Raw genomic sequence first — 72,089 nt, forward strand, 5'->3', positions numbered from 1 at the left:
CTAACATGCTAAAATGCATTGAAAACCGTAAAGTCCATAGAGAATGTCCAGAAAACACAAACAAACACAGAGGCTGTAGCAAGATCTGGGATTGAGATAGCCACACCACACCAGATAGTTTTGTTTTCATCCAGGAGTATCTGGACAATTGTTGTGGATTTCGGGTGAAATTTAACCAAAAATCACCGTGAAAGTGGTTTTGGAGAAAAGCACAATCTTCCTGTGCGGCAAATGCATCCAATGTCATGTTTACAGAAAGAAATATCATGTTTTCTCAAGTTTCTGAAGCTTTCTTCCTAGAAAACTCGAATGTGTGGCGTATTAGACTCCAGGTGGAACCAATTAGCGTTTCCCAGCTGCAAACAAAAACTTACATGCTGAAATGCATTCAAAACCGTAAAGTCCATAGAGAATGTCCAGAAAACACAAACAAACACAGAGGCTGTAGCAAGATCTGGGATTGAGATAGACACAACACACCAGATAGTTTTGTTTTCATCCAGGAGTATCTGGACAATTGTTGTGGATTTCGGGTGAAATTTAACCAAAAATCACCGTGAAAGTGATTTTGGAGAAAAGCACAATCTTCCTGTTCGGCAAATGCATCCAATGTCATGTTTACAGAAAGAAATATCATGTTTTCTCAGGTTTCTGAAGCTTTCTTCCTAGAAAACTCGAATGTGTGGCATATTAGACTCCAGGTGGAACCAATTAGCGTTTGCCAGCTGAAAACAAAAACTTACATGCTAAAATGCATTCAAAACCGTAAAGTCCATAGAGAATGTCCAGAAAACACAAACAAACACAGAGGCTGTAGCAAGATCTGGGATTGAGATAGCCACAACACACCAGATAGTTTTGTTTTCATCCAGGAGTATCTGGACAATTGTTGTGGATTTCGGGTGAAATTTAACCAAAAATCACCGTGAAAGTGGTTTTGGAGAAAAGCACAATCTTCCTGTTCGGCAAATGAATCCAATGTCATGTTTACAGAAAGAAATATCATGTTTTCTCAGGTTTCTGAAGCTTTCTTCCTAGAAAACTCGAATGTGTGGCGTATTAGACTCCAGGTGGAACCAATTAGCGTTTGCCAGCTGCAAACAAAAACTTACATGCTAAAATGCATTCAAAACCGTAAAGTCCATAGAGAATGTCCAGAAAACACAAACAAACACAGAGGCTGTAGCAAGATCTGGGATTGAGATAGCCACAACACACCAGATAGTTTTGTTTTCATCCAGGAGTACCTGGACAATTGTTGTGGATTTCGGGTGAATTTCAACCAACAATCACGGTGAAAGTGGTTTTGGAGAAAACACAATCTTCCTGTGCGGCAAATGCATCCAATGTCAAGTTTATAGAAAGAAATATCATGTTTTCTCAGGTTTCTGAAGCTTTCTTCCTAGAAAACTCGAATGTGTGGCGTATTAGACTCCAGGTGGAACCAATTAGCGTTTGCCAGCTGAAAACAAAAACTTACATGCTAAAATGCATTCAAAACCGTAAAGTCCATAGAGAATGTCCAGAAAACACAAACAGACACAGAGGCTGTAGCAAGATCTGGGATTGAGATAGCCACAACACACCAGATACTTTTGTTTTCATCCAGGAGTATCTGGACAATTGTTGTGGATTTCGGGTGAAATTTAACCAAAAATCACCGTGAAAGTGGTTTTGGAGAAAAGCACAATCTTCCTGTGCAGCAAATGCATCCAATGTCATGTTTACAGAAAGAAATATCATGTTTTCTCAGGTTTCTGAAGCTTTCTTCCTAGAAAACTCGAATGTGTGGCGTATTAGACTCCAGGTGGAACCAATTAGCGTTTGCCAGCTGAAAACAAAAACTTACATGCTGAAATGCATTCAAAAACGTAAAGTCCATAGAGAATGTCCAGAAAACACAAACAAACACAGAGGCTGTAGCAAGATCTGGGATTGAGATAGCCACAACACACCAGATAGTTTTGTTTTCATCCAGGAGTATCCGGACAATTGTTGTGGATTTCGGGTGAAATTTAACCAAAAATCACCGTGAAAGTGGTTTTGGAGAAAAGCACAATCTTCCTGTGCGGCAAATGCATCCAATGTCATGTTTACAGAAAGAAATATCATGTTTTCTCAGGTTTCTGAAGCTTTCTTCCTAGAAAACTCGAATGTGTGGCGTATTAGACTCCAGGTGGAACCAATTAGCGTTTGCCAGCTGCAAACAAAACCTTACATGCTAAAATGCATTCAAAACCATAAAGTCCATAGAGAATGTCCAGAAAACACAAACAAACACAGAGGCTGTAGCAAGATCTGGGATTGAGATAGCCACAACACACCAGATAGTTTTGTTTTCATCCAGGAGTATCTAGACAATTGTTGTGGATTTCGGGTGAAATTTAACCAAAAATCACCGTGAAAGTGGTTTTGGAGAAAAGCACAATCTTCCTGTTCGGCAAATGCATCCAATGTCATGTTTACAGAAAGAAATATCATGTTTTCTCAGGTTTCTGAAGCTTTCTTCCTAGAAAACTCGAATGTGTGGCGTATTAGACTCCAGGTGGAACCAATTAGCATTTGCCAGCTGCAAACAAAAACTTACATGCTGAAATGCATCAAAACCGTAAAGTCCATAGAGAATGTCCAGAAAACACAAACAAACACAGAGGCTGTAGCAAGATCTGGGATTGAGATAGCCACAACACACCAGATAGTTTTGTTTTCATCCAGGAGTATCTAGACAATTGTTGTGGATTTCGGGTGAAATTTAACCAAAAATCACCGTGAAAGTGGTTTTGGAGAAAAGCACAATCTTCCTGTTCGGCAAATGCATCCAATGTCATGTTTACAGAAAGAAATATCATGTTTTCTCAGGTTTCTGAAGCTTTCTTCCTAGAAAACTCGAATGTGTGGCGTATTAGACTCCAGGTGGAACCAATTAGCATTTGCCAGCTGCAAACAAAAACTTACATGCTGAAATGCATCAAAACCGTAAAGTCCATAGAGAATGTCCAGAAAACACAAACAAACACAGAGGCTGTAGCAAGATCTGGGATTGAGATAGCCACAACACACCAGATAGTTTTGTTTTCATCCAGGAGTATCTGGACAAATTGTTGTGGATTTCGGGTGATATTTAATGAAAAATCACGGTGAAAGTGGTTTTGGAGAAAAGCACAATCTTCCCGTTTGGCAAATGCATCCAATGTCATGTTTACAGAAAGAAATATCATGTTTTCTCAGGTTTCTGAAGCTTTCTTCCTAGAAAACTCGAATGTGTGGCGTATTAGACTCCAGGTGGAACCAATTAGCGTTTGCCAGCTGCAAACAAAAACTTACATGCTAAAATGCATTCAAAACCGTAAAGTCCATAGAGAATGTCCAGAAAACACAAACAAACACAGAGGCTGTAGCAAGATCTGGGATTGAGATAGCCACAACACACCAGATAGTTTTGTTTTCATCCAGGAGTATCTTGAAAAATTGTTGTGGATTTCGGGTGAAATTTAACCAAAAATCACCGTGAAAGTGGTTTTGGAGAAAAGCACAATCTTCCTGTTCGGCAAATGCATCCAATGTCATGTTTACAGAAAGAAATATCATGTTTTCTCAGGTTTCTGAAGCTTTCTTCCTAGAAAACTCGAATGTGTGGCGTATTAGACTCCAGGTGGAACCAATTAGCGTTTGCCAGCTGCAAACAAAAACTTACATGCTAAAATGCATTCAAAACCGTAAAGTCCATAGAGAATGTCCAGAAAACACAAACAAACACAGAGGCTGTAGCAAGATCTGGGATTGAGATAGCCACAACACACCAGATAGTTTTGTTTTCATCCAGGAGTATCTGGACAATTGTTGTGGATTTCGGGTGAAATTTAACCAAAAATCACCGTGAAAGTGGTTTTGGAGAAAAGCACAATCTTCCTGTGCGGCAAATGAATCCAATGTCATGTTTACAGAAAGAAATATCATGTTTTCTCAGGTTTCTGAAGCTTTCTTCCTAGAAAACTCGAATGTGTGGCGTATTAGACTCCAGGTGGAACCAATTAGCGTTTGCCAGCTGCAAACAAAAACTTACATGCTAAAATGCATTCAAAACCGTAAAGTCCATAGAGAATGTCCAGAAAACACAAACAAACACAGAGGCTGTAGCAAGATCTGGGATTGAGATAGCCACAACACACCAGATAGTTTTGTTTTCATCCAGGAGTACCTGGACAATTGTTGTGGATTTCGGGTGAAATTCAACCAACAATCACGGTGAAAGTGGTTTTGGAGAAAACACAATCTTCCTGTGCGGCAAATGCATCCAATGTCATGTTTACATAAAGAAATATCATGTTTTCTCAGGTTTCTGAAGCTTTCTTCCTAGAAAACTCGAATGTGTGGCGTATTAGACTCCAGGTGGAACCAATTAGCGTTTGCCAGCTGCAAACAAAACCTTACATGCTAAAATGCATTCAAAACCATAAAGTCCATAGAGAATGTCCAGAAAACACAAACAAACACAGAGGCTGTAGCAAGATCTGGGATTGAGATAGCCACAACACACCAGATAGTTTTGTTTTCATCCAGGAGTATCTTGAAAAATTGTTGTGGATTTCGGGTGAAATTTAACCAAAAATCACCGTGAAAGTGGTTTTGGAGAAAAGCACAATCTTCCTGTTCGGCAAATGCATCCAATGTCATGTTTACAGAAAGAAATATCATGTTTTCTCAGGTTTCTGAAGCTTTCTTCCTAGAAAACTCGAATGTGTGGCGTATTAGACTCCAGGTGGAACCAATTAGCGTTTGCCAGCTGCAAACAAAAACTTACATGCTAAAATGCATTCAAAACCGTAAAGTCCATAGAGAATGTCCAGAAAACACAAACAAACACAGAGGCTGTAGCAAGATCTGGGATTGAGATAGCCACAACACACCAGATAGTTTTGTTTTCATCCAGGAGTATCTGGACAATTGTTGTGGATTTCGGGTGAAATTTAACCAAAAATCACCGTGAAAGTGGTTTTGGAGAAAAGCACAATCTTCCTGTTCGGCAAATGCATCCAATGTCATGTTTACAGAAAGAAATATCATGTTTTCTCAGGTTTCTGAAGCTTTCTTCCTAGAAAACTCGAATGTGTGGCGTATTAGACTCCAGGTGGAACCAATTAGCATTTGCCAGCTGCAAACAAAAACTTACATGCTGAAATGCATTCAAAACCGTAAAGTCCATAGAGAATGTCCAGAAAACACAAACAAACACAGAGGCTGTAGCAAGATCTGGGATTGAGATAGCCACAACACACCAGATAGTTTTGTTTTCATCCAGGAGTATCTGGACAAATTGTTGTGGATTTCGGGTGATATTTAACGAAAAATCACGGTGAAAGTGGTTTTGGAGAAAAGCACAATCTTCCCGTTTGGCAAATGCATCCAATGTCATGTTTACAGAAAGAAATATCATGTTTTCTCAGGTTTCTGAAGCTTTCTTCCTAGAAAACTCGAATGTGTGGCGTATTAGACTCCAGGTGGAACCAATTAGCGTTTGCCAGCTGCAAACAAAAACTTACATGCTAAAATGCATTCAAAACCGTAAAGTCCATAGAGAATGTCCAGAAAACACAAACAAACACAGAGGCTGTAGCAAGATCTGGGATTGAGATAGCCACAACACACCAGATAGTTTTGTTTTCATCCAGGAGTATCTTGAAAAATTGTTGTGGATTTCGGGTGAAATTTAACCAAAAATCACCGTGAAAGTGGTTTTGGAGAAAAGCACAATCTTCCTGTTCGGCAAATGCATCCAATGTCATGTTTACAGAAAGAAATATCATGTTTTCTCAGGTTTCTGAAGCTTTCTTCCTAGAAAACTCGAATGTGTGGCGTATTAGACTCCAGGTGGAACCAATTAGCGTTTGCCAGCTGCAAACAAAAACTTACATGCTAAAATGCATTCAAAACCGTAAAGTCCATAGAGAATGTCCAGAAAACACAAACAAACACAGAGGCTGTAGCAAGATCTGGGATTGAGATAGCCACAACACACCAGATAGTTTTGTTTTCATCTAGGAGTATCTGGACAATTGTTGTGGATTTCGGGTGAAATTTAACCAAAAATCACCGTGAAAGTGGTTTTGGAGAAAAGCACAATCTTCCTGTTCGGCAAATGCATCCAATGTCATGTTTACAGAAAGAAATATCATGTTTTCTCAGGTTTCTGAAGCTTTCTTCCTAGAAAACTCGAATGTGTGGCATATTAGACTCCAGGTGGAACCAATTAGCGTTTGCCAGCTGAAAACAAAAACTTACATGCTGAAATGCATTCAAAACCGTAAAGTCCATAGAGAATGTCCAGAAAACACAAACAAACACAGAGGCTGTAGCAAGATCTGGGATTGAGATAGCCACAACACACCAGATAGTTTTGTTTTCATCCAGAGTATCTGGACAATTGTTGTGGATTTCGGGTGAAATTTAACGAAAAATCACGGTGAAAGTGGTTTTGGAGAAAAGCACAATCTTCCCGTTTTGCAAATGCATCCAATGTCATGTTTACAGAAAGAAATATCATGTTTTCTCAGGTTTCTGAAGCTTTCTTCCTAGAAAACTCGAATGTGTGGCTTATTAGACTCCAGGTGGAACCAATTAGCGTTTGCCAGCTGAAAACAAAAACTTACATGCTAAAATGCATTCAAAACCGTAAAGTCCATAGAGAATGTCCAGAAAACACAAACAAACACAGAGGCTGTAGCAAGATCTGGGATTGAGATAGCCACAACACACCAGATAGTTTTGTTTTCATCCAGGAGTATCAGGACAATTGTTGTGGATTTCGGGTGAAATTTAACCAAAAATCACGGTGAAAGTGGTTTTGGAGAAAAGCACAATCTTCCTGTTCGGCAAATGCATCCAATGTCATGTTTACAGAAAGAAATATCATGTTTTCTCAGGTTTCTGAAGCTTTCTTCCTAGAAAACTCGAATGTGTGGCGTATTAGACTCCAGGTGGAACCAATTAGCGTTTGCCAGCTGCAAACAAAACCTTACATGCTAAAATGCATTCAAAACCGTAAAGTCCATAGAGAATGTCCAGAAAACACAAACAAACACAGAGGCTGTAGCAAGATCTGGGATTGAGATAGCCACAACACACCAGATAGTTTTGTTTTCATCCAGGACTATCTGGACAATTGTTGTGGATTTCGGGTGAAATTTAACCAAAAATCACCGTGAAAGTGGTTTTGGAGAAAAGCACAATCTTCCTGTGCGGCAAATGCATCCAATGTCATGTTTACAGAAAGAAATATCATGTTTTCTCAGGTTTCTGAAGCTTTCTTCCTAGAAAACTCGAATGTGTGGCGTATTAGACTCCAGGTGGAACCAATTAGCGTTTGCCAGCTGCAAACAAAACCTTACATGCTAAAATGCATTCAAAACCATAAAGTCCATAGAGAATGTCCAGAAAACACAAACAAACACAGAGGCTGTAGCAAGATCTGGGATTGAGATAGCCACAACACACCAGATAGTTTTGTTTTCATCCAGGAGTATCTTGAAAAATTGTTGTGGATTTCGGGTGAAATTTAACCAAAAATCACCGTGAAAGTGGTTTTGGAGAAAAGCACAATCTTCCTGTGCGGCAAATGCATCCAATGTCATGTTTACAGAAAGAAATATCATGTTTTCTCAGGTTTCTGAAGCTTTCTTCCTAGAAAACTCGAATGTGTGGCGTATTAGACTCCAGGTGGAACCAATTAGCGTTTGCCAGCTGCAAACAAAAACTTACATGCTAAAATGCATTCAAAACCGTAAAGTCCATAGAGAATGTCCAGAAAACACAAACAAACACAGAGGCTGTAGCAAGATCTGGGATTGAGATAGCCACAACACACCAGATAGTTTTGTTTTCATCCAGGAGTATCTAGACAATTGTTGTGGATTTCGGGTGAAATTTAACCAAAAATCACCGTGAAAGTGGTTTTGGAGAAAAGCACAATCTTCCTGTTCGGCAAATGCATCCAATGTCATGTTTACAGAAAGAAATATCATGTTTTCTCAGGTTTCTGAAGCTTTCTTCCTAGAAAACTCGAATGTGTGGCGTATTAGACTCCAGGTGGAACCAATTAGCATTTGCCAGCTGCAAACAAAAACTTACATGCTGAAATGCATTCAAAACCGTAAAGTCCATAGAGAATGTCCAGAAAACACAAACAAACACAGAGGCTGTAGCAAGATCTGGGATTGAGATAGCCACAACACACCAGATAGTTTTGTTTTCATCCAGGAGTATCTGGACAAATTGTTGTGGATTTCGGGTGATATTTAACGAAAAATCACGGTGAAAGTGGTTTTGGAGAAAAGCACAATCTTCCCGTTTGGCAAATGCATCAAATGTCATGTTTACAGAAAGAAATATCATGTTTTCTCAGGTTTCTGAAGCTTTCTTCCTAGAAAACTCGAATGTGTGGCGTATTAGACTCCAGGTGGAACCAATTAGCGTTTGCCAGCTGCAAACAAAAACTTACATGCTAAAATGCATTCAAAACCGTAAAGTCCATAGAGAATGTCCAGAAAACACAAACAAACACAGAGGCTGTAGCAAGATCTGGGATTGAGATAGCCACAACACACCAGATAGTTTTGTTTTCATCCAGGAGTATCTTGAAAAATTGTTGTGGATTTCGGGTGAAATTTAACCAAAAATCACCGTGAAAGTGGTTTTGGAGAAAAGCACAATCTTCCTGTTCGGCAAATGCATCCAATGTCATGTTTACAGAAAGAAATATCATGTTTTCTCAGGTTTCTGAAGCTTTCTTCCTAGAAAACTCGAATGTGTGGCGTATTAGACTCCAGGTGGAACCAATTAGCGTTTGCCAGCTGCAAACAAAAACTTACATGCTGAAATGCATTCAAAACCGTAAAGTCCATAGAGAATGTCCAGAAAACACAAACAAACACAGAGGCTGTAGCAAGATCTGGGATTGAGATAGCCACAACACACCAGATAGTTTTGTTTTCATCTAGGAGTATCTGGACAATTGTTGTGGATTTCGGGTGAAATTTAACCAAAAATCACCGTGAAAGTGGTTTTGGAGAAAAGCACAATCTTCCTGTTCGGCAAATGCATCCAATGTCATGTTTACCGAAAGAAATATCATGTTTTCTCAGGTTTCTGAAGCTTTCTTCCTAGAAAACTCGAATGTGTGGCGTATTAGACTCCAGGTGGAACCAATTAGCGTTTGCCAGCTGCAAACAAAAACTTACATGCTAAAATGCATTCAAAACCGTAAAGTCCATAGAGAATGTCCAGAAAACACAAACAAACACAGAGGCTGTAGCAAGATCTGGGATTGAGATAGCCACAACACACCAGATAGTTTTGTTTTCATCCAGAGTATCTGGACAATTGTTGTGGATTTCGGGTGAAATTTAACGAAAAATCACGGTGAAAGTGGTTTTGGAGAAAAGCACAATCTTCCCGTTTTGCAAATGCATCCAATGTCATGTTTACAGAAAGAAATATCATGTTTTCTCAGGTTTCTGAAGCTTTCTTCCTAGAAAACTCGAATGTGTGGCGTATTAGACTCCAGGTGGAACCAATTAGCGTTTGCCAGCTGAAAACAAAACTTACATGCTAAAATGCATTCAAAACCGTAAAGTCCATAGAGAATGTCCAGAAAACACAAACAAACACAGAGGCTGTAGCAAGATCTGGGATTGAGATAGCCACAACACACCAGATAGTTTTGTTTTCATCCAGGAGTATCAGGACAATTGTTGTGGATTTCGGGTGAAATTTAACCAAAAATCACGGTGAAAGTGGTTTTGGAGAAAAGCACAATCTTCCTGTTCGGCAAATGCATCCAATGTCATGTTTACAGAAAGAAATATCATGTTTTCTCAGGTTTCTGAAGCTTTCTTCCTAGAAAACTCGAATGTGTGGCGTATTAGACTCCAGGTGGAACCAATTAGCGTTTGCCAGCTGCAAACAAAACCTTACATGCTAAAATGCATTCAAAACCGTAAAGTCCATAGAGAATGTCCAGAAAACACAAACAAACACAGAGGCTGTAGCAAAATCTGGGATTGAGATAGCCACAACACACCAGATAGTTTTGTTTTCATCCAGGAGTATCTGGACAAATTGTTGTGGATTTCGGGTGAAATTTAACCAAAAATCACCGTGAAAGTGGTTTTGGAGAAAAGCACAATCTTCCTGTTCGGCAAATGCATCCAATGTCATGTTTACAGAAAGAAATATCATGTTTTCTCAGGTTTTTGAAGCTTTCTTCCTAGAAAACTCGAATGTGTGGCGTATTAGACTCCAGGTGGAACCAATTAGCGTTTGCCAGCTGAAAACAAAAACTTACATGCTGAAATGCCTTCAAAACCGTAAAGTCCATAGAGAATGTCCAGAAAACACAAACAAACACAGAGGCTGTAGCAAGATCTGGGATTGAGATAGCCACAACACACCAGATAGTTTTGTTTTCATCCAGAGTATCTGGACAATTGTTGTGGATTTCGGGTGAAATTTAATGAAAAATCACGGTGAAAGTGGTTTTGGAGAAAAGCACAATCTTCCCGTTTGGCAAATGCATCCAATGTCATGTTTACAGAAAGAAATATCATGTTTTCTCAGGTTTCTGAAGCTTTCTTCCTAGAAAACTCGAATGTGTGGCGTATTAGACTCCAGGTGGAACCAATTAGCGTTTTCCAGCTGAAAACAAAACTTACATGCTAAAATGCATTCAAAACCGTAAAGTCCATAGAGAATGTCCAGAAAACACAAACAAACACAGAGGCTGTAGCAAGATCTGGGATTGAGATAGCCACAACACACCAGATAGTTTTGTTTTCATCCAGGAGTATCAGGACAATTGTTGTGGATTTCGGGTGAAATTTAACCAAAAATCACGGTGAAAGTGGTTTTGGAGAAAAGCACAATCTTCCTGTTCGGCAAATGCATCCAATGTCATGTTTACAGAAAGAAATATCATGTTTTCTCAGGTTTCTGAAGCTTTCTTCCTAGAAAACTCGAATGTGTGGCGTATTAGACTCCAGGTGGAACCAATTAGCGTTTGCCAGCTGCAAACAAAACCTTACATGCTAAAATGCATTCAAAACCGTAAAGTCCATAGAGAATGTCCAGAAAACACAAACAAACACAGAGGCTGTAGCAAGATCTGGGATTGAGATAGCCACAACACACCAGATAGTTTTGTTTTCATCCAGGAGTATCTGGACAATTGTTGTGGATTTCGGGTGAAATTTAACCAAAAATCACCGTGAAAGTGGTTTTGGAGAAAAGCACAATCTTCCTGTGCGGCAAATGCATCCAATGTCATGTTTACAGAAAGAAATATCATGTTTTCTCAGGTTTCTGAAGCTTTCTTCCTAGAAAACTCGAATGTGTGGCGTATTAGACTCCAGGTGGAACCAATTAGCGTTTGCCAGCTGCAAACAAAAACTTACATGCTGAAATGCATTCAAAACCGTAAAGTCCATAGAGAATGTCCAGAAAACACAAACAAACACAGAGGCTGTAGCAAGATCTGGGATTGAGATAGCCACAACACACCAGATAGTTTTGTTTTCATCCAGGAGTATCTGGACAAATTGTTGTGGATTTCGGGTGAAATTTAACGAAAAATCATGGTGAAAGTGGTTTTGGAGAAAAGCACAATCTTCCCGTTTGGCAAATGCATCCAATGTCATGTTTACAGAAAGAAATATCATGTTTTCTCAGGTTTCTGAAGCTTTCTTCCTAGAAAACTCGAATGTGTGGCGTATTAGACTCCAGGTGGAACCAATTAGCGTTTGCCAGCTGAAAACAAAAACTTACATGCTGAAATGCATTCAAAACCGTAAAGTCCATAGAGAATGTCCAGAAAACACAAACAAACACAGAGGCTGTAGCAAGATCTGGGATTGAGATAGCCACAACACACCAGATAGTTTTGTTTTAATCCAGGAATATCTGGACAAATTGTTGTGGATTTCGGGTGAAATTTAACCAAAAATCACGGTGAAAGTGGTTTTGGAGAAAAGCACAATCTTCCCGTTTGGCAAATGCATCCAATGTCATGTTTACAGAAAGAAATATCATGTTTTCTCAGGTTTCTGAAGCTTTCTTCCTAGAAAACTCGAATGTGTGGCGTATTAGACTCCAGGTGAAACCAATTAGCGTTTGCCAGCTGAAAACAAAAACTTACATGCTAAAATGCATTCAAAACCGTAAAGTCCATAGAGAATGTCCAGAAAACACAAACAAACACAGAGGCTGTAGCAAGATCTGGGATTGAGATAGCCACAACACACCAGATAGTTTTGTTTTCATCCAGGAGTATCTGGACAATTGTTGTGGATTTCGGATGAAATTTAACCAAAAATCACCGTGAAAGTGGTTTTGGAGAAAAGCACAATCTTCCTGTGCGGCAAATGCATCCAATGTCATGTTTACAGAAAGAAATATCATGTTTTCTCAGGTTTCTGAAGCTTTCTTCCTAGAAAACTCGAATGTGTGGCGTATTAGACTCCAGGTGGAACCAATTAGCGTTTGCCAGCTGCAAACAAAAACTTACATGCTGAAATGCATTCAAAACCGTAAAGTCCATAGAGAATGTCCAGAAAACACAAACAAACACAGAGGCTGTAGCAAGATCTGGGATTGAGATAGCCACAACACACCAGATAGTTTTGTTTTCATCCAGGAGTATCTGGACAAATTGTTGTGGATTTCGGGTGAAATTTAACGAAAAATCACCGTGAAAGTGGTTTTGGAGAAAACCACAATCTTCCCGTTTGGCAAATGCATCCAATGTCATGTTTACAGAAAGAAATATCATGTTTTCTCAGGTTTCTCAAGCTTTCTTCCTAGAAAACTCGAATGTGTGGCGTATTAAACTCCAGGTGGAACCAATTAGCGTTTGCCAGCTGCAAACAAAAACTTACATGCTAAAATGCATTCAAAACCGTAAAGTCCATAGAGGATGTCCAGAAAACACAAACAAACACAGAGGCTGTAGCAAGATCTGGGATTGAGATAGCCACAACACACCAGATAGTTTTGTTTTCATCCAGGAGTATCTGGACAATTGTTGTGGATTTCGGGTGAAATTTAACCAAAAATCACCGTGAAAGTGGTTTTGGAGAAAAGCACAATCTTCCTGTTCAGCAAATGCATCCAATGTCATGTTTACAGAAAGAAATATCATGTTTTCTCAGGTTTCTGAAGCTTTCTTCCTAGAAAACTCGAATGTGTGGCGTATTAGACTCCAGGTGGAACCAATTAGCGTTTGCCAGCTGCAAACAAAATCTTACATGCTAAAATGCATTCAGAACCGTAAAGTCCATAGAGAATGTCCAGAAAACACAAACAAACACAGAGGCTGTAGCAAGATCTGGGATTGAGATAGCCACAACACACCAGATAGTTTTGTTTTCATCCAGGAGTATCTGGACAATTGTTGTGGATTTCGGTTAAATTTAATGAAAAATCACGGTGAAAGTGGTTTTGGAGAAAAGCACAATCTTCCTGTTCGGCAAATGCATCCAATGTCATGTTTACAGAAAGAAATATCATGTTTTCTCAGGTTTCTGAAGCTTTCTTCCTAGAAAACCTGAATGTGTGGCGTATTAGACTCCAGGTGGAACCAATTAGCGTTTGCCAGCTGCAAACAAAAACTTACATGCTGAAATGCATTCAAAACCGTAAAGTCCATAGAGAATGTCCAGAAAACACAAACAAACACAGAGGCTGTAGCAAGATCTGGGATTGAGATAGCCACAACACACCAGATAGTTTTGTTTTCATCCAGGAGTATCTGGACAAATTGTTGTGGATTTCGGGTGAAATTTAACCAAAAATCACCGTGAAAGTGGTTTTGGAGGAAAGCACAATCTTCCCGTTTGGCAAATGCATCCAATGTCATGTTTACAGAAAGAAATATCATGTTTTCTCAGGTTTCTGAAGCTTTCTTCCTAGAAAACTCGAATGTGTGGCGTATTAGACTCCAGGTGGAACCAATTAGCGTTTGCCAGCTGAAAACAAAAACTTACATGCTAAAATGCATTCAAAACCGTAAAGTCCATAGAGAATGTCCAGAAAACACAAAGAAACACAGAGGCTGTAGCAAGATCTGGGATTGAGATAGCCACAACACACCAGATAGTTTTGTTTTCATCCAGGAGTATCTGGACAATTGTTGTGCATTTCGGGTGAAATTTAACCAAAAATCACCGTGAAAGTGGTTTTGGAGAAAAGCACAATCTTCCTGTTCAGCAAATGCATCCAATGTCATGTTTACAGAAAGAAATATCATGTTTTCTCAGGTTTCTGAAGCTTTCTTCCTAGAAAACTCGAATGTGTGGCGTATTATACTCCAGGTGGAACCAATTAGCGTTTGCCAGCTGCAAACAAAAACTTACATGCTGAAATGCATTCAAAACCGTAAAGTCCATAGAGAATGTCCAGAAAACACAAACAAACACAAAGGCTGTAGCAAGATCTGGGATTGAGATAGCCACAACACACCAGATAGTTTTGTTTTCATCTAGGAGTATCTGGACAATTGTTGTGGATTTCGGGTGAAATTTAACCAAAAATCACCGTGAAAGTGGTTTTGGAGAAAAGCACAATCTTCCTGTTCGGCAAATGCATCCAATGTCATGTTTACAGAAAGAAATATCATGTTTTCTCAGGTTTCTGAAGCTTTCTTCCTAGAAAACTCGAATGTGTGGCGTATTAGACTCCAGGTGGAACCAATTAGCGTTTGCCAGCTGCAAACAAAAACTTACATGCTGAAATGCATTCAAAACCGTAAAGTCCATAGAGAATGTCCAGAAAACACAAACAAACACAGAGGCTGTAGCAAGATCTGGGATTGAGATCGCCACAACACACCAGATAGTTTTGTTTTCATCCAGAGTATCTGGACAAATTGTTGTAGTATTCCGGTGAAATTTAACGAAAAATCACCGTGAAAGTGGTTTTGGAGAAAAGCACAATCTTCCTGTGCGGCAAATGCATCCAATGTCATGTTTACAGAAAGAAATATCATGTTTTCTCAGGTTTCTGAAGCTTTCTTCCTAGAAAACCTGAATGTGTGGCATATTAGATTCCAGGTGGAACCAATTAGCGTTTGCCAGCTGAAAACAAAAACTTACATGCTGAAATGCATTCAAAACCGTAAAGTCCATAGAGAATGTCCAGAAAACACAAACAAACACAGAGGCTGTAGCAAGATCTGGGATTGAGATAGCCACAACACACCAGATAGTTTTGTTTTCATCCAGAGTATCTGGACAGAATGTTGTAGTATCCCAGTGAAATTTACTGAAAAATCACGGTGAAAGTGGTTTTGGAGAAAAGCACAATCTTCCTGTTTGGCAAATGCATCCAATGTCATGTTTACAGAAAGAAATATCATGTTTTCTCAGGTTTCTGAAGCTTTCTTCCTAGAAAACTCGAATGTGTGGCGTATTAGACTCCAGGTGGAACCAATTAGCGTTTGCCAGCTGAAAACAAAAACTTACATGCTAAAATGCATTCAAAACCGTAAAGTCCATAGAGAATGTCCAGAAAACACAAACAAACACAGAGGCTGTAGCAAGATCTGGGATTGAGATAGCTACAAATCACCAGATAGTTTTGTTTTCATCCAGAGTATCTGGACAAATTGTTGTAGTATTCCGGTGAAATTTAACGAAAAATCACCGTGAAAGTGGTTTTGGAGAAAAGCACAATCTTCCTGTTCGGCAAATGCATCGAATGTCATGGTTACAGAAAGAAATATCATGTTTTCTCAGGTTTCTGAAGCTTTCTTCCTAGAAAACTCGAATGTGTGGCATATTAGACTCCAGGTGGAACCAATTAGCGTTTGCCAGCTGCAAACAAAAACTTACATGCTGAAATGCATTCAAAACCGTAAAGTCCATAGAGAATGTCCAGAAAACAGAAACAAACACAGAGGCTGTAGCAAGATCTGGGATTGAGATAGCCACAACACACCAGATAGTTTTGTTTTCATCCAGGAGTATCTGGACAAATTGTTGTGGATTTCGGGTGAAATTTAACCAAAAATCACCTTGAAAGTGGTTTTGGAGAAAAGCACAATCTTCCCGTTTGGCAAATGCATCCAATGTCATGTTTACAGAAAGAAATATCATGTTTTCTCAGGTTTCTGAAGCTTTCTTCCTAGAAAACTCGAATGTGTGGCGTATTAGACTCCAGGTGGAACCAATTAGCGTTTGCCAGCTGAAAACAAAAACTTACATGCTAAAATGCATTCAAAACCGTAAAGTCCATAGAGAATGTCCAGAAAACACAAACAAACACAGAGGCTGTAGCAAGATCTGGGATTGAGATAGCCACAACACACCAGATAGTTTTGTTTTCATCCAGAGTATCTGGACAAATTGTTGTAGTATTCCGGTGAAATTTAACGAAAAATCACCGTGAAAGTGGTTTTGGAGAAAAGCACAATCTTCCTGTTCGGCAAATGCATCCAATGTCATGTTTACAGAAAGAAATATCATGTTTTCTCAGGTTTCTGAAGCTTTCTTCCTAGAAAACCTGAATGTGTGGCGTATTAGACTCCAGGTGGAACCAATTAGCGTTTGCCAGCGGAAAACAAAAACTTACATGCTAAAATGCATTCAAAACCGTAAAGTCCATAGAGAATGTCCAGAAAACACAAACAAACACAGAGGCTGTAGCAAAATCTGGGATTGAGATACCCACAACACACCAGATAGTTTTGTTTTCATCCAGAGTATCTGGACAAAATGTTGTAGTATCCCAGTGAAATTTAATGAAAAATCACGGTGAAAGTGGTTTTGGAGAAAAGCACAATCTTCCTGTTCGGCAAATGCATCCAATGTCATGTTTACAGAAAGAAATATCATGTTTTCTCAGGTTTCTGAAGCTTTCTTCCTAGAAAACTCGAATGTGTGGCGTATTAGGCTCCAGGTGGAACCAATTAGCGTTTGCCAGCTGCAAACAAAAACTTACATGCTAAAATGCATTCAAAACCGTAAAGTCCATAGAGAATGTCCAGAAAACACAAACAAACACAGAGGCTGTAGCAAGATCTGGGATTGAGATAGCCACAACACACCAGATAGTTTTGTTTTCATCCAGGAGTATCTGGACAATTGTTGTGGATTTCGGGTGAAATTTAACCAAAAATCACCGTGAAAATGGTTTTGGAGAAAAGCACAATCTTCCTGTGCGGCAAATGCATCCAATGTCATGTTTACAGAAAGAAATATCATGTTTTCTCAGGTTTCTGAAGCTTTCTTCCTAGAAAACTCGAATGTGTGGCGTATTAGACTCCAGGTGGAACCAATTAGCGTTTTCCAGCTGACAACAAAAACTTACATGCTAAAATGCATTCAAAACCGTAAAGTCCATAGAGAATGTCCAGAAAACACAAACAAACACAGAGGCTGTAGCAAGATCTGGGATTGAGATCGCCACAACACACCAGATAGTTTTGTTTTAATCCAGGAGTATCTGGACAAATTGTTGTGGATTTCGGGTGAAATTTAACGAAAAATCACGGTGAAAGTAGTTTTGGAGAAAAGCACAATCTTCCCGTTTGGCAAATGCATCCAATGTCATGTTTACAGAAAGAAATATCATGTTTTCTCAGGTTTCTGAAGCTTTCTTCCTAGAAAACTCGAATGTGTGGCGTATTAGACTCCAGGTGGAACCAATTAGCGTTTGCCAGCTGAAAACAAAAACTTACATGCTAAAATGCATTCAAAACCGTAAAGTCCATAGAGAATGTCCAGAAAACACAAACAAACACAGAGGCTGTAGCAAGATCTGGGATTGAGATAGCCACAACACACCAGATAGTTTTGTTTTCATCCAGAGTATCTGGACAAATTGTTGTAGTATTCCGGTGAAATTTAACGAAAAATCACCGTGAAAGTGGTTTTGGAGAAAAGCACAATCTTCCTGTGCGGCAAATGCATCCAATGTCATGTTTACAGAAAGAAATATCATGTTTTCTCAGGTTTCTGAAGCTTTCTTCCTAGAAAACCTGAATGTGTGGCATATTAGACTCCAGGTGGAACCAATTAGCGTTTGCCAGCTGAAAACAAAAACTTACATGCTGAAATGCATTCAAAACCGTAAAGTCCATAGAGAATGTCCAGAAAACACAAACAAACACAGAGGCTGTAGCAAGATCTGGGATTGAGATAGCCACAACACACCAGATAGTTTTGTTTTCATCCAGAGTATCTGGACAAAATGTTGTAGTATCCCAGTGAAATTTAATGAAAAATCACGGTGAAAGTGGTTTTGGAGAAAAGCACAATCTTCCTGTTTGGCAAATGCATCCAATGTCATGTTTACAGAAAGAAATATCATGTTTTCTCAGGTTTCTGAAGCTTTCTTCCTAGAAAACTCGAATGTGTGGCGTATTAGGCTCCAGGTGGAACCAATTAGCGTTTGCCAGCTGCAAACAAAACTTACATGCTGAAATGCATTCAAAACCGTAAAGTCCATAGAGAATGTCCAGAAAACACAAACAAACACAGAGGCTGTAGCAAGATCTGGGATTGAGATAGCCACAACACACCAGATAGTTTTGTTTTCATCCAGGAGTATCTGGACAATTGTTGTGGATTTCGGGTGAAATTTAACCAAAAATCACCGTGAAAATGGTTTTGGAGAAAAGCACAATCTTCCTGTGCGGCAAATGCATCCAATGTCATGTTTACAGAAAGAAATATCATGTTTTCTCAGGTTTCTGAAGCTTTCTTCCTAGAAAACTCGAATGTGTGGCGTATTAGACTCCAGGTGGAACCAATTAGCGTTTTCCAGCTGACAACAAAAACTTACATGCTAAAATGCATTCAAAACCGTAAAGTCCATAGAGAATGTCCAGAAAACACAAACAAACACAGAGGCTGTAGCAAGATCTGGGATTGAGATCGCCACAACACACCAGATAGTTTTGTTTTAATCCAGGAGTATCTGGACAAATTGTTGTGGATTTCGGGTGAAATTTAACGAAAAATCACGGTGAAAGTAGTTTTGGAGAAAAGCACAATCTTCCCGTTTGGCAAATGCATCCAATGTCATGTTTACAGAAAGAAATATCATGTTTTCTCAGGTTTCTGAAGCTTTCTTCCTAGAAAACTCGAATGTGTGGCATATTAGACTCCAGGTGGAACCAATTAGCGTTTTCCAGCTGAAAACAAAAACATACATGCTAAAATGCATTCAAAACCGTAAAGTCCATAGAGAATGTCCAGAAAACACAAACAAACACAGAGGCTGTAGCAAGATCTGGGATTGAGATAGCCACAACACACCAGATAGTTTTGTTTTCATCCAGGAGTATCTGGACAATTGTTGTGGATTTCGGGTGAAATTTAACCAACAATCACCGTGAAAGTGGTTTTGGAGAAAAGCACAATCTTCCTGTGCGGCAAATGCATCCAATGTCATGTTTACAGAAAGAAATATCATGTTTTCTCAGGTTTCTGAAGCTTTCTTCCTAGAAAACTCGAATGTGTGGCGTATTAGACTCCAGGTGGAACCAATTAGCGTTTGCCAGCTGCAAACAAAAACTTACATGCTAAAATGCATTCAAAACCGTAAAGTCCATAGAGAATGTCCAGAAAACACAAACAAACACAGAGGCTGTAGCAAGATCTGGGATTGAGATAGCCACAACACACCAGATAGTTTTGTTTTCATCCAGAGTATCTGGACAAATTGTTGTAGTATTCCGGTGAAATTTAACGAAAAATCACCGTGAAAGTGGTTTTGGAGAAAAGCACAATCTTCCTGTGCGGCAAATGCATCCAATGTCATGTTTACAGAAAGAAATATCATGTTTTCTCAGGTTTCTGAAGCTTTCTTCCTAGAAAACCTGAATGTGTGGCGTATTAGACTCCAGGTGGAACCAATTAGCGTTTGCCAGCTGAAAACAAAAACTTACATGCTAAAATGCATTCAAAACCGTAAAGTCCATAGAGAATGTCCAGAAAACACAAACAAACACAGAGGCTGTAGCAAGATCTGGGATTGAGATAGCCACAACACACCAGATAGTTTTGTTTTCATCCAGAGTATCTGGACAAAATGTTGTAGTATCCCAGTGAAATTTAATGAAAAATCACGGTGAAAGTGGTTTTGGAGAAAAGCACAATCTTCCTGTTCGGCAAATGCATCCAATGTCATGTTTACAGAAAGAAATATCATGTTTTCTCAGGTTTCTGAAGCTTTCTTCCTAGAAAACTCGAATGTGTGGCGTATTAGGCTCCAGGTGGAACCAATTAGCGTTTGCCAGCTGCAAACAAAAACGTACATGCTAAAATGCATTCAAAACCGTAAAGTCCATAGAGAATGTCCAGAAAACACAAACAAACACAGAGGCTGTAGCAAGATCTGGGATTGAGATAGCCACAACACACCAGATAGTTTTGTTTTCATCCAGGAGTATCTGGACAATTGTTGTGGATTTCGGGTGAAATTTAACCAAAAATCACCGTGAAAATGGTTTTGGAGAAAAGCACAATCTTCCTGTGCGGCAAATGCATCCAATGTCATGTTTACAGAAAGAAATATCATGTTTTCTCAGGTTTCTGAAGCTTTCTTCCTAGAAAACTCGAATGTGTGGCGTATTAGACTCCAGGTGGAACCAATTAGCGTTTTCCAGCTGACAACAAAAACTTACATGCTAAAATGCATTCAAAACCGTAAAGTCCATAGAGAATGTCCAGAAAACACAAACAAACACAGAGGCTGTAGCAAGATCTGGGATTGAGATCGCCACAACACACCAGATAGTTTTGTTTTAATCCAGGAGTATCTGGACAAATTGTTGTGGATTTCGGGTGAAATTTAACGAAAAATCACGGTGAAAGTAGTTTTGGAGAAAAGCACAATCTTCCCGTTTGGCAAATGCATCCAATGTCATGTTTACAGAAAGAAATATCATGTTTTCTCAGGTTTCTGAAGCTTTCTTCCTAGAAAACTCGAATGTGTGGCGTATTAGACTCCAGGTGGAACCAATTAGCGTTTGCCAGCTGAAAACAAAAACTTACATGCTAAAATGCATTCAAAACCGTAAAGTCCATAGAGAATGTCCAGAAAACACAAACAAACACAGAGGCTGTAGCAAGATCTGGGATTGAGATAGCCACAACACACCAGATAGTTTTGTTTTCATCCAGAGTATCTGGACAAATTGTTGTAGTATTCCGGTGAAATTTAACGAAAAATCACCGTGAAAGTGGTTTTGGAGAAAAGCACAATCTTCCTGTGCGGCAAATGCATCCAATGTCATGTTTACAGAAAGAAATATCATGTTTTCTCAGGTTTCTGAAGCTTTCTTCCTAGAAAACCTGAATGTGTGGCATATTAGACTCCAGGTGGAACCAATTAGCGTTTGCCAGCTGAAAACAAAAACTTACATGCTGAAATGCATTCAAAACCGTAAAGTCCATAGAGAATGTCCAGAAAACACAAACAAACACAGAGGCTGTAGCAAGATCTGGGATTGAGATAGCCACAACACACCAGATAGTTTTGTTTTCATCCAGAGTATCTGGACAAAATGTTGTAGTATCCCAGTGAAATTTAATGAAAAATCACGGTGAAAGTGGTTTTGGAGAAAAGCACAATCTTCCTGTTTGGCAAATGCATCCAATGTCATGTTTACAGAAAGAAATATCATGTTTTCTCAGGTTTCTGAAGCTTTCTTCCTAGAAAACTCGAATGTGTGGCGTATTAGGCTCCAGGTGGAACCAATTAGCGTTTGCCAGCTGCAAACAAAACTTACATGCTGAAATGCATTCAAAACCGTAAAGTCCATAGAGAATGTCCAGAAAACACAAACAAACACAGAGGCTGTAGCAAGATCTGGGATTGAGATAGCCACAACACACCAGATAGTTTTGTTTTCATCCAGGAGTATCTGGACAATTGTTGTGGATTTCGGGTGAAATTTAACCAAAAATCACCGTGAAAATGGTTTTGGAGAAAAGCACAATCTTCCTGTGCGGCAAATGCATCCAATGTCATGTTTACAGAAAGAAATATCATGTTTTCTCAGGTTTCTGAAGCTTTCTTCCTAGAAAACTCGAATGTGTGGCGTATTAGACTCCAGGTGGAACCAATTAGCGTTTTCCAGCTGACAACAAAAACTTACATGCTAAAATGCATTCAAAACCGTAAAGTCCATAGAGAATGTCCAGAAAACACAAACAAACACAGAGGCTGTAGCAAGATCTGGGATTGAGATCGCCACAACACACCAGATAGTTTTGTTTTAATCCAGGAGTATCTGGACAAATTGTTGTGGATTTCGGGTGAAATTTAACGAAAAATCACGGTGAAAGTAGTTTTGGAGAAAAGCACAATCTTCCCGTTTGGCAAATGCATCCAATGTCATGTTTACAGAAAGAAATATCATGTTTTCTCAGGTTTCTGAAGCTTTCTTCCTAGAAAACTCGAATGTGTGGCATATTAGACTCCAGGTGGAACCAATTAGCGTTTTCCAGCTGAAAACAAAAACGTACATGCTAAAATGCATTCAAAACCGTAAAGTCCATAGAGAATGTCCAGAAAACACAAACAAACACAGAGGCTGTAGCAAGATCTGGGATTGAGATAGCCACAACACACCAGATAGTTTTGTTTTCATCCAGGAGTATCTGGACAATTGTTGTGGATTTCGGGTGAAATTTAACCAACAATCACCGTGAAAGTGGTTTTGGAGAAAAGCACAATCTTCCTGTGCGGCAAATGCATCCAATGTCATGTTTACAGAAAGAAATATCATGTTTTCTCAGGTTTCTGAAGCTTTCTTCCTAGAAAACTCGAATGTGTGGCGTATTAGACTCCAGGTGGAACCAATTAGCGTTTGCCAGCTGCAAACAAAAACTTACATGCTAAAATGCATTCAAAACCGTAAAGTCCATAGAGAATGTCCAGAAAACACAAACAAACACAGAGGCTGTAGCAAGATCTGGGATTGAGATAGCCACAACACACCAGATAGTTTTGTTTTCATCCAGAGTATCTGGACAAATTGTTGTAGTATTCCGGTGAAATTTAACGAAAAATCACCGTGAAAGTGGTTTTGGAGAAAAGCACAATCTTCCTGTGCGGCAAATGCATCCAATGTCATGTTTACAGAAAGAAATATCATGTTTTCTCAGGTTTCTGAAGCTTTCTTCCTAGAAAACCTGAATGTGTGGCGTATTAGACTCCAGGTGGAACCAATTAGCGTTTGCCAGCTGAAAACAAAAACTTACATGCTAAAATGCATTCAAAACCGTAAAGTCCATAGAGAATGTCCAGAAAACACAAACAAACACAGAGGCTGTAGCAAGATCTGGGATTGAGATAGCCACAACACACCAGATAGTTTTGTTTTCATCCAGAGTATCTGGACAAAATGTTGTAGTATCCCAGTGAAATTTAATGAAAAATCACGGTGAAAGTGGTTTTGGAGAAAAGCACAATCTTCCTGTTCGGCAAATGCATCCAATGTCATGTTTACAGAAAGAAATATCATGTTTTCTCAGGTTTCTGAAGCTTTCTTCCTAGAAAACTCGAATGTGTGGCGTATTAGGCTCCAGGTGGAACCAATTAGCGTTTGCCAGCTGCAAACAAAAACTTACATGCTAAAATGCATTCAAAACCGTAAAGTCCATAGAGAATGTCCAGAAAACACAAACAAACACAGAGGCTGTAGCAAGATCTGGGATTGAGATAGCCACAACACACCAGATAGTTTTGTTTTCATCCAGGAGTATCTGGACAATTGTTGTGGATTTCGGGTGAAATTTAACCAAAAATCACCGTGAAAATGGTTTTGGAGAAAAGCACAATCTTCCTGTGCGGCAAATGCATCCAATGTCATGTTTACAGAAAGAAATATCATGTTTTCTCAGGTTTCTGAAGCTTTCTTCCTAGAAAACTCGAATGTGTGGCGTATTAGACTCCAGGTGGAACCAATTAGCGTTTGCCAGCTGACAACAAAAACTTACATGCTAAAATGTATTCAAAACCGTAAAGTCCATAGAGAATGTCCAGAAAACACAAACAAACACAGAGGCTGTAGCAAGATCTGGGATTGAGATCGCCACAACACACCAGATAGTTTTGTTTTAATCCAGGAGTATCTGGACAAATTGTTGTGGATTTCGGGTGAAATTTAACGAAAAATCACGGTGAAAGTAGTTTTGGAGAAAAGCACAATCTTCCCGTTTGGCAAATGCATCCAATGTCATGTTTACAGAAAGAAATATCATGTTTTCTCAGGTTTCTGAAGCTTTCTTCCTAGAAAACTCGAATGTGTGGCATATTAGACTCCAGGTGGAACCAATTAGCGTTTTCCAGCTGAAAACAAAAACGTACATGCTAAAATGCATTCAAAACCGTAAAGTCCATAGAGAATGTCCAGAAAACACAAACAAACACAGAGGCTGTAGCAAGATCTGGGATTGAGATAGCCACAACACACCAGATAGTTTTGTTTTCATCCAGGAGTATCTGGACAATTGTTGTGGATTTCGGGTGAAATTTAACCAAAAATCACCGTGAAAGTGGTTTTGGAGAAAAGCACAATCTTCCCGTTTGGCAAATGCATCCAATGTCATGTTTACAGAAAGAAATATCATGTTTTCTCAGGTTTCTGAAGCTTTCTTCCTAGAAAACTCGAATGTGTGGCGTATTAGACTCCAGGTGGAACCAATTAGCGTTTGCCAGCTGAAAACAAAAACTTACATGCTAAAATGCATTCAAAACCGTAAAGTCCATAGAGAATGTCCAGAAAACACAAACAAACACAGAGGCTGTAGCAAGATCTGGGATTGAGATAGCCACAACACACCAGATAGTTTTGTTTTCATCCAGAGTATCTGGACAAATTGTTGTAGTATTGGGGTGAAATTTAACCAAAAATCACCGTGAAAGTGGTTTTGGAGAAAAGCACAATCTTCCTGTGCGGCAAATGCATCCAATGTCATGTTTACAGAAAGAAATATCATGTTTTCTCAGGTTTCTGAAGCTTTCTTCCTAGAAAACCTGAATGTGTGGCATATTAGACTCCAGGTGGAACCAATTAGCGTTTGCCAGCTGAAAACAAAAACTTACATGCTGAAATGCATTCAAAACCGTAAAGTCCATAGAGAATGTCCAGAAAACACAAACAAACACAGAGGCTGTAGCAAGATCTGGGATTGAGATAGCCACAACACACCAGATAGTTTTGTTTTCATCCAGGAGTATCTGGACAATTGTTGTGGATTTCGGGTGAAATTTAACCAACAATCACCGTGAAAGTGGTTTTGGAGAAAAGCACAATCTTCCTGTGCGGCAAATGCATCCAATGTCATGTTTACAGAAAGAAATATCATGTTTTCTCAGGTTTCTGAAGCTTTCTTCCTAGAAAACTCGAATGTGTGGCGTATTAGACTCCAGGTGGAACCAATTAGCGTTTGCCAGCTGCAAACAAAAACTTACATGCTAAAATGCATTCAAAACCGTAAAGTCCATAGAGAATGTCCAGAAAACACAAACAAACACAGAGGCTGTAGCAAGATCTGGGATTGAGATAGCCACAACACACCAGATAGTTTTGTTTTCATCCAGAGTATCTGGACAAATTGTTGTAGTATTCCGGTGAAATTTAACGAAAAATCACCGTGAAAGTGGTTTTGGAGAAAAGCACAATCTTCCTGTGCGGCAAATGCATCCAATGTCATGTTTACAGAAAGAAATATCATGTTTTCTCAGGTTTCTGAAGCTTTCTTCCTAGAAAACCTGAATGTGTGGCGTATTAGACTCCAGGTGGAACCAATTAGCGTTTGCCAGCTGAAAACAAAAACTTACATGCTAAAATGCATTCAAAACCGTAAAGTCCATAGAGAATGTCCAGAAAACACAAACAAACACAGAGGCTGTAGCAAGATCTGGGATTGAGATAGCCACAACACACCAGATAGTTTTGTTTTCATCCAGAGTATCTGGACAAAATGTTGTAGTATCCCAGTGAAATTTAATGAAAAATCACGGTGAAAGTGGTTTTGGAGAAAAGCACAATCTTCCTGTTCGGCAAATGCATCCAATGTCATGTTTACAGAAAGAAATATCATGTTTTCTCAGGTTTCTGAAGCTTTCTTCCTAGAAAACTCGAATGTGTGGCGTATTAGGCTCCAGGTGGAACCAATTAGCGTTTGCCAGCTGCAAACAAAAACTTACATGCTAAAATGCATTCAAAACCGTAAAGTCCATAGAGAATGTCCAGAAAACACAAACAAACACAGAGGCTGTAGCAAGATCTGGGATTGAGATAGCCACAACACACCAGATAGTTTTGTTTTCATCCAGGAGTATCTGGACAATTGTTGTGGATTTCGGGTGAAATTTAACCAAAAATCACCGTGAAAATGGTTTTGGAGAAAAGCACAATCTTCCTGTGCGGCAAATGCATCCAATGTCATGTTTACAGAAAGAAATATCATGTTTTCTCAGGTTTCTGAAGCTTTCTTCCTAGAAAACTCGAATGTGTGGCGTATTAGACTCCAGGTGGAACCAATTAGCGTTTGCCAGCTGACAACAAAAACTTACATGCTAAAATGTATTCAAAACCGTAAAGTCCATAGAGAATGTCCAGAAAACACAAACAAACACAGAGGCTGTAGCAAGATCTGGGATTGAGATCGCCACAACACACCAGATAGTTTTGTTTTAATCCAGGAGTATCTGGACAAATTGTTGTGGATTTCTTGTGAAATTTAACGAAAAATCACGGTGAAAGTAGTTTTGGAGAAAAGCACAATCTTCCCGTTTGGCAAATGCATCCAATGTCATGTTTACAGAAAGAAATATCATGTTTTCTCAGGTTTCTGAAGCTTTCTTCCTAGAAAACTCGAATGTGTGGCATATTAGACTCCAGGTGGAACCAATTAGCGTTTTCCAGCTGAAAACAAAAACGTACATGCTAAAATGCATTCAAAACCGTAAAGTCCATAGAGAATGTCCAGAAAACACAAACAAACACAGAGGCTGTAGCAAGATCTGGGATTGAGATAGCCACAACACACCAGATAGTTTTGTTTTCATCCAGGAGTATCTGGACAATTGTTGTGGATTTCGGGTGAAATTTAACCAAAAATCACCGTGAAAGAGGTTTTGGAGAAAAGCACAATCTTCCCGTTTGGCAAATGCATCCAATGTCATGTTTACAGAAAGAAATATCATGTTTTCTCAGGTTTCTGAAGCTTTCTTCCTAGAAAACTCGAATGTGTGGCGTATTAGACTCCAGGTGGAACCAATTAGCGTTTGCCAGCTGAAAACAAAAACTTACATGCTAAAATGCATTCAAAACCGTAAAGTCCATAGAGAATGTCCAGAAAACACAAACAAACACAGAGGCTGTAGCAAGATCTGGGATTGAGATAGCCACAACACACCAGATACTTTTGTTTTCATCCAGAGTATCTGGACAAATTGTTGTAGTATTCCGGTGAAATTTAACCAAAAATCACCGTGAAAGTGGTTTTGGAGAAAAGCACAATCTTCCTGTGCGGCAAATGCATCCAATGTCATGTTTACAGAAAGAAATATCATGTTTTCTCAGGTTTCTGAAGCTTTCTTCCTAGAAAACCTGAATGTGTGGCATATTAGACTCCAGGTGGAACCAATTAGCGTTTGCCAGCTGAAAACAAAAACTTACATGCTGAAATGCATTCAAAACCGTAAAGTCCATAGAGAATGTCCAGAAAACACAAACAAACACAGAGGCTGTAGCAAGATCTGGGATTGAGATAGCCACAACACACCAGATAGTTTTGTTTTCATCCAGAGTATCTGGACAAAATGTTGTAGTATCCCAGTGAAATTTAATGAAAAATCACGGTGAAAGTGGTTTTGGAGAAAAGCACAATCTTCCTGTGCGGCAAATGCATCCAATGTCATGTTTACAGAAAGAAATATCATGTTTTCTCAGGTTTCTGAAGCTTTCTTCCTAGAAAACTCGAATGTGTGGCGTATTAGACTCCAGGTGGAACCAATTAGCGTTTGCCAGCTGAAAACAAAAACTTACATGCTAAAATGCATTCAAAACCGTAAAGTCCATAGAGAATGTCCAGAAAACACAAACAAACACAGAGGCTGTAGCAAGATCTGGGATTGAGATAGCCACAACACACCAGATAGTTTTGTTTTCATCCAGAGTATCTGGACAAATTGTTGTAGTATTCCGGTGAAATTTAACGAAAAATCACCGTGAAAGTGGTTTTGGAGAAAAGCACAATCTTCCTGTGCGGCAAATGCATCCAATGTCATGTTTACAGAAAGAAATATCATGTTTTCTCAGGTTTCTGAAGCTTTCTTCCTAGAAAACCTGAATGTGTGGCGTATTAGACTCCAGGTGGAACCAATTAGCGTTTGCCAGCTGAAAACAAAAACTTACATGCTAAAATGCATTCAAAACCGTAAAGTCCATAGAGAATGTCCAGAAAACACAAACAAACACAGAGGCTGTAGCAAGATCTGGGATTGAGATAGCCACAACACACCAGATAGTTTTGTTTTCATCCAGAGTATCTGGACAAAATGTTGTAGTATCCCAGTGAAATTTAATGAAAAATCACGGTGAAAGTGGTTTTGGAGAAAAGCACAATCTTCCTGTTCGGCAAATGCATCCAATGTCATGTTTACAGAAAGAAATATCATGTTTTCTCAGGTTTCTGAAGCTTTCTTCCTAGAAAACTCGAATGTGTGGCGTATTAGGCTCCAGGTGGAACCAATTAGCGTTTGCCAGCTGCAAACAAAAACTTACATGCTAAAATGCATTCAAAACCGTAAAGTCCATAGAGAATGTCCAGAAAACACAAACAAACACAGAGGCTGTAGCAAGATCTGGGATTGAGATAGCCACAACACACCAGATAGTTTTGTTTTCATCCAGGAGTATCTGGACAATTGTTGTGGATTTCGGGTGAAATTTAACCAAAAATCACCGTGAAAATGGTTTTGGAGAAAAGCACAATCTTCCTGTGCGGCAAATGCATCCAATGTCATGTTTACAGAAAGAAATATCATGTTTTCTCAGGTTTCTGAAGCTTTCTTCCTAGAAAACTCGAATGTGTGGCGTATTAGACTCCAGGTGGAACCAATTAGCGTTTGCCAGCTGAAAACAAAAACTTACATGCTAAAATGCATTCAAAACCATAAAGTCCATAGAGAATGTCCAGAAAACACAAACAAACACAGAGGCTGTAGCAAGATCTGGGATTGAGATCGCCACAACACACCAGATAGTTTTGTTTTAATCCAGGAGTATCTGGACAAATTGTTGTGGATTTCGGGTGAAATTTAACGAAAAATCACGGTGAAAGTAGTTTTGGAGAAAAGCACAATCTTCCCGTTTGGCAAATGCATCCAATGTCATGTTTACAGAAAGAAATATCATGTTTTCTCAGGTTTCTGAAGCTTTCTTCCTAGAAAACTCGAATGTGTGGCATATTAGACTCCAGGTGGAACCAATTAGCGTTTTCCAGCTGAAAACAAAAACGTACATGCTAAAATGCATTCAAAACCGTAAAGTCCATAGAGAATGTCCAGAAAACACAAACAAACACAGAGGCTGTAGCAAGATCTGGGATTGAGATAGCCACAACACACCAGATAGTTTTGTTTTCATCCAGGAGTATCTGGACAATTGTTGTGGATTTCGGGTGAAATTTAACCAAAAATCACCGTGAAAGTGGTTTTGGAGAAAAGCACAATCTTCCCGTTTGGCAAATGCATCCAATGTCATGTTTACAGAAAGAAATATCATGTTTTCTCAGGTTTCTGAAGCTTTCTTCCTAGAAAACTCGAATGTGTGGCGTATTAGACTCCAGGTGGAACCAATTAGCGTTTGCCAGCTGAAAACAAAAACTTACATGCTAAAATGCATTCAAAACCGTAAAGTCCATAGAGAATGTCCAGAAAACACAAACAAACACAGAGGCTGTAGCAAGATCTGGGATTGAGATAGCCACAACACACCAGATAGTTTTGTTTTCATCCAGAGTATCTGGACAAATTGTTGTAGTATTCCGGTGAAATTTAACCAAAAATCACCGTGAAAGTGGTTTTGGAGAAAAGCACAATCTTCCTGTGCGGCAAATGCATCCAATGTCATGTTTACAGAAAGAAATATCATGTTTTCTCAGGTTTCTGAAGCTTTCTTCCTAGAAAACCTGAATGTGTGGCATATTAGACTCCAGGTGGAACCAATTAGCGTTTGCCAGCTGAAAACAAAAACTTACATGCTGAAATGCATTCAAAACCGTAAAGTCCATAGAGAATGTCCAGAAAACACAAACAAACACAGAGGCTGTAGCAAGATCTGGGATTGAGATAGCCACAACACACCAGATAGTTTTGTTTTCATCCAGAGTATCTGGACAAAATGTTGTAGTATCCCAGTGAAATTTAATGAAAAATCACGGTGAAAGTGGTTTTGGAGAAAAGCACAATCTTCCTGTGCGGCAAATGCATCCAATGTCATGTTTACAGAAAGAAATATCATGTTTTCTCAGGTTTCTGAAGCTTTCTTCCTAGAAAACTCGAATGTGTGGCGTATTAGACTCCAGGTGGAACCAATTAGCGTTTGCCAGCTGACAACAAAAACTTACATGCTAAAATGCATTCAAAACCGTAAAGTCCATAGAGAATGTCCAGAAAACACAAACAAACACAGAGGCTGTAGAAAGATCTGGGATTGAGATAGCCACAACACACCAGATAGTTTTGTTTTCATCCAGAGTATCAGGACAAATTGTTGTAGTATTCCGGTGAAATTTAACGAAAAATCACTGTGAAAGTGGTTTTGGAGAAAAGCACAATCTTCCTGTGCGGCAAATGCATCCAATGTCATGTTTACAGAAAGAAATATCATGTTTTCTCAGGTTTCTGAAGCTTTCTTCCTAGAAAACCTGAATGTGTGGCGTATTAGACTCCAGGTGGAACCAATTAGCGTTTGCCAGCTGAAAACAAAAACTTACATGCTAAAATGCATTCAAAACCGTAAAGTCCATAGAGAATGTCCAGAAAACACAAACAAACACAGAGGCTGTAGCAAGATCTGGGATTGAGATAGCCACAACACACCAGATAGTTTTGTTTTCATCCAGAGTATCTGGACAAAATGTTGTAGTATCCCAGTGAAATTTAATGAAAAATCACGGTGAAAGTGGTTTTGGAGAAAAGCACAATCTTCCTGTTCGGCAAATGCATCCAATGTCATGTTTACAGAAAGAAATATCATGTTTTCTCAGGTTTCTGAAGCTTTCTTCCTAGAAAACTCGAATGTGTGGCGTATTAGGCTCCAGGTGGAACCAATTAGCGTTTGCCAGCTGCAAACAAAAACTTACATGCTAAAATGCATTCAAAACCGTAAAGTCCATAGAGAATGTCCAGAAAACACAAACAAACACAGAGGCTGTAGCAAGATCTGGGATTGAGATAGCCACAACACACCAGATAGTTTTGTTTTCATCCAGGAGTATCTGGACAATTGTTGTCGATTTCGGGTGAAATTTAACCAAAAATCACCGTGAAAATGGTTTTGGAGAAAAGCACATTCTTCCTGTGCGGCAAATGCATCCAATGTCATGTTTACAGAAAGAAATATCATGTTTTCTCAGGTTTCTGAAGCTTTCTTCCTAGAAAACTCGAATGTGTGGCGTATTAGACTCCAGGTGGAACCAATTAGCGTTTGCCAGCTGAAAACAAAAACTTACATGCTAAAATGCATTCAAAACCATAAAGTCCATAGAGAATGTCCAGAAAACACAAACAAACACAGAGGCTGTAGCAAGATCTGGGATTGAGATCGCCACAACACACCAGATAGTTTTGTTTTAATCCAGGAGTATCTGGACAAATTGTTGTGGATTTCGGGTGAAATTTAACGAAAAATCACGGTGAAAGTAGTTTTGGAGAAAAGCACAATCTTCCCGTTTGGCAAATGCATCCAATGTCATGTTTACAGAAAGAAATATCATGTTTTCTCAGGTTTCTGAAGCTTTCTTCCTAGAAAACTCGAATGTGTGGCGTATTAGACTCCAGGTGGAACCAATTAGCGTTTGCCAGCTGACAACAAAAACTTACATGCTAAAATGCATTCAAAACCGTAAAGTCCATAGAGAATGTCCAGAAAACACAAACAAACACAGAGGCTGTAGCAAGATCTGGGATTGAGATAGCCACAACACACCAGATAGTTTTGTTTTCATCCAGGAGTATCTGGACAATTGTTGTGGATTTCAGGTGAAATTTAACGAAAAATCACCGTGAAAGTGGTTTTGGAGAAAAGCACAATCTTCCCGTTTTGCAAATGCATCCAATGTCATGTTTACAGAAAGAAATATCATGTTTTCTCAGGTTTCTGAAGCTTTCTTCCTAGAAAACTCGAATGTGTGGCGTATTAGACTCCAGGTGGAACCAATTAGCGTTTGCCAGCTGAAAACAAAAACTTACATGCTAAAATGCATTCAAAACCGTAAAGTCCATAGAGAATGTCCAGAAAACACAAACAAACACAGAGGCTGTAGCAAGATCTGGGATTGAGATAGCCACAACACACCAGATAGTTTTGTTTTCATCCAGAGTATCTGGACAAATTGTTGTAGTATTCCGGTGAAATTTAACGAAAAATCACCGTGAAAGTGGTTTTGGAGAAAAGCACAATCTTCCTGTGCGGCAAATGCATCCAATGTCATGTTTACAGAAAGAAATATCATGTTTTCTCAGGTTTCTGAAGCTTTCTTCCTAGAAAACCTGAATGTGTGGCATATTAGACTCCAGGTGGAACCAATTAGCGTTTGCCAGCTGAAAACAAAAACTTACATGCTGAAATGCATTCAAAACCGTAAAGTCCATAGAGAATGTCCAGAAAACACAAACAAACACAGAGGCTGTAGCAAGATCTGGGATTGAGATAGCCACAACACACCAGATAGTTTTGTTTTCATCCAGAGTATCTGGACAAAATGTTGTAGTATCCCAGTGAAATTTAATGAAAAATCACGGTGAAAGTGGTTTTGGAGAAAAGCACAATCTTCCTGTGCGGCAAATGCATCCAATGTCATGTTTACAGAAAGAAATATCATGTTTTCTCAGGTTTCTGAAGCTTTCTTCCTAGAAAACTCGAATGTGTGGCGTATTAGACTCCAGGTGGAACCAATTAGCGTTTGCCAGCTGACAACAAAAACTTACATGCTAAAATGCATTCAAAACCGTAAAGTCCATAGAGAATGTCCAGAAAACACAAACAAACACAGAGGCTGTAGCAAGATCTGGGATTGAGATAGCCACAACACACCAGATAGTTTTGTTTTCATCCAGAGTATCTGGACAAATTGTTGTAGTATTCCGGTGAAATTTAACCAAAAATCACCGTGAAAGTGGTTTTGGAGAAAAGCACAATCTTCCTGTGCGGCAAATGCATCCAATGTCATGTTTACAGAAAGAAATATCATGTTTTCTCAGGTTTCTGAAGCTTTCTTCCTAGAAAACCTGAATGTGTGGCGTATTAGACTCCAGGTGGAACCAATTAGCGTTTGCCAGCTGACAACAAAAACTTACATGCTAAAATGCATTCAAAACCGTAAAGTCCATAGAGAATGTCCAGAAAACACAAACAAACACAGAGGCTGTAGCAAGATCTGGGATTGAGATAGCCACAACACACCAGATAGTTTTGTTTTCATCCAGAGTATCTGGACAAAATGTTGTAGTATCCCAGTGAAATTTAATGAAAAATCACGGTGAAAGTGGTTTTGGAGAAAAGCACAATCTTCCTGTTCGGCAAATGCATCCAATGTCATCTTTACAGAAAGAAATATCATGTTTTCTCAGGTTTCTGAAGCTTTCTTCCTAGAAAACTCGAATGTGTGGCGTATTAGGCTCCAGGTGGAACCAATTAGCGTTTGCCAGCTGCAAACAAAAACTTACATGCTAAAATGCATTCAAAACCGTAAAGTCCATAGAGAATGTCCAGAAAACACAAACAAACACAGAGGCTGTAGCAAGATCTGGGATTGAGATAGCCACAACACACCAGATAGTTTTGTTTTCATCCAGGAGTATCTGGACAAATTGTTGTGGATTTCGGGTGAAATTTAACGAAAAATCACGGTGAAAGTAGTTTTGGAGAAAAGCACAATCTTCCCGTTTGGCAAATGCATCCAATGTCATGTTTACAGAAAGAAATATCATGTTTTCTCAGGTTTCTGAAGCTTTCTTCCTAGAAAACTCGAATGTGTGGCGTAATAGGCTCCAGGTGGAACCAATTAGCGTTTGCCAGCTGCAAACAAAAACTTACATGCTAAAATGCATTCAAAACCGTAAAGTCCATAGAGAATGTCCAGAAAACACAAACAAACACAGAGGCTGTAGCAAGATCTGGGATTGAGATAGCCACAACACACCAGATAGTTTTGTTTTCATCCAGGAGTATCTGGACAATTGTTGTGGATTTCGGGTGAAATTTAACCAAAAATCACCGTGAAAATGGTTTTGGAGAAAAGCACAATCTTCCTGTGCGGCAAATGCATCCAATGTCATGTTTACAGAAAGAAATATCATGTTTTCTCAGGTTTCTGAAGCTTTCTTCCTAGAAAACTCGAATGTGTGGCGTATTAGACTCCAGGTGGAACCAATTAGCGTTTGCCAGCTGACAACAAAAACTTACATGCTAAAATGCATTCAAAACCGTAAAGTCCATAGAGAATGTCCAGAAAACACAAACAAACACAGAGGCTGTAGCAAGATCTGGGATTGAGATAGCCACAACACACCAGATAGTTTTGTTTTCATCCACAGTATCTGGACAAATTGTTGTAGTATTCCGGTGAAATTTAACGAAAAATCACCGTGAAAGTGGTTTTGGAGAAAAGCACAATCTTCCTGTGCGGCAAATGCATCCAATGTCATGTTTACAGAAAGAAATATCATGTTTTCTCAGGTTTCTGAAGCTTTCTTCCTAGAAAACTCGAATGTGTGGCGTATTAGACTCCAGGTGGAACCAATTAGCGTTTGCCAGCTGAAAACAAAAACTTACATGCTAAAATGCATTCAAAACCGTAAAGTCCATAGAGAATGTCCAGAAAACACAAACAAACACAGAGGCTGTAGCAAGATCTGGGATTGAGATAGCCACAACACACCAGATAGTTTTGTTTTCATCCAGAGTATCTGGACAAAATGTTGTAGTATCCCAGTGAAATTTAATGAAAAATCACGGTGAAAGTGGTTTTGGAGAAAAGCACAATCTTCCTATTCGGCAAATGCATCCAATGTCATGTTTACAGAAAGAAATATCATGTTTTCTCAGGTTTCTGAAGCTTTCTTCCTAGAAAACTCGAATGTGTGGCGTATTAGGCTCCAGGTGGAACCAATTAGCGTTTGCCAGCTGCAAACAAAAACTTACATGCTAAAATGCATTCAAAACCGTAAAGTCCATAGAGAATGTCCAGAAAACACAAACAAACACAGAGGCTGTAGCAAGATCTGGGATTGAGATAGCCACAACACACCAGATAGTTTTGTTTTCATCCAGGAGTATCTGGACAATTGTTGTGGATTTCGGGTGAAATTTAACCAAAAATCACCGTGAAAATGGTTTTGGAGAAAAGCACAATCTTCCTGTGCGGCAAATGCATCCAATGTCATGTTTACAGAAAGAAATATCATGTTTTCTCAGGTTTCTGAAGCTTTCTTCCTAGAAAACTCGAATGTGTGGCGTATTAGACTCCAGGTGGAACCAATTAGCGTTTGCCAGCTGAAAACAAAAACTTACATGCTAAAATGCATTCAAAACCGTAAAGTCCATAGAGAATGTCCAGAAAACACAAACAAACACAGAGGCTGTAGCAAGATCTGGGATTGAGATAGCCACAACACACCAGATAGTTTTGTTTTCATCCAGAGTATCTGGACAAATTGTTGTAGTATTCCGGTGAAATTTAACGAAAAATCACCGTGAAAGTGGTTTTGGAGAAAAGCACAATCTTCCTGTGCGGCAAATGCATCCAATGTCATGTTTACAGAAAGAAATATCATGTTTTCTCAGGTTTCTGAAGCTTTCTTCCTAGAAAACCTGAATGTGTGGCGTATTAGACTCCAGGTGGAACCAATTAGCGTTTGCCAGCTGAAAACAAAAACTTACATGCTAAAATGCATTCAAAACCGTAAAGTCCATAGAGAATGTCCAGAAAACACAAACAAACACAGAGGCTGTAGCAAGATCTGGGATTGAGATAGCCACAACACACCAGATAGTTTTGTTTTCATCCAGAATATCTGGACAAAATGTTGTAGTATCCCAGTGAAATTTAATGAAAAATCACGGTGAAAGTGGTTTTGGAGAAAAGCACAATCTTCCTATTCGGCAAATGCATCCAATGTCATGTTTACAGAAAGAAATATCATGTTTTCTCAGGTTTCTGAAGCTTTCTTCCTAGAAAACTCGAATGTGTGGCGTATTAGGCTCCAGGTGGAACCAATTAGCGTTTGCCAGCTGCAAACAAAAACTTACATGCTAAAATGCATTCAAAACCGTAAAGTCCATAGAGAATGTCCAGAAAACACAAACAAACACAGAGGCTGTAGCAAGATCTGGGATTGAGATAGCCACAACACACCAGATAGTTTTGTTTTCATCCAGGAGTATCTGGACAATTGTTGTGGATTTCGGGTGAAATTTAACCAAAAATCACCGTGAAAATGGTTTTGGAGAAAAGCACAATCTTCCAGTGCGGCAAATGCATCCAATGTCATGTTTACAGAAAGAAATATCATGTTTTCTCAGGTTTCTGAAGCTTTCTTCCTAGAAAACTCGAATGTGTGGCGTATTAGACTCCAGGTGGAACCAATTAGCGTTTGCCAGCTGAAAACAAAAACTTACATGCTAAAATGCATTCAAAACCGTAAAGTCCATAGAGAATGTCCAGAAAACACAAACAAACACAGAGGCTGTAGCAAGATCTGGGATTGAGATCGCCACAACACACCAGATAGTTTTGTTTTAATCCAGGAGTATCTGGACAAATTGTTGTGGATTTCGGGTGAAATTTAACGAAAAATCACGGTGAAAGTAGTTTTGGAGAAAAGCACAATCTTCCCGTTTGGCAAATGCATCCAATGTCATGTTTACAGAAAGAAATATCATGTTTTCTCAGGTTTCTGAAGCTTTCTTCCTAGAAAACTCGAATGTGTGGCGTATTAGACTCCAGGTGGAACCAATTAGCGTTTTCCAGCTGAAAACAAAAACGTACATGCTAAAATGCATTCAAAACCGTAAAGTCCATAGAGAATGTCCAGAAAACACAAACAAACACAGAGGCTGTAGCAAGATCTGGGATTGAGATAGCTACAAATCACCAGATAGTTTTGTTTTCATCCAGGAGTATCTGGACAATTGTTGTGGATTTCGGGTGAAATTTAACCAAAAATCACCGTGAAAGTGGTTTTGGAGAAAAGCACAATCTTCCCGTTTGGCAAATGCATCCAATGTCATGTTTACAGAAAGAAATATCATGTTTTCTCAGGTTTCTGAAGCTTTCTTCCTAGAAAACTCGAATGTGTGGCGTATTAGACTCCAGGTGGAACCAATTAGCGTTTGCCAGCTGAAAACAAAAACTTACATGCTAAAATGCATTCAAAACCGTAAAGTCCATAGAGAATGTCCAGAAAACACAAACAAACACAGAGGCTGTAGCAAGATCTGGGATTGAGATAGCCACAACACACCAGATAGTTTTGTTTTCATCCAGAGTATCTGGACAAATTGTTGTAGTATTCCGGTGAAATTTAACGAAAAATCACCGTGAAAGTGGTTTTGGAGAAAAGCACAATCTTCCTGTGCGGCAAATGCATCCAATGTCATGTTTACAGAAAGAAATATCATGTTTTCTCAGGTTTCTGAAGCTTTCTTCCTAGAAAACCTGAATGTGTGGCATATTAGACTCCAGGTGGAACCAATTAGCGTTTGCCAGCTGAAAACAAAAACTTACATGCTGAAATGCATTCAAAACCGTAAAGTCCATAGAGAATGTCCAGAAAACACAAACAAACACAGAGGCTGTAGCAAGATCTGGGATTGAGATAGCCACAACACACCAGATAGTTTTGTTTTCATCCAGAGTATCTGGACAAAATGTTGTAGTATCCCAGTGAAATTTAATGAAAAATCACGGTGAAAGTGGTTTTGGAGAAAAGCACAATCTTCCTGTTCGGCAAATGCATCCAATGTCATGTTTACAGAAAGAAATATCATGTTTTCTCAGGTTTCTGAAGCTTTCTTCCTAGAAAACTCGAATGTGTGGCGTATTAGACTCCAGGTGGAACCAATTAGCGTTTGCCAGCTGACAACAAAAACTTACATGCTAAAATGCATTCAAAACCGTAAAGTCCATAGAGAATGTCCAGAAAACACAAACAAACACAGAGGCTGTAGCAAGATCTGGGATTGAGATCGCCACAACACACCAGATAGTTTTGTTTTAATCCAGGAGTATCTGGACAAATTGTTGTGGATTTCGGGTGAAATTTAACGAAAAATCACGGTGAAAGTAGTTTTGGAGAAAAGCACAATCTTCCCGTTTGGCAAATGCATCCAATGTCATGTTTACAGAAAGAAATATCATGTTTTCTCAGGTTTCTGAAGCTTTCTTCCTAGAAAACTCGAATGTGTGGCATATTAGACTCCAGGTGGAACCAATTAGCGTTTTCCAGCTGAAAACAAAAACGTACATGCTAAAATGCATTCAAAACCGTAAAGTCCATAGAGAATGTCCAGAAAACACAAACAAACACAGAGGCTGTAGCAAGATCTGGGATTGAGATAGCCACAACACACCAGATAGTTTTGTTTTCATCCAGGAGTATCTGGACAATTGTTGTGGATTTCGGGTGAAATTTAACCAAAAATCACCGTGAAAATGGTTTTGGAGAAAAGCACAATCTTCCTGTGCGGCAAATGCATCCAATGTCATGTTTACAGAAAGAAATATCATGTTTTCTCAGGTTTCTGAAGCTTTCTTCCTAGAAAACTCGAATGTGTGGCGTATTAGACTCCAGGTGGAACCAATTAGCGTTTGCCAGCTGACAACAAAAACTTACATGCTAAAATGCATTCAAAACCGTAAAGTCCATAGAGAATGTCCAGAAAACACAAACAAACACAGAGGCTGTAGCAAGATCTGGGATTGAGATCGCCACAACACACCAGATAGTTTTGTTTTAATCCAGGAGTATCTGGACAAATTGTTGTGGATTTCGGGTGAAATTTAACGAAAAATCACGGTGAAAGTAGTTTTGGAGAAAAGCACAATCTTCCCGTTTGGCAAATGCATCCAATGTCATGTTTACAGAAAGAAATATCATGTTTTCTCAGGTTTCTGAAGCTTTCTTCCTAGAAAACTCGAATGTGTGGCATATTAGACTCCAGGTGGAACCAATTAGCGTTTTCCAGCTGAAAACAAAAACGTACATGCTAAAATGCATTCAAAACCGTAAAGTCCATAGAGAATGTCCAGAAAACACAAACAAACACAGAGGCTGTAGCAAGATCTGGGATTGAGATAGCCACAACACACCAGATAGTTTTGTTTTCATCCAGGAGTATCTGGACAATTGTTGTGGATTTCGGGTGAAATTTAACCAAAAATCACCGTGAAAGTGGTTTTGGAGAAAAGCACAATCTTCCCGTTTGGCAAATGCATCCAATGTCATGTTTACAGAAAGAAATATCATGTTTTCTCAGGTTTCTGAAGCTTTCTTCCTAGAAAACTCGAATGTGTGGCGTATTAGACTCCAGGTGGAACCAATTAGCGTTTGCCAGCTTCTAACAAAATTTTACATGCTAAAATGCATTCAAAACCGTAAAGTCCATAGAGAATGTCCAGAAAACACAAACAAACACAGAGGCTGTAGCAAGATCTGGGATTGAGATAGCCACAACACACCAGATAGTTTTGTTTTCATCCAGAGTATCAGGACAAATTGTTGTAGTATTCCGGTGAAATTTAACGAAAAATCACCGTGAAAGTGGTTTTGGAGAAAAGCACAATCTTCCTGTTCGGCAAATGCATCCAATGTCATGTTTACAGAAAGAAATATCATGTTTTCTCAGGTTTCTGAAGCTTTCTTCCTAGAAAACCTGAATGTGTGGCATATTAGACTCCAGGTGGAACCAATTAGCGTTTGCCAGCTGAAAACAAAAACTTACATGCTGAAATGCATTCAAAACCGTAAAGTCCATAGAGAATGTCCAGAAAACACAAACAAACACAGAGGCTGTAGCAAGATCTGGGATTGAGATAGCCACAACACACCAGATAGTTTTGTTTTCATCCAGAGTATCTGGACAAAATGTTGTAGTATCCCAGTGAAATTTAATGAAAAATCACGGTGAAAGTGGTTTTGGAGAATAGCACAATCTTCCTGTTCGGCAAATGCATCCAATGTCATGTTTACAGAAAGAAATATCATGTTTTCTCAGGTTTCTGAAGCTTTCTTCCTAGAAAACTCGAATGTGTGGCGTATTAGGCTCCAGGTGGAACCAATTAGCGTTTGCCAGCTGCAAACAAAAACTTACATGCTAAAATGCATTCAAAACCGTAAAGTCCATAGAGAATGTCCAGAAAACACAAACAAACACAGAGGCTGTAGCAAGATCTGGGATTGAGATAGCCACAACACACCAGATAGTTTTGTTTTCATCCAGGAGTATCTGGAAAATTGTTGTAGTATTCCGGTGAAATTTAACGAAAAATCACCGTGAAAGTGGTTTTGGAGAAAAGCACAATCTTCCTGTGCGGCAAATGCATCCAATGTCATGTTTACAGAAAGAAATATCATGTTTTCTCAGGTTTCTGAAGCTTTCTTCCTAGAAAACCTGAATGTGTGGCATATTAGACTCCAGGTGGAACCAATTAGCGTTTGCCAGCTGAAAACAAAAACTTACATGCTGAAATGCATTCAAAACCGTAAAGTCCATAGAGAATGTCCAGAAAACACAAACAAACACAGAGGCTGTAGCAAGATCTGGGATTGAGATCGCCACAACACACCAGATAGTTTTGTTTTAATCCAGGAGTATCTGGACAAATTGTTGTGGATTTCGGGTGAAATTTAACGAAAAATCACGGTGAAAGTAGTTTTGGAGAAAAGCACAATCTTCCCGTTTGGCAAATGCATCCAATGTCATGTTTACAGAAAGAAATATCATGTTTTCTCAGGTTTCTGAAGCTTTCTTCCTAGAAAACTCGAATGTGTGGCATATTAGACTCCAGGTGGAACCAATTAGCGTTTTCCAGCTGAAAACAAAAACGTACATGCTAAAATGCATTCAAAACCGTAAAGTCCATAGAGAATGTCCAGAAAACACAAACAAACACAGAGGCTGTAGCAAGATCTGGGATTGAGATAGCCACAACACACCAGATAGTTTTGTTTTCATCCAGGAGTATCTGGACAATTGTTGTGGATTTCGGGTGAAATTTAACCAAAAATCACCGTGAAAATGGTTTTGGAGAAAAGCACAATCTTCCTGTGCGGCAAATGCATCCAATGTCATGTTTACAGAAAGAAATATCATGTTTTCTCAGGTTTCTGAAGCTTTCTTCCTAGAAAACTCGAATGTGTGGCGTATTAGACTCCAGGTGGAACCAATTAGCGTTTGCCAGCTGACAACAAAAACTTACATGCTAAAATGCATTCAAAACCGTAAAGTCCATAGAGAATGTCCAGAAAACACAAACAAACACAGAGGCTGTAGCATGATCTGGGATTGAGATCGCCACAACACACCAGATAGTTTTGTTTTAATCCAGGAGTATCTGGAAAAATTGTTGTGGATTTCGGGTGAAATTTAACGAAAAATCACGGTGAAAGTAGTTTTGGAGAAAAGCACAATCTTCCCGTTTGGCAAATGCATCCAATGTCATGTTTACAGAAAGAAATATCATGTTTTCTCAGGTTTCTGAAGCTTTCTTCCTAGAAAACTCGAATGTGTGGCGTATTAGACTCCAGGTGGAACCAATTAGCGTTTTCCACCTGAAAACAAAAACGTACATGCTAAAATGCATTCAAAACCGTAAAGTCCATAGAGAATGTCCAGAAAACACAAACAAACACAGAGGCTGTAGCAAGATCTGGGATTGAGATAGCCACAACACACCAGATAGTTTTGTTTTCATCCAGGAGTATCTGGACAATTGTTGTGGATTTCGGGTGAAATTTAACCAAAAATCACCGTGAAAATGGTTTTGGAGAAAAGCACAATCTTCCTGTGCGGCAAATGCATCCAATGTCATGTTTACAGAAAGAAATATCATGTTTTCTCAGGTTTCTGAAGCTTTCTTCCTAGAAAACTCGAATGTGTGGCGTATTAGACTCCAGGTGGAACCAATTAGCGTTTGCCAGCTGCAAACAAAAACTTACATGCTAAAATGCATTCAAAACCGTAAAGTCCATAGAGAATGTCCAGAAAACACAAACAAACACAGAGGCTGTAGCAAGATCTGGGATTGAGATAGCCACAACACACCAGATAGTTTTGTTTTCATCCAGGAGTATCTGGACAAATTGTTGTGGATTTCGGGTGAAATTTAACGAAAAATCACAGTGAAAGTAGTTTTGGAGAAAAGCACAATCTTCCCGTTTGGCAAATGCATCCAATGTCATGTTTACAGAAAGAAATATCATGTTTTCTCAGGTTTCTGAAGCTTTCTTCCTAGAAAACTCGAATGTGTGGCATATTAGACTCCAGGTGGAACCAATTAGCGTTTTCCAGCTGAAAACAAAAACGTACATGCTAAAATGCATTCAAAACCGTAAAGTCCATAGAGAATGTCCAGAAAACACAAACAAACACAGAGGCTGTAGCAAGATCTGGGATTGAGATAGCCACAACACACCAGATAGTTTTGTTTTCATCCAGGAGTATCTGGACAATTGTTGTGGATTTCGGGTGAAATTTAACCAAAAATCACCGTGAAAGTGGTTTTGGAGAAAAGCACAATCTTCCCGTTTGGCAAATGCATCCAATGTCATGTTTACAGAAAGAAATATCATGTTTTCTCAGGTTTCTGAAGCTTTCTTCCTAGAAAACTCGAATGTGTGGCGTATTAGACTCCAGGTGGAACCAATTAGCGTTTGCCAGCTGAAAACAAAAACTTACATGCTAAAATGCATTCAAAACCGTAAAGTCCATAGAGAATGTCCAGAAAACACAAACAAACACAGAGGCTGTAGCAAGATCTGGGATTGAGATAGCCACAACACACCAGATAGTTTTGTTTTCATCCAGGAGTATCTGGAAAATTGTTGTAGTATTCCGGTGAAATTTAACGAAAAATCACCGTGAAAGTGGTTTTGGAGAAAAGCACAATCTTCCTGTGCGGCAAATGCATCCAATGTCATGTTTACAGAAAGAAATATCATGTTTTCTCAGGTTTCTGAAGCTTTCTTCCTAGAAAACCTGAATGTGTGGCATATTAGACTCCAGGTGGAACCAATTAGCGTTTGCCAGCTGAAAACAAAAACTTACATGCTGAAATGCATTCAAAACCGTAAAGTCCATAGAGAATGTCCAGAAAACACAAACAAACACAGAGGCTGTAGCAAGATCTGGGATTGAGATCGCCACAACACACCAGATAGTTTTGTTTTAATCCAGGAGTATCTGGAAAATTGTTGTGGATTTTGGGTGAAATTTAACGAAAAATCACGGTGAAAGTAGTTTTGGAGAAAAGCACAATCTTCCCGTTTGGCAAATGCATCCAATGTCATGTTTACAGAAAGAAATATCATGTTTTCTCAGGTTTCTGAAGCTTTCTTCCTAGAAAACTCGAATGTGTGGCATATTAGACTCCAGGTGGAACCAATTAGCGTTTTCCAGCTGAAAACAAAAACGTACATGCTAAAATGCATTCAAAACCGTAAAGTCCATAGAGAATGTCCAGAAAACACAAACAAACACAGAGGCTGTAGCAAGATCTGGGATTGAGATAGCCACAACACACCAGATAGTTTTGTTTTCATCCAGGAGTATCTGGACAATTGTTGTGGATTTCGGGTGAAATTTAACCAAAAATCACCGTGAAAATGGTTTTGGAGAAAAGCACAATCTTCCTGTGCGGCAAATGCATCCAATGTCATGTTTACAGAAAGAAATATCATGTTTTCTCAGGTTTCTGAAGCTTTCTTCCTAGAAAACTCGAATGTGTGGCGTATTAGACTCCAGGTGGAACCAATTAGCGTTTGCCAGCTGACAACAAAAACTTACATGCTAAAATGCATTCAAAACCGTAAAGTCCATAGAGAATGTCCAGAAAACACAAACAAACACAGAGGCTGTAGCATGATCTGGGATTGAGATCGCCACAACACACCAGATAGTTTTGTTTTAATCCAGGAGTATCTGGAAAAATTGTTGTGGATTTCGGGTGAAATTTAACGAAAAATCACGGTGAAAGTAGTTTTGGAGAAAAGCACAATCTTCCCGTTTGGCAAATGCATCCAATGTCATGTTTACAGAAAGAAATATCATGTTTTCTCAGGTTTCTGAAGCTTTCTTCCTAGAAAACTCGAATGTGTGGCATATTAGACTCCAGGTGGAACCAACCAATTAGCGTTTTCCAGCTGAAAACAAAAACGTACATGCTAAAATGCATTCAAAACCGTAAAGTCCATAGAGAATGTCCAGAAAACACAAACAAACACAGAGGCTGTAGCAAGATCTGGGATTGAGATAGCCACAACACACCAGATAGTTTTGTTTTCATCCAGGAGTATCTGGACAATTGTTGTGGATTTCGGGTGAAATTTAACCAAAAATCACCGTGAAAATGGTTTTGGAGAAAAGCACAATCTTCCTGTGCGGCAAATGCATCCAATGTCATGTTTACAGAAAGAAATATCATGTTTTCTCAGGTTTCTGAAGCTTTCTTCCTAGAAAACTCGAATGTGTGGCGTATTAGACTCCAGGTGGAACCAATTAGCGTTTGCCAGCTGCAAACAAAAACTTACATGCTAAAATGCATTCAAAACCGTAAAGTCCATAGAGAATGTCCAGAAAACACAAACAAACACAGAGGCTGTAGCAAGATCTGGGATTGAGATAGCCACAACACACCAGATAGTTTTGTTTTCATCCAGGAGTATCTGGACAAATTGTTGTGGATTTCGGGTGAAATTTAACGAAAAATCACAGTGAAAGTAGTTTTGGAGAAAAGCACAATCTTCCCGTTTGGCAAATGCATCCAATGTCATGTTTACAGAAAGAAATATCATGTTTTCTCAGGTTTCTGAAGCTTTCTTCCTAGAAAACTCGAATGTGTGGCATATTAGACTCCAGGTGGAACCAATTAGCGTTTTCCAGCTGAAAACAAAAACGTACATGCTAAAATGCATTCAAAACCGTAAAGTCCATAGAGAATGTCCAGAAAACACAAACAAACACAGAGGCTGTAGCAAGATCTGGGATTGAGATAGCCACAACACACCAGATAGTTTTGTTTTCATCCAGGAGTATCTGGACAATTGTTGTGGATTTCGGGTGAAATTTAACCAAAAATCACCGTGAAAGTGGTTTTGGAGAAAAGCACAATCTTCCCGTTTGGCAAATGCATCCAATGTCATGTTTACAGAAAGAAATATCATGTTTTCTCAGGTTTCTGAAGCTTTCTTCCTAGAAAACTCGAATGTGTGGCGTATTAGACTCCAGGTGGAACCAATTAGCGTTTGCCAGCTGAAAACAAAAACTTACATGCTAAAATGCATTCAAAACCGTAAAGTCCATAGAGAATGTCCAGAAAACACAAACAAACACAGAGGCTGTAGCAAGATCTGGGATTGAGATAGCCACAACACACCAGATAGTTTTGTTTTCATCCAGAGTATCAGGACAAATTGTTGTAGTATTCCGGTGAAATTTAACGAAAAATCACCGTGAAAGTGGTTTTGGAGAAAAGCACAATCTTCCTGTGCGGCAAATGCATCCAATGTCATGTTTACAGAAAGAAATATCATGTTTTCTCAGGTTTCTGAAGCTTTCTTCCTAGAAAACCTGAATGTGTGGCATATTAGACTCCAGGTGGAACCAATTAGCGTTTGCCAGCTGAAAACAAAAACTTACATGCTGAAATGCATTCAAAACCGTAAAGTCCATAGAGAATGTCCAGAAAACACAAACAAACACAGAGGCTGTAGCAAGATCTGGGATTGAGATAGCCACAACACACCAGATAGTTTTGTTTTCATCCAGAGTATCTGGACAAAATGTTGTAGTATCCCAGTGAAATTTAATGAAAAATCACCGTGAAAGTGGTTTTGGAGAATAGCACAATCTTCCTGTTCGGCAAATGCATCCAATGTCATGTTTACAGAAAGAAATATCATGTTTTCTCAGGTTTCTGAAGCTTTCTTCCTAGAAAACTCGAATGTGTGGCGTATTAGGCTCCAGGTGGAACCAATTAGCGTTTGCCAGCTGCAAACAAAAACTTACATGCTAAAATGCATTCAAAACCGTAAAGTCCATAGAGAATGTCCAGAAAACACAAACAAACACAGAGGCTGTAGCAAGATCTGGGATTGAGATAGCCACAACACACCAGATAGTTTTGTTTTCATCCAGGAGTATCTGGAAAATTGTTGTAGTATTCCGGTGAAATTTAACGAAAAATCACCGTGAAAGTGGTTTTGGAGAAAAGCACAATCTTCCTGTGCGGCAAATGCATCCAATGTCATGTTTACAGAAAGAAATATCATGTTTTCTCAGGTTTCTGAAGCTTTCTTCCTAGAAAACCTGAATGTGTGGCATATTAGACTCCAGGTGGAACCAATTAGCGTTTGCCAGCTGAAAACAAAAACTTACATGCTGAAATGCATTCAAAAGCGTAAAGTCCATAGAGAATGTCCAGAAAACACAAACAAACACAGAGGCTGTAGCAAGATCTGGGATTGAGATCGCCACAACACACCAGATAGTTTTGTTTTAATCCAGGAGTATCTGGACAAATTGTTGTGGATTTCGGGTGAAATTTAACGAAAAATCACGGTGAAAGTAGTTTTGGAGAAAAGCACAATCTTCCCGTTTGGCAAATGCATCCAATGTCATGTTTACAGAAAGAAATATCATGTTTTCTCAGGTTTCTGAAGCTTTCTTCCTAGAAAACTCGAATGTGTGGCATATTAGACTCCAGGTGGAACCAATTAGCGTTTTCCAGCTGAAAACAAAAACGTACATGCTAAAATGCATTCAAAACCGTAAAGTCCATAGAGAATGTCCAGAAAACACAAACAAACACAGAGGCTGTAGCAAGATCTGGGATTGAGATAGCCACAACACACCAGATAGTTTTCTTTTCATCCAGGAGTATCTGGACAATTGTTGTGGATTTCGGGTGAAATTTAACCAAAAATCACCGTGAAAGTGGTTTTGGAGAAAAGCACAATCTTCCCGTTTGGCAAATGCATCCAATGTCATGTTTACAGAAAGAAATATCATGTTTTCTCAGGTTTCTGAAGCTTTCTTCCTAGAAAACTCGAATGTGTGGCGTATTAGACTCCAGGTGGAACCAATTAGCGTTTGCCAGCTGAAAACAAAAACTTACATGCTAAAATGCATTCAAAACCGTAAAGTCCATAGAGAAAGTCCAGAAAACACAAACAAACACAGAGGCTGTAGCAAGATCTGGGATTGAGATAGCCACAACACACCAGATAGTTTTGTTTTCATCCAGAGTATCTGGACAAAATGTTGTAGTATCCCAGTGAAATTTAATGAAAAATTACGGTGAAAGTGGTTTTGGAGAAAAGCACAATCTTCCTGTTCGGCAAATGCATCCAATGTCATGTTTACAGAAAGAAATATCATGTTTTCTCAGGTTTCTGAAGCTTTCTTCCTAGAAAACTCGAATGTGTGGCGTATTAGGCTCCAGGTGGAACCAATTAGCGTTTGCCAGCTGCAAACAAAAACTTACATGCTAAAATGCATTCAAAACCGTAAAGTCCATAGAGAATGTCCAGAAAACACAAACAAACACAGAGGCTGTAGCAAGATCTGGGATTGAGATAGCCACAACACACCAGATAGTTTTGTTTTCATCCAGGAGTATCTGGACAATTGTTGTGGATTTCGGGTGAAATTTAACCAAAAATCACCGTGAAAGTGGTTTTGGAGAAAAGCACAATCTTCCTGTGCGGCAAATGCATCCAATGTCATGTTTACAGAAAGAAATATCATGTTTTCTCAGGTTTCTGAAGCTTTCTTCCTAGAAAACTCGAATGTGTGGCGTATTAGACTCCAGGTGGAACCAATTAGCGTTTGCCAGCTGCAAACAAAAACTTACATGCTAAAATGCATTCAAAACCGTAAAGTCCATAGAGAATGTCCAGAAAACACAAACAAACACAGAGGCTGTAGCAAGATCTGGGATTGAGATAGCCACAAAACACCAGATAGTTTTGTTTTCATCCAGGAGTATCTGGACAATTGTTGTGGATTTCGGGTGAAATTTAAGCAAAAATCACCGTGAAAGTGGTTTTGGAGAAAAGCACAATCTTCCCGTGCGGCAAATGCGTCCAATGTCATGTTTACAGAAAGAAATATCATGTTTTCTCAGGTTTCTGAAGCTTTCTTCCTAGAAAACTCGAAGGTGTGGCGTATTAGACTCCAGGTGGAACCAATTAGCGTTTGCCAGCTGCAAACAAAAACTTACATGCTAAAATGCATTCAAAACCGTAAAGTCCATAGAGAATGTCCAGAAAACACAAACAAACACAGAGGCTGTAGCAAGATCTGGGATTGAGATAGCCACAACACACCAGATAGTTTTGTTTTCATCCAGAGTATCTGGACAAATTGTTGTAGTATCCCGGTGAAATTTAACGAAAAATCACCGTGAAAGTGGTTTTGGAGAAAATACAATCTTCCTGTTCGGCAAATGCATCGAATGTCATGTTTACAGAAAGAAATATCATGTTTTCTCAGGTTTCTGAAGCTTTCTTCCTAGAAAACTCGAATGTGTAGCGTATTAGATTCCAGGTGGAACCAATTAGCGTTTGCCAGCTGAAAACAAAAACTTACATGCTGAAATGCATTCAAAACCGTAAAGTCCATAGAGAATGTCCAGAAAACACAAACAAACACAGAGGCTGTAGCAAGATCTGGGATTGAGATAGCCACAACACACCAGATAGTTTTGTTTTCATCCAGGAATATCTGGACAATTGTTGTGGATTTCGGGTGAAATTTAACCAAAAATCACCGTGAAAGTGGTTTTGGAGAAAAGCACAATCTTCCTGTGCGGCAAATGCATCCAATGTCATGTTTACAGAAAGAAATATCATGTTTTCTCAGGTTTCTGAAGCTTTCTTCCTAGAAAACTCGAATGTGTGGCGTATTAGACTCCAGGTGGAACCAATTAGCGTTTGCCAGCTGCAAACAAAAACTTACATGCTGAAATGAATTCAAAACCATAAAGTCCATAGAGAATGTCCAGAAAACACAAACAAACACAGAGGCTGTAGCAAGATCTGGGATTGAGATAGCCACAACACACCAGATAGTTTTGTTTTCATCCACAGTATCTGGACAAATTGTAGTAGTATTCCGGTGAAATTTAACGAAAAATCACCGTGAAAGTGGTTTTGGAGAAAAGCACAATCTTCCTGTGCGGCAAATGCATCCAATGTCATGTTTACAGAAAGAAATATCATGTTTTCTCAGGTTTCTGAAGCTTTCTTCCTAGAAAACCTGAATGTGTGGCATATTAGACTCCAGGTGGAACCAATTAGCGTTTGCCAGCTGAAAACAAATCTTACATGCTGAAATGCATTCAAAACCGTAAAGTCCATAGAGAATGTCCAGAAAACACAAACAAACACAGAGGCTGTAGCAAGATCTGGGATTGAGATAGCCACAACACACCAGATAGTTTTGTTTTCATCCAGAGTATCTGGACAAAATGTTGTACTATCCCAGTGAAATTTAATGAAAAATCACGGTGAAAGTACTTTTGGAGAAAAGCACAATCTTCCTGTTCGGCAAATGCATCCAATGTCATGTTTACAGAAAGAAATATCATGTTTTCTCAGGTTTCTGAAGCTTTCTTCCTAGAAAACTCGAATGTGTGGCGTATTAGGCTCCAGGTGGAACCAATTAGCGTTTGCCAGCTGCAAACAAAAACTTACATGCTAAAATGCATTCAAAACCGTAAAGTCCATAGAGAATGTCCAGAAAACACAAACAAACACAGAGGCTGTAGCAAGATCTGGGATTGAGATAGCCACAACACACCAGATAGTTTTGTTTTCATCCAGGAGTATCTGGAAAATTGTTGTAGTATTCCGGTGAAATTTAACGAAAAATCACCGTGAAAGTGGTTTTGGAGAAAAGCACAATCTTCCTGTGCGCAAATGCATCCAATGTCATGTTTACAGAAAGAAATATCATGTTTTCTCAGGTTTCTGAAGCTTTCTTCCTAGAAAACCTGAATGTGTGGCATATTAGACTCCAGGTGGAACCAATTAGCGTTTGCCAGCTGAAAACAAAAACTTACATGCTGAAATGCATTCAAAAGCGTAAAGTCCATAGAGAATGTCCAGAAAACACAAACAAACACAGAGGCTGTAGCAAGATCTGGGATTGAGATCGCCACAACACACCAGATAGTTTTGTTTTAATCCAGGAGTATCTGGACAAATTGTTGTGGATTTCGGGTGAAATTTAACGAAAAATCACGGTGAAAGTAGTTTTGGAGAAAAGCACAATCTTCCCGTTTGGCAAATGCATCCAATGTCATGTTTACAGAAAGAAATATCATGTTTTCTCAGGTTTCTGAAGCTTTCTTCCTAGAAAACTCGAATGTGTGGCATATTAGACTCCAGGTGGAACCAATTAGCGTTTTCCAGCTGAAAACAAAAACGTACATGCTAAAATGCATTCAAAACCGTAAAGTCCATAGAGAATGTCCAGAAAACACAAACAAACACAGAGGCTGTAGCAAGATCTGGGATTGAGATAGCCACAACACACCAGATAGTTTTCTTTTCATCCAGGAGTATCTGGACAATTGTTGTGGATTTCGGGTGAAATTTAACCAAAAATCACCGTGAAAGTGGTTTTGGAGAAAAGCACAATCTTCCCGTTTGGCAAATGCATCCAATGTCATGTTTACAGAAAGAAATATCATGTTTTCTCAGGTTTCTGAAGCTTTCTTCCTAGAAAACTCGAATGTGTGGCGTATTAGACTCCAGGTGGAACCAATTAGCGTTTGCCAGCTGAAAACAAAAACTTACATGCTAAAATGCATTCAAAACCGTAAAGTCCATAGAGAATGTCCAGAAAACACAAACAAACACAGAGGCTGTAGCAAGATCTGGGATTGAGATAGCCACAACACACCAGATAGTTTTGTTTTCATCCAGAGTATCTGGACAAAATGTTGTAGTATCCCAGTGAAATTTAATGAAAAATTACGGTGAAAGTGGTTTTGGAGAAAAGCACAATCTTCCTGTTCGGCAAATGCATCCAATGTCATGTTTACAGAAAGAAATATCATGTTTTCTCAGGTTTCTGAAGCTTTCTTCCTAGAAAACTCGAATGTGTGGCGTATTAGGCTCCAGGTGGAACCAATTAGCGTTTGCCAGCTGCAAACAAAAACTTACATGCTAAAATGCATTCAAAACCGTAAAGTCCATAGAGAATGTCCAGAAAACACAAACAAACACAGAGGCTGTAGCAAGATCTGGGATTGAGATAGCCACAACACACCAGATAGTTTTGTTTTCATCCAGGAGTATCTGGACAATTGTTGTGGATTTCGGGTGAAATTTAACCAAAAATCACCGTGAAAGTGGTTTTGGAGAAAAGCACAATCTTCCTGTTTGGCAAATGCATCCAATGTCATGTGTACAGAAAGAAATATCATGTTTTCTCAGGTTTCTGAAGCTTTCTTCCTAGAAAACTCGAATGTGTGGCGTATTAGACTCCAGGTGGAACCAATTAGCGTTTGCCAGCTGACAACAAAAACTTACATGCTAAAATGCATTCAAAACCGTAAAGTCCATAGAGAATGTCCAGAAAACACAAACAAACACAGAGGCTGTAGCAAGATCTGGGATTGAGATAGCCACAACACACCAGATAGTTTTGTTTTCATCCAGGAGTATCTGGACAATTGTTGTGGATTTCGGGTGAAATTTAAGCAAAAATCACCGTGAAAGTGGTTTTGGAGAAAAGCACAATCTTCCCGTGCGGCAAATGCGTCCAATGTCATGTTTACAGAAAGAAATATCATGTTTTCTCAGGTTTCTGAAGCTTTCTTCCTAGAAAACTCGAATGTGTGGCGTATTAGACTCCAGGTGGAACCAATTAGCGTTTGCCAGCTGCAAACAAAAACTTACATGCTAAAATGCATTCAAAACCGTAAAGTCCATAGAGAATGTCCAGAAAACACAAACAAACACAGAGGCTGTAGCAAGATCTGGGATTGAGATAGCCACAACACACCAGATAGTTTTGTTTTCATCCAGGAATATCTGGACAATTGTTGTGGATTTCGGGTGAAATTTAACCAAAAATCACCGTGAAAGTGGTTTTGGAGAAAAGCACAATCTTCCCGTGCGGCAAATGCATCCAATGTCATGTTTACAGAAAGAAATATCATGTTTTCTCAGGTTTCTGAAGCTTTCTTCCTAGAAAACTCGAATGTGTGGCGTATTAGACTCCAGGTGGAACCAATTAGCGTTTGCCAGCTGCAAACAAAAACTTACATGCTGAAATGAATTCAAAACCATAAAGTCCATAGAGAATGTCCAGAAAACACAAACAAACACAGAGGCTGTAGCAAGATCTGGGATTGAGATAGCCACAACACACCAGATAGTTTTGTTTTCATCCACAGTATCTGGACAAATTGTTGTAGTATTCCGGTGAAATTTAACGAAAAATCACCGTGAAAGTGGTTTTGGAGAAAAGCACAATCTTCCTGTGCGGCAAATGCATCCAATGTCATGTTTACAGAAAGAAATATCATGTTTTCTCAGGTTTCTGAAGCTTTCTTCCTAGAAAACCTGAATGTGTGGCATATTAGACTCCAGGTGGAACCAATTAGCGTTTGCCAGCTGAAAACAAAAACTTACATGCTGAAATGCATTCAAAACCGTAAAGTCCATAGAGAATGTCCAGAAAACACAAACAAACACAGAGGCTGTAGCAAGATCTGGGATTGAGATAGCCACAACACACCAGATAGTTTTGTTTTCATCCACAGTATCTGGACAAATTGTTGTAGTATTCCGGTGAAATTTAACGAAAAATCACCGTGAAAGTGGTTTTGGAGAAAAGCACAATCTTCCTGTTCGGCAAATGCATCCAATGTCATGTTTACAGAAAGAAATATCATGTTTTCTCAAGTTTCTGAAGCTTTCTTCCTAGAATACTCGAATGTGTGGCGTATTAGACTCCAGGTGGAACCAATTAGCGTTTGCCAGCTGCAAACAAAATCTTTATTGCTAAAATGCATTCAAAACCGTAAAGTCCATAGAGAATGTCCAGAAAACACAAACAAACACAGAGGCTGTAGCAAGATCTGGGATTGAGATAGCCACAACACACCAGATAGTTTTGTTTTCATCCAGGAGTATCTGGACAATTGTTGTGGATTTCGGGTGAAATTTAACCAAAAATCACCGTGAAAGTGGTTTTGGAGAAAAGCACAATCTTCCTGTGCGGCAAATGCATCCAATGTCATGTGTACAGAAAGAAATATCATGTTTTCTCAGGTTTCTGAAGCTTTCTTCCTAGAAAACTCGAATGTGTGGCGTATTAGACTCCAGGTGGAACCAATTAGCGTTTGCCAGCTGCAAACAAAAACTTACATGCTAAAATGCATTCAAAACCGTAAAGTCCATAGAGAATGTCCAGAAAACACAAACAAACACAGAGGCTGTAGCAAGATCTGGGATTGAGATAGCCACAACACACCAGATAGTTTTGTTTTCATCCAGAGTATCTGGACAAATTGTTGTGGATTTCGGGTGAAATTTAACCAAAAATCACCGTGAAAGTGGTTTTGGAGAAAAGCACAATCTTCCTGTGCGGCAAATGCATCCAATGTCATGTTTACAGAAAGAAATATCATGTTTTCTCAGGTTTCTGAAGCTTTCTTCCTAGAAAACCTGAATGTGTGGCATATTAGACTCCAGGTGGAACCAATTAGCGTTTGCCAGCTGCAAACAAAAACTTACATGCTGAAATGCATTCAAAACCGTAAAGTCCATAGAGAATGTCCAGAAAACACAAACAAACACAGAGGCTGTAGCAAGATCTGGGATTGAGATAGCCACAACACACCAGATAGTTTTGTTTTCATCCAGAGTATCTGGACAAAATGTTGTAGTATCCCAGTGAAATTTAATGAAAAATCATGGTGAAAGTGGTTTTGGAGAAAAGCACAATCTTCCTGTGCGGCAAATGCATCCAATGTCATGTTTACAGAAAGAAATATCATGTTTTCTCAGGTTTCTGAAGCTTTCTTCCTAGAAAACTCGAATGTGTGGCGTATTAGACTCCAGGTGGAACCAATTAGCGTTTGCCAGCTGCAAACAAAAACTTACATGCTGAAATGAATTCAAAACCATAAAGTCCATAGAGAATGTCCAGAAAACACAAACAAACACAGAGGCTGTAGCAAGATCTGGGATTGAGATAGCCACAACACACCAGATAGTTTTGTTTTCATCCACAGTATCTGGACAAATTGTTGTAGTATTCCGGTGAAATTTAACGAAAAATCACCGTGAAAGTGGTTTTGGAGAAAAGCACAATCTTCCTGTGCGGCAAATGCATCCAATGTCATGTTTACAGAAAGAAATATCATGTTTTCTCAGGTTTCTGAAGCTTTCTTCCTAGAAAACCTGAATGTGTGGCATATTAGACTCCAGGTGGAACCAATTAGCGTTTGCCAGCTGAAAACAAAAACTTACATGCTGAAATGCATTCAAAACCGTAAAGTCCATAGAGAATGTCCAGAAAACACAAACAAACACAGAGGCTGTAGCAAGATCTGGGATTGAGATAGCCACAACACACCAGATAGTTTTGTTTTCATCCAGGAGTATCTGGACAAAATGTTGTAGTATCCCAGTGAAATTTAATGAAAAATCACGGTGAAAGTGGTTTTGGAGAAAAGCACAATCTTCCTGTGCGGCAAATGCATCCAATGTCATGTTTACAGAAAGAAATATCATGTTTTCTCAGGTTTCTGAAGCTTTCTTCCTAGAAAACTCGAATGTGTGGCGTATTAGACTCCAGGTGGAACCAATTAGCGTTTGCCAGCTGAAAACAAAAACTTACATGCTAAAATGCATTCAAAACCGTAAAGTCCATAGAGAATGTCCAGAAAACACAAACAAACACAGAGGCTGTAGCAAGATCTGGGATTGAGATAGCCACAACACACCAGATAGTTTTGTTTTCATCCAGGAGTATCTGGACAATTGTTGTGGATTTCGGGTGAAATTTAACCAAAAATCACCGTGAAAGTGGTTTTGGAGAAAAGCACAATCTTCCTGTGCGGCAAATGCATCCAATGTCATGTGTACAGAAAGAAATATCATGTTTTCTCAGGTTTCTGAAGCTTTCTTCCTAGAAAACTCGAATGTGTGGCGTATTAGACTCCAGGTGGAACCAATTAGCGTTTGCCAGCTGCAAACAAAAACTTACATGCTAAAATGCATTCAAAACCGTAAAGTCCATAGAGAATGTCCAGAAAACACAAACAAACACAGAGGCTGTAGCAAGATCTGGGATTGAGATAGCCACAACACACCAGATAGTTTTGTTTTCATCCAGAGTATCTGGACAAATTGTTGTGGATTTCGGGTGAAATTTAACCAAAAATCACCGTGAAAGTGGTTTTGGAGAAAAGCACAATCTTCCTGTGCGGCAAATGCATCCAATGTCATGTTTACAGAAAGAAATATCATGTTTTCTCAGGTTTCTGAAGCTTTCTTCCTAGAATACTCGGATGTGTGGCGTATTAGACTCCAGGTGGAACCAATTAGCGTTTGCCAGCTGCAAACAAAAACTTACATGCTAAAATGCATTCAAAACCGTAAAGTCCATAGAGAATGTCCAGAAAACACAAACAAACACAGAGGCTGTAGCAAGATCTGGGATTGAGATAGCCACAACACACCAGATAGTTTTGTTTTCATCCAGAGTATCTGGACAAAATGTTGTAGTATCCCAGTGAAATTTAATGAAAAATCATGGTGAAAGTGGTTTTGGAGAAAAGCACAATCTTCCTGTGCGGCAAATGCATCCAATGTCATGTTTACAGAAAGAAATATCATGTGTTCTCAGGTTTCTGAAGCTTTCTTCCTAGAAAACTCGAATGTGTGGCGTATTAGACTCCAGGTGGAACCAATTAGCGTTTGCCAGCTGCAAACAAAAACTTACATGCTGAAATGAATTCAAAACCATAAAGTCCATAGAGAATGTCCAGAAAACACAAACAAACACAGAGGCTGTAGCAAGATCTGGGATTGAGATAGCCACAACACACCAGATAGTTTTGTTTTCATCCACAGTATCTGGACAAATTGTTGTAGTATTCCGGTGAAATTTAACCAAAAATCACCGTGAAAGTGGTTTTGGAGAAAAGCACAATCTTCCTGTGCGGCAAATGCATCCAATGTCATGTTTACAGAAAGAAATATCATGTTTTCTCAGGTTTCTGAAGCTTTCTTCCTAGAAAACCTGAATGTGTGGCATATTAGACTCCAGGTGGAACCAATTAGCGTTTGCCAGCTGAAAACATAAACTTACATGCTGAAATGCATTCAAAACCGTAAAGTCCATAGAGAATGTCCAGAAAACACAAACAAACACAGAGGCTGTAGCAAGATCTGGGATTGAGATAGCCACAACACACCAGATAGTTTTGTTTTCATCCAGGAGTATCTGGACAAAATGTTGTAGTATCCCAGTGAAATTTAATGAAAAATCACGGTGAAAGTGGTTTTGGAGAAAAGCACAATCTTCCTGTGCGGCAAATGCATCCAATGTCATGTTTACAGAAAGAAATATCATGTTTTCTCAGGTTTCTGAAGCTTTCTTCCTAGAAAACTCGAATGTGTGGCGTATTAGACTCCAGGTGGAACCAATTAGCGTTTGCCAGCTGAAAACAAAAACTTACATGCTAAAATGCATTCAAAACCGTAAAGTCCATAGAGAATGTCCAGAAAACACAAACAAACACAGAGGCTGTAGCAAGATGTGGGATTGAGATAGCCACAACACACCAGATAGTTTTGCTTTCATCCAGAGTATCTGGACAAAATGTTGTGGATTTCGGGTGAAATTTAACCAAAAATCACCGTGAAAGTGGTTTTGGAGAAAAGCACAATCTTCCTGTTCGGCAAATGCTTCCAATGTCATGTTTACAGAAAGAAATATCATGTTTTCTCAGGTTTCTGAAGCTTTCTTCCTAGAAAACCTGAATGTGTGGCATATTAGACTCCAGGTGGAACCAATTAGCGTTTGCCAGCTGAAAACAAAAACGTACATGCTGAAATGCATTCAAAACCGTAAAGTCCATAGAGAATGTCCAGAAAACACAAACAAACACAGAGGCTGTAGCAAGATCTGGGATTGAGATAGCCACAACACACCAGATAGTTTTGTTTTCATCCAGAGTATCTGGACAAAATGTTGTAGTATCCCAGTGAAATTTAATGAAAAATCACGGTGAAAGTGGTTTTGGAGAAAAGCACAATCTTCCTGTTCGGCAAATGCATCCAATGTCATGTTTACAGAAAGAAATATCATGTTTTCTCAGGTTTCTGAAGCTTTCTTCCTAGAAAACTCGAATGTGTGGCGTATTAGGCTCCAGGTGGAACCAATTAGCGTTTGCCAGCTGCAAACAAAAACTTACATGCTAAAATGCATTCAAAACCGTAAAGTCCATAGAGAATGTCCAGAAAACACAAACAAACACAGAGGCTGTAGCAAGATCTGGGATTGAGATAGCTACAAATCACCAGATAGTTTTGTTTTCATCCAGGAGTATCTGGACAATTGTTGTGGATTTCGGGTGAAATTTAACCAAAAATCACCGTGAAAGTGGTTTTGGAGAAAAGCACAATCTTCCTGTGCGGCAAATGCATCCAATGTCATGTTTACAGAAAGAAATATCATGTTTTCTCAGGTTTCTGAAGCTTTCTTCCTAGAAAACTCGAATGTGTGGCGTATTAGACTCCAGGTGGAACCAATTAGCGTTTGCCAGCTGCAAACAAAAACTTACATGCTGAAATGCATTCAAAACCGTAAAGTCCATAGAGAATGTCCAGAAAACACAAACAAACACAGAGGCTGTAGCAAGATCTGGGATTGAGATAGCCACAACACACCAGATAGTTTTGTTTTCATCCAGAGTATCTGGACAAAATGTTGTAGTATCCCAGTGAAATTTAACGAAAAATCACGGTGAAAGTGGTTTTGGAGAAAAGCACAATCTTCCTGTTCGGCAAATGCATCCAATGTCATGTTTACAGAAAGAAATATCATGTTTTCTCAGGTTTCTGAAGCTTTCTTCCTAGAAAACTCGAATGTGTGGCGTATTAGGCTCCAGGTGGAACCAATTAGCGTTTGCCAGCTGCAAACAAAAACTTACATGCTAAAATGCATTCAAAACCGTAAAGTCCATAGAGAATGTCCAGAAAACACAAACAAACACAGAGGCTGTAGCAAGATCTGGGATTGAGATAGCTACAAATCACCAGATAGTTTTGTTTTCATCCAGGAGTATCTGGACAATTGTTGTGGATTTCGGGTGAAATTTAACCAAAAATCACCGTGAAAGTGGTTTTGGAGAAAAGCACAATCTTCCTGTGCGGCAAATGCATCCAATGTCATGTTTACAGAAAGAAATATCATGTTTTCTCAGGTTTCTGAAGCTTTCTTCCTAGAAAACTCGAATGTGTGGCGTATTAGACTCCAGGTGGAACCAATTAGCGTTTGCCAGCTGCAAACAAAAACTTACATGCTGAAATGCATTCAAAACCGTAAAGTCCATAGAGAATGTCCAGAAAACACAAACAAACACAGAGGCTGTAGCAAGATCTGGGATTGAGATAGCCACAACACACCAGATAGATTTCTATTCATCCAGAGTATCTGGACAAATTGTTGTAGTATTCCGGTGAAATTTAACGAAAAATCACGGTGAAAGTGGTTTTGGAGAAAAGCACAATCTTCCTGTTCGGCAAATGCATCCAATGTCATGTTTACAGAAAGAAATATCATGTTTTCTCAAGTTTCTGAAGCTTTCTTCCTAGAATACTCGAATGTGTGGCGTATTAGACTCCAGGTGGAACCAATTAGCGTTTGCCAGCTGCAAACAAAATCTTACATGCTAAAATGCATTCAAAACCGTAAAGTCCATAGAGAATGTCCAGAAAACACAAACAAACACAAAGGCTGTAGCAAGATCTGGGATTGAGATAGCCACAACACACCAGATAGTTTTGTTTTCATCCAGGAGTATCTGGACAATTGTTGTGGATTTCGGGTGAAATTTAACCAAAAATCACCGTGAAAGTGGTTTTGGAGAAAAGCACAATCTTCCTGTGCGGCAAATGCATCCAATGTCATGTGTACAGAAAGAAATATCATGTTTTCTCAGGTTTCTGAAGCTTTCTTCCTAGAAAACTCGAATGTGTGGCGTATTAGACTCCAGGTGGAACCAATTAGCGTTTGCCAGCTGCAAACAAAAACGTACATGCTGAAATGCATTCAAAACCGTAAAGTCCATAGAGAATGTCCAGAAAACACAAACAAACACAGAGGCTGTAGCAAGATCTGGGATTGAGATAGCCACAACACACCAGATAGTTTTGTTTTCATCCAGAGTATCTGGACAAATTGTTGTGGATTTCGGGTGAAATTTAACCAAAAATCACCGTGAAAGTGGTTTTGGAGAAAAGCACAATCTTCCTGTGCGGCAAATGCATCCAATGTCATGTTTACAGAAAGAAATATCATGTTTTCTCAGGTTTCTGAAGCTTTCTTCCTAGAAAACCTGAATGTGTGGCATATTAGACTCCAGGTGGAACCAATTAGCGTTTGCCAGCTGCAAACAAAAACTTACATGCTGAAATGCATTCAAAACCGTAAAGTCCATAGAGAATGTCCAGAAAACACAAACAAACACAGAGGCTGTAGCAAGATCTGGGATTGAGATAGCCACAACACACCAGATAGTTTTGTTTTCATCCAGAGTATCTGGACAAAATGTTGTAGTATCCCAGTGAAATTTAATGAAAAATCACGGTGAAAGTGGTTTTGGAGAAAAGCACAATCTTCCTGTTCGGCAAATGCATCCAATGTCATGTTTACAGAAAGAAATATCATGTTTTCTCAGGTTTCTGAAGCTTTCTTCCTAGAAAACTCGAATGTGTGGCGTATTAGACTCCAGGTGGAACCAATTAGCGTTTGCCAGCTGCAAACAAAATCTTACATGCTAAAATGCATTCAAAACCGTAAAGTCCATAGAGAATGTCCAGAAAACACAAACAAACACAGAGGCTGTAGCAAGATCTGGGATTGAGATAGCTACAAATCACCAGATAGTTTTGTTTTCATCCAGGAGTATCTGGACAATTGTTGTGGATTTCGGGTGAAATTTAACCAAAAATCACCATGAAAGTGGTTTTGGAGAAAAGCACAATCTTCCTGTGCGGCAAATGCATCCAATGTCATGTTTACAGAAAGAAATATCATGTTTTCTCAGGTTTCTGAAGCTTTCTTCCTAGAAAACTCGAATGTGTGGCGTATTAGGCTCCAGGTGGAACCAATTAGCGTTTGCCAGCTGCAAACAAAAACTTACATGCTAAAATGCATTCAAAACCGTAAAGTCCATAGAGAATGTCCAGAAAACACAAACAAACACAGAGGCTGTAGCAAGATCTGGGATTGAGATAGCCACAACACACCAGATAGTTTTCTTTTCATCCAGAGTATCTGGACAAATTGTTGTAGTATTCCGGTGAAATTTAACGAAAAATCACGGTGAAAGTGGTTTTGGAGAAAAGCACAATCTTCCTGTGCGGCAAATGCATCCAATGTCATGTTTACAGAAAGAAATATCATGTTTTCTCAGGTTTCTGAAGCTTTCTTCCTAGAAAACTCGAATGTGTGGCGTATTAGACTCCAGGTGGAACCAATTAGCGTTTGCCAGCTGCAAACAAAATCTTTATTGCTAAAATGCATTCAAAACCGTAAAGTCCATAGAGAATGTCCAGAAAACACAAACAAACACAAAGGCTGTAGCAAGATCTGGGATTGAGATAGCCACAACACACCAGATAGTTTTGTTTTCATCCAGGAGTATCTGGACAATTGTTGTGGATTTCGGGTGAAATTTAACCAAAAATCACCGTGAAAGTGGTTTTGGAGAAAAGCACAATCTTCCTGTGCGGCAAATGCATCCAATGTCATGTGTACAGAAAGAAATATCATGTTTTCTCAGGTTTCTGAAGCTTTCTTCCTAGAAAACTCGAATGTGTGGCGTATTAGACTCCAGGTGGAACCAATTAGCGTTTGCCAGCTGCAAACAAAAACTTACATGCTAAAATGCATTCAAAACCGTAAAGTCCATAGAGAATGTCCAGAAAACACAAACAAACACAGAGGCTGTAGCAAGATCTGGGATTGAGATAGCCACAACACACCAGATAGTTTTGTTTTCATCCAGAGTATCTGGACAAAATGTTGTAGTATCCCGGTGAAATTTAATGAAAAATCACCGTGAAAGTGGTTTTGGAGAAAAGCACAATCTTCCTGTGCGGCAAATGCATCCAATGTCATGTTTACAGAAAGAAATATCATGTTTTCTCAGGTTTCTGAAGCTTTCTTCCTAGAAAACTCGAATGTGTGGCGTATTAGACTCCAGGTGGAACCAATTAGCGTTTGCCAGCTGCAAACAAAAACTTACATGCTAAAATGCATTCAAAACCTTAAAGTCCATAGAGAATGTCCAGAAAACACAAACAAACACAGAGGCTGTAGCAAGATCTGGGATTGAGATAGCCACAACACACCAGATAGTTTTGTTTTCATCCAGGAGTATCTGGACAATTGTTGTGGATTTCGGGTGAAATTTAACCAAAAATCACCGTGAAAGTGGTTTTGGAGAAAAGCACAATCTTCCTGTGCGGCAAATGCATCCAATGTCATGTTTACAGAAAGAAATATCATGTTTTCTCAGGTTTCTGAAGCTTTCTTCCTAGAAAACTCGAATGTGTGGCGTATTAGACTCCAAGTGGAACCAATTAGCGTTTGCCAGCTGAAAACAAAAACTTACATGCTAAAATGCATTCAAAACCGTAAAGTCCATAGAGAATGTCCAGAAAACACAAACAAACACAGAGGCTGTAGCAAGATCTGGGATTGAGATAGCCACAACACACCAGATAGTTTTCTTTTCATCCAGAGTATCTGGACAAATTGTTGTAGTATTCCGGTGAAATTTAACGAAAAATCACCGTGAAAGTGGTTTTGGAGAAAAGCACAATCTTCCTGTGCGGCAAATGCATCCAATGTCATGTTTACAGAAAGAAATATCATGTTTTCTCAGGTTTCTGAAGCTTTCTTCCTAGAAAACTCGAATGTGTGGCATATTAGACTCCAGGTGGAACCAATTAGCGTTTTCCAGCTGAAAACAAAAACGTACATGCTAAAATGCATTCAAAACCGTAAAGTCCATAGAGAATGTCCAGAAAACACAAACAAACACAGAGGCTGTAGCAAGATCTGGGATTGAGATAGCCACAACACACCAGATAGTTTTGTTTTCATCCAGGAGTATCTGGACAATTGTTGTGGATTTCGGGTGAAATTTAACCAAAAATCACCGTGAAAATGGTTTTGGAGAAAAGCACAATCTTCCTGTGCGGCAAATGCATCCAATGTCATGTTTACAGAAAGAAATATCATGTTTTCTCAGGTTTCTGAAGCTTTCTTCCTAGAAAACTCGAATGTGTGGCGTATTAGACTCCAGGTGGAACCAATTAGCGTTTGCCAGCTGACAACAAAAACTTACATGCTAAAATGCATTCAAAACCGTAAAGTCCATAGAGAATGTCCAGAAAACACAAACAAACACAGAGGCTGTAGCATGATCTGGGATTGAGATCGCCACAACACACCAGATAGTTTTGTTTTAATCCAGGAGTATCTGGAAAAATTGTTGTGGATTTCGGGTGAAATTTAACGAAAAATCACGGTGAAAGTAGTTTTGGAGAAAAGCACAATCTTCCCGTTTGGCAAATGCATCCAATGTCATGTTTACAGAAAGAAATATCATGTTTTCTCAGGTTTCTGAAGCTTTCTTCCTAGAAAACTCGAATGTGTGGCATATTAGACTCCAGGTGGAACCAATTAGCGTTTTCCAGCTGAAAACAAAAACGTACATGCTAAAATGCATTCAAAACCGTAAAGTCCATAGAGAATGTCCAGAAAACACAAACAAACACAGAGGCTGTAGCAAGATCTGGGATTGAGATAGCCACAACACACCAGATAGTTTTGTTTTCATCCAGGAGTATCTGGACAATTGTTGTGGATTTCGGGTGAAATTTAACCAAAAATCACCGTGAAAATGGTTTTGGAGAAAAGCACAATCTTCCTGTGCGGCAAATGCATCCAATGTCATGTTTACAGAAAGAAATATCATGTTTTCTCAGGTTTCTGAAGCTTTCTTCCTAGAAAACTCGAATGTGTGGCGTATTAGACTCCAGGTGGAACCAATTAGCGTTTGCCAGCTGCAAACAAAAACTTACATGCTAAAATGCATTCAAAACCGTAAAGTCCATAGAGAATGTCCAGAAAACACAAACAAACACAGAGGCTGTAGCAAGATCTGGGATTGAGATAGCCACAACACACCAGATAGTTTTGTTTTCATCCAGGAGTATCTGGACAAATTGTTGTGGATTTCGGGTGAAATTTAACGAAAAATCACAGTGAAAGTAGTTTTGGAGAAAAGCACAATCTTCCCGTTTGGCAAATGCATCCAATGTCATGTTTACAGAAAGAAATATCATGTTTTCTCAGGTTTCTGAAGCTTTCTTCCTAGAAAACTCGAATGTGTGGCATATTAGACTCCAGGTGGAACCAATTAGCGTTTTCCAGCTGAAAACAAAAACGTACATGCTAAAATGCATTCAAAACCGTAAAGTCCATAGAGAATGTCCAGAAAACACAAACAAACACAGAGGCTGTAGCAAGATCTGGGATTGAGATAGCCACAACACACCAGATAGTTTTGTTTTCATCCAGGAGTATCTGGACAATTGTTGTGGATTTCGGGTGAAATTTAACCAAAAATCACCGTGAAAGTGGTTTTGGAGAAAAGCACAATCTTCCCGTTTGGCAAATGCATCCAATGTCATGTTTACAGAAAGAAATATCATGTTTTCTCAGGTTTCTGAAGCTTTCTTCCTAGAAAACTCGAATGTGTGGCGTATTAGACTCCAGGTGGAACCAATTAGCGTTTGCCAGCTGAAAACAAAAACTTACATGCTAAAATGCATTCAAAACCGTAAAGTCCATAGAGAATGTCCAGAAAACACAAACAAACACAGAGGCTGTAGCAAGATCTGGGATTGAGATAGCCACAACACACCAGATAGTTTTGTTTTCATCCAGGAGTATCTGGAAAATTGTTGTAGTATTCCGGTGAAATTTAACGAAAAATCACCGTGAAAGTGGTTTTGGAGAAAAGCACAATCTTCCTGTGCGGCAAATGCATCCAATGTCATGTTTACAGAAAGAAATATCATGTTTTCTCAGGTTTCTGAAGCTTTCTTCCTAGAAAACCTGAATGTGTGGCATATTAGACTCCAGGTGGAACCAATTAGCGTTTGCCAGCTGAAAACAAAAACTTACATGCTGAAATGCATTCAAAACCGTAAAGTCCATAGAGAATGTCCAGAAAACACAAACAAACACAGAGGCTGTAGCAAGATCTGGGATTGAGATCGCCACAACACACCAGATAGTTTTGTTTTAATCCAGGAGTATCTGGAAAATTGTTGTGGATTTTGGGTGAAATTTAACGAAAAATCACGGTGAAAGTAGTTTTGGAGAAAAGCACAATCTTCCCGTTTGGCAAATGCATCCAATGTCATGTTTACAGAAAGAAATATCATGTTTTCTCAGGTTTCTGAAGCTTTCTTCCTAGAAAACTCGAATGTGTGGCATATTAGACTCCAGGTGGAACCAATTAGCGTTTTCCAGCTGAAAACAAAAACGTACATGCTAAAATGCATTCAAAACCGTAAAGTCCATAGAGAATGTCCAGAAAACACAAACAAACACAGAGGCTGTAGCAAGATCTGGGATTGAGATAGCCACAACACACCAGATAGTTTTGTTTTCATCCAGGAGTATCTGGACAATTGTTGTGGATTTCGGGTGAAATTTAACCAAAAATCACCGTGAAAATGGTTTTGGAGAAAAGCACAATCTTCCTGTGCGGCAAATGCATCCAATGTCATGTTTACAGAAAGAAATATCATGTTTTCTCAGGTTTCTGAAGCTTTCTTCCTAGAAAACTCGAATGTGTGGCGTATTAGACTCCAGGTGGAACCAATTAGCGTTTGCCAGCTGACAACAAAAACTTACATGCTAAAATGCATTCAAAACCGTAAAGTCCATAGAGAATGTCCAGAAAACACAAACAAACACAGAGGCTGTAGCATGATCTGGGATTGAGATCGCCACAACACACCAGATAGTTTTGTTTTAATCCAGGAGTATCTGGAAAAATTGTTGTGGATTTCGGGTGAAATTTAACGAAAAATCACGGTGAAAGTAGTTTTGGAGAAAAGCACAATCTTCCCGTTTGGCAAATGCATCCAATGTCATGTTTACAGAAAGAAATATCATGTTTTCTCAGGTTTCTGAAGCTTTCTTCCTAGAAAACTCGAATGTGTGGCATATTAGACTCCAGGTGGAACCAACCAATTAGCGTTTTCCAGCTGAAAACAAAAACGTACATGCTAAAATGCATTCAAAACCGTAAAGTCCATAGAGAATGTCCAGAAAACACAAACAAACACAGAGGCTGTAGCAAGATCTGGGATTGAGATAGCCACAACACACCAGATAGTTTTGTTTTCATCCAGGAGTATCTGGACAATTGTTGTGGATTTCGGGTGAAATTTAACCAAAAATCACCGTGAAAATGGTTTTGGAGAAAAGCACAATCTTCCTGTGCGGCAAATGCATCCAATGTCATGTTTACAGAAAGAAATATCATGTTTTCTCAGGTTTCTGAAGCTTTCTTCCTAGAAAACTCGAATGTGTGGCGTATTAGACTCCAGGTGGAACCAATTAGCGTTTGCCAGCTGCAAACAAAAACTTACATGCTAAAATGCATTCAAAACCGTAAAGTCCATAGAGAATGTCCAGAAAACACAAACAAACACAGAGGCTGTAGCAAGATCTGGGATTGAGATAGCCACAACACACCAGATAGTTTTGTTTTCATCCAGGAGTATCTGGACAAATTGTTGTGGATTTCGGGTGAAATTTAACGAAAAATCACAGTGAAAGTAGTTTTGGAGAAAAGCACAATCTTCCCGTTTGGCAAATGCATCCAATGTCATGTTTACAGAAAGAAATATCATGTTTTCTCAGGTTTCTGAAGCTTTCTTCCTAGAAAACTCGAATGTGTGGCATATTAGACTCCAGGTGGAACCAATTAGCGTTTTCCAGCTGAAAACAAAAACGTACATGCTAAAATGCATTCAAAACCGTAAAGTCCATAGAGAATGTCCAGAAAACACAAACAAACACAGAGGCTGTAGCAAGATCTGGGATTGAGATAGCCACAACACACCAGATAGTTTTGTTTTCATCCAGGAGTATCTGGACAATTGTTGTGGATTTCGGGTGAAATTTAACCAAAAATCACCGTGAAAGTGGTTTTGGAGAAAAGCACAATCTTCCCGTTTGGCAAATGCATCCAATGTCATGTTTACAGAAAGAAATATCATGTTTTCTCAGGTTTCTGAAGCTTTCTTCCTAGAAAACTCGAATGTGTGGCGTATTAGACTCCAGGTGGAACCAATTAGCGTTTGCCAGCTGAAAACAAAAACTTACATGCTAAAATGCATTCAAAACCGTAAAGTCCATAGAGAATGTCCAGAAAACACAAACAAACACAGAGGCTGTAGCAAGATCTGGGATTGAGATAGCCACAACACACCAGATAGTTTTGTTTTCATCCAGAGTATCAGGACAAATTGTTGTAGTATTCCGGTGAAATTTAACGAAAAATCACCGTGAAAGTGGTTTTGGAGAAAAGCACAATCTTCCTGTGCGGCAAATGCATCCAATGTCATGTTTACAGAAAGAAATATCATGTTTTCTCAGGTTTCTGAAGCTTTCTTCCTAGAAAACCTGAATGTGTGGCATATTAGACTCCAGGTGGAACCAATTAGCGTTTGCCAGCTGAAAACAAAAACTTACATGCTGAAATGCATTCAAAACCGTAAAGTCCATAGAGAATGTCCAGAAAACACAAACAAACACAGAGGCTGTAGCAAGATCTGGGATTGAGATAGCCACAACACACCAGATAGTTTTGTTTTCATCCAGAGTATCTGGACAAAATGTTGTAGTATCCCAGTGAAATTTAATGAAAAATCACCGTGAAAGTGGTTTTGGAGAATAGCACAATCTTCCTGTTCGGCAAATGCATCCAATGTCATGTTTACAGAAAGAAATATCATGTTTTCTCAGGTTTCTGAAGCTTTCTTCCTAGAAAACTCGAATGTGTGGCGTATTAGGCTCCAGGTGGAACCAATTAGCGTTTGCCAGCTGCAAACAAAAACTTACATGCTAAAATGCATTCAAAACCGTAAAGTCCATAGAGAATGTCCAGAAAACACAAACAAACACAGAGGCTGTAGCAAGATCTGGGATTGAGATAGCCACAACACACCAGATAGTTTTGTTTTCATCCAGGAGTATCTGGAAAATTGTTGTAGTATTCCGGTGAAATTTAACGAAAAATCACCGTGAAAGTGGTTTTGGAGAAAAGCACAATCTTCCTGTGCGGCAAATGCATCCAATGTCATGTTTACAGAAAGAAATATCATGTTTTCTCAGGTTTCTGAAGCTTTCTTCCTAGAAAACCTGAATGTGTGGCATATTAGACTCCAGGTGGAACCAATTAGCGTTTGCCAGCTGAAAACAAAAACTTACATGCTGAAATGCATTCAAAACCGTAAAGTCCATAGAGAATGTCCAGAAAACACAAACAAACACAGAGGCTGTAGCAAGATCTGGGATTGAGATCGCCACAACACACCAGATAGTTTTGTTTTAATCCAGGAGTATCTGGACAAATTGTTGTGGATTTCGGGTGAAATTTAACGAAAAATCACGGTGAAAGTAGTTTTGGAGAAAAGCACAATCTTCCCGTTTGGCAAATGCATCCAATGTCATGTTTACAGAAAGAAATATCATGTTTTCTCAGGTTTCTGAAGCTTTCTTCCTAGAAAACTCGAATGTGTGGCATATTAGACTCCAGGTGGAACCAATTAGCGTTTTCCAGCTGAAAACAAAAACGTACATGCTAAAATGCATTCAAAACCGTAAAGTCCATAGAGAATGTCCAGAAAACACAAACAAACACAGAGGCTGTAGCAAGATCTGGGATTGAGATAGCCACAACACACCAGATAGTTTTCTTTTCATCCAGGAGTATCTGGACAATTGTTGTGGATTTCGGGTGAAATTTAACCAAAAATCACCGTGAAAGTGGTTTTGGAGAAAAGCACAATCTTCCCGTTTGGCAAATGCATCCAATGTCATGTTTACAGAAAGAAATATCATGTTTTCTCAGGTTTCTGAAGCTTTCTTCCTAGAAAACTCGAATGTGTGGCGTATTAGACTCCAGGTGGAACCAATTAGCGTTTGCCAGCTGAAAACAAAAACTTACATGCTAAAATGCATTCAAAACCGTAAAGTCCATAGAGAAAGTCCAGAAAACACAAACAAACACAGAGGCTGTAGCAAGATCTGGGATTGAGATAGCCACAACACACCAGATAGTTTTGTTTTCATCCAGAGTATCTGGACAAAATGTTGTAGTATCCCAGTGAAATTTAATGAAAAATTACGGTGAAAGTGGTTTTGGAGAAAAGCACAATCTTCCTGTTCGGCAAATGCATCCAATGTCATGTTTACAGAAAGAAATATCATGTTTTCTCAGGTTTCTGAAGCTTTCTTCCTAGAAAACTCGAATGTGTGGCGTATTAGGCTCCAGGTGGAACCAATTAGCGTTTGCCAGCTGCAAACAAAAACTTACATGCTAAAATGCATTCAAAACCGTAAAGTCCATAGAGAATGTCCAGAAAACACAAACAAACACAGAGGCTGTAGCAAGATCTGGGATTGAGATAGCCACAACACACCAGATAGTTTTGTTTTCATCCAGGAGTATCTGGACAATTGTTGTGGATTTCGGGTGAAATTTAACCAAAAATCACCGTGAAAGTGGTTTTGGAGAAAAGCACAATCTTCCTGTGCGGCAAATGCATCCAATGTCATGTTTACAGAAAGAAATATCATGTTTTCTCAGGTTTCTGAAGCTTTCTTCCTAGAAAACTCGAATGTGTGGCGTATTAGACTCCAGGTGGAACCAATTAGCGTTTGCCAGCTGCAAACAAAAACTTACATGCTAAAATGCATTCAAAACCGTAAAGTCCATAGAGAATGTCCAGAAAACACAAACAAACACAGAGGCTGTAGCAAGATCTGGGATTGAGATAGCCACAAAACACCAGATAGTTTTGTTTTCATCCAGGAGTATCTGGACAATTGTTGTGGATTTCGGGTGAAATTTAAGCAAAAATCACCGTGAAAGTGGTTTTGGAGAAAAGCACAATCTTCCCGTGCGGCAAATGCGTCCAATGTCATGTTTACAGAAAGAAATATCATGTTTTCTCAGGTTTCTGAAGCTTTCTTCCTAGAAAACTCGAATGTGTGGCGTATTAGACTCCAGGTGGAACCAATTAGCGTTTGCCAGCTGCAAACAAAAACTTACATGCTAAAATGCATTCAAAACCGTAAAGTCCATAGAGAATGTCCAGAAAACACAAACAAACACAGAGGCTGTAGCAAGATCTGGGATTGAGATAGCCACAACACACCAGATAGTTTTGTTTTCATCCAGAGTATCTGGACAAATTGTTGTAGTATCCCGGTGAAATTTAACGAAAAATCACCGTGAAAGTGGTTTTGGAGAAAATACAATCTTCCTGTTCGGCAAATGCATCGAATGTCATGTTTACAGAAAGAAATATCATGTTTTCTCAGGTTTCTGAAGCTTTCTTCCTAGAAAACTCGAATGTGTAGCGTATTAGATTCCAGGTGGAACCAATTAGCGTTTGCCAGCTGAAAACAAAAACTTACATGCTAAAATGCATTCAAAACCGTAAAGTCCATAGAGAATGTCCAGAAAACACAAACAAACACAGAGGCTGTAGCAAGATCTGGGATTGAGATAGCCACAACACACCAGATAGTTTTGTTTTCATCCAGGAATATCTGGACAATTGTTGTGGATTTCGGGTGAAATTTAACCAAAAATCACCGTGAAAGTGGTTTTGGAGAAAAGCACAATCTTCCTGTGCGGCAAATGCATCCAATGTCATGTTTACAGAAAGAAATATCATGTTTTCTCAGGTTTCTGAAGCTTTCTTCCTAGAAAACTCGAATGTGTGGCGTATTAGACTCCAGGTGGAACCAATTAGCGTTTGCCAGCTGCAAACAAAAACTTACATGCTGAAATGAATTCAAAACCATAAAGTCCATAGAGAATGTCCAGAAAACACAAACAAACACAGAGGCTGTAGCAAGATCTGGGATTGAGATAGCCACAACACACCAGATAGTTTTGTTTTCATCCACAGTATCTGGACAAATTGTAGTAGTATTCCGGTGAAATTTAACGAAAAATCACCGTGAAAGTGGTTTTGGAGAAAAGCACAATCTTCCTGTGCGGCAAATGCATCCAATGTCATGTTTACAGAAAGAAATATCATGTTTTCTCAGGTTTCTGAAGCTTTCTTCCTAGAAAACCTGAATGTGTGGCATATTAGACTCCAGGTGGAACCAATTAGCGTTTGCCAGCTGAAAACAAATCTTACATGCTGAAATGCATTCAAAACCGTAAAGTCCATAGAGAATGTCCAGAAAACACAAACAAACACAGAGGCTGTAGCAAGATCTGGGATTGAGATAGCCACAACACACCAGATAGTTTTGTTTTCATCCAGAGTATCTGGACAAAATGTTGTACTATCCCAGTGAAATTTAATGAAAAATCACGGTGAAAGTACTTTTGGAGAAAAGCACAATCTTCCTGTTCGGCAAATGCATCCAATGTCATGTTTACAGAAAGAAATATCATGTTTTCTCAGGTTTCTGAAGCTTTCTTCCTAGAAAACTCGAATGTGTGGCGTATTAGGCTCCAGGTGGAACCAATTAGCGTTTGCCAGCTGCAAACAAAAACTTACATGCTAAAATGCATTCAAAACCGTAAAGTCCATAGAGAATGTCCAGAAAACACAAACAAACACAGAGGCTGTAGCAAGATCTGGGATTGAGATAGCCACAACACACCAGATAGTTTTGTTTTCATCCAGGAGTATCTGGAAAATTGTTGTAGTATTCCGGTGAAATTTAACGAAAAATCACCGTGAAAGTGGTTTTGGAGAAAAGCACAATCTTCCTGTGCGCAAATGCATCCAATGTCATGTTTACAGAAAGAAATATCATGTTTTCTCAGGTTTCTGAAGCTTTCTTCCTAGAAAACCTGAATGTGTGGCATATTAGACTCCAGGTGGAACCAATTAGCGTTTGCCAGCTGAAAACAAAAACTTACATGCTGAAATGCATTCAAAAGCGTAAAGTCCATAGAGAATGTCCAGAAAACACAAACAAACACAGAGGCTGTAGCAAGATCTGGGATTGAGATCGCCAC

The sequence above is a fragment of the Oryctolagus cuniculus genome, unplaced genomic scaffold, assembly GCF_964237555.1.
Source record: "Oryctolagus cuniculus unplaced genomic scaffold, mOryCun1.1 SCAFFOLD_82, whole genome shotgun sequence".
NCBI lineage: Eukaryota > Metazoa > Chordata > Mammalia > Lagomorpha > Leporidae > Oryctolagus > Oryctolagus cuniculus.